This window comes from Pyrus communis, chromosome 16, assembly GCF_963583255.1.
Source record: "Pyrus communis chromosome 16, drPyrComm1.1, whole genome shotgun sequence".
NCBI classification, from domain to species: Eukaryota; Viridiplantae; Streptophyta; class Magnoliopsida; order Rosales; family Rosaceae; genus Pyrus; species Pyrus communis.
This window is the reverse complement of record NC_084818.1, coordinates 11,985,425-12,055,678: the sequence shown is the minus strand read 5'-3', so window position 1 is coordinate 12,055,678 and position 70,254 is coordinate 11,985,425. Positions and strand designations below refer to the sequence as shown.

General features: G+C 37.7%; 8 protein-coding genes, 1 non-coding gene and 1 pseudogene across 9 annotated transcripts in view; 1 reads left to right on the top strand and 9 right to left on the bottom strand.

The window, feature by feature from the left end:
* The window catches only part of LOC137719529 (receptor-like protein EIX1), a 3,487-nt gene extending 2,595 nt beyond the window's left edge, over positions 1-892 (bottom strand). Inside the window, exon 1 of the mRNA XM_068458572.1 lies at positions 1-892. This exon is cut by the window's left edge and continues 2,088 nt beyond it. Within this exon, the coding sequence (XP_068314673.1) occupies positions 1-702 (702 nt within the window). The 5' untranslated portion in view covers positions 703-892.
* A 4,064-nt stretch (positions 893-4,956) lies between these two features.
* Positions 4,957-7,591, bottom strand: LOC137720866 (uncharacterized). The gene is made up of 3 exons (XM_068459978.1): positions 7,317-7,591; positions 6,063-6,117; positions 4,957-5,556 (listed from the first exon to the last, which is right to left on the bottom strand). Exons 1-3 carry the CDS (start codon positions 7,527-7,529, stop codon positions 5,237-5,239), a joined length of 588 nt encoding a protein of 195 aa, XP_068316079.1. The 5' UTR covers positions 7,530-7,591; the 3' UTR covers positions 4,957-5,236.
* A 13,655-nt stretch (positions 7,592-21,246) lies between these two features.
* Positions 21,247-22,131, bottom strand: LOC137719812 (uncharacterized). The gene is made up of 2 exons (XM_068458826.1): positions 21,664-22,131; positions 21,247-21,615 (listed from the first exon to the last, which is right to left on the bottom strand). The coding sequence occupies exons 1-2, from the start codon at positions 22,129-22,131 to the stop codon at positions 21,247-21,249; spliced, it is 837 nt and encodes a 278-aa protein (XP_068314927.1).
* Positions 22,132-22,182: 51 nt separating this feature from the next.
* Positions 22,183-23,905, bottom strand: LOC137719810 (uncharacterized). The gene is made up of 3 exons (XM_068458825.1): positions 23,201-23,905; positions 22,623-22,738; positions 22,183-22,558 (listed from the first exon to the last, which is right to left on the bottom strand). The coding sequence occupies exons 1-3, from the start codon at positions 23,903-23,905 to the stop codon at positions 22,183-22,185; spliced, it is 1,197 nt and encodes a 398-aa protein (XP_068314926.1).
* An 8,253-nt stretch (positions 23,906-32,158) lies between these two features.
* Positions 32,159-35,222, top strand: LOC137720670 (voltage-dependent chloride channel 1, chloroplastic-like). The gene is made up of 4 exons (XM_068459762.1): positions 32,159-32,989; positions 33,426-33,593; positions 33,866-34,072; positions 34,678-35,222. The coding sequence occupies exons 1-4, from the start codon at positions 32,285-32,287 to the stop codon at positions 34,852-34,854; spliced, it is 1,257 nt and encodes a 418-aa protein (XP_068315863.1). The 5' UTR covers positions 32,159-32,284; the 3' UTR covers positions 34,855-35,222.
* A 1,762-nt stretch (positions 35,223-36,984) lies between these two features.
* Positions 36,985-37,079, bottom strand: LOC137721592 (U6 spliceosomal RNA; annotated as a pseudogene).
* A 136-nt stretch (positions 37,080-37,215) lies between these two features.
* TRNAK-CUU (transfer RNA lysine (anticodon CUU)) lies at positions 37,216-37,288 on the bottom strand. Its single transcript has one exon. It is a non-coding gene; the product is annotated as a tRNA-Lys (tRNA).
* Positions 37,289-37,434: 146 nt separating this feature from the next.
* Positions 37,435-40,084, bottom strand: LOC137721300 (F-box/kelch-repeat protein SKIP4). The gene is made up of 3 exons (XM_068460405.1): positions 39,858-40,084; positions 38,433-38,939; positions 37,435-38,140 (listed from the first exon to the last, which is right to left on the bottom strand). Exons 2-3 carry the CDS (start codon positions 38,912-38,914, stop codon positions 37,543-37,545), a joined length of 1,080 nt encoding a protein of 359 aa, XP_068316506.1. The 5' UTR covers positions 38,915-38,939; positions 39,858-40,084; the 3' UTR covers positions 37,435-37,542.
* A 1,582-nt stretch (positions 40,085-41,666) lies between these two features.
* Positions 41,667-48,234, bottom strand: LOC137719410 (acyl-CoA hydrolase 2-like). Its single transcript, XM_068458450.1, has 17 exons — positions 48,086-48,234; positions 47,913-48,005; positions 47,708-47,775; positions 47,546-47,624; positions 47,025-47,071; positions 46,651-46,776; positions 45,927-46,004; positions 45,234-45,321; positions 44,989-45,101; positions 44,587-44,649; positions 44,458-44,513; positions 42,943-43,047; positions 42,713-42,769; positions 42,426-42,509; positions 42,275-42,323; positions 42,133-42,201; positions 41,667-42,033 (listed from the first exon to the last, which is right to left on the bottom strand). Exons 1-17 carry the CDS (start codon positions 48,099-48,101, stop codon positions 41,959-41,961), a joined length of 1,266 nt encoding a protein of 421 aa, XP_068314551.1. The 5' UTR covers positions 48,102-48,234; the 3' UTR covers positions 41,667-41,958.
* A 6,064-nt stretch (positions 48,235-54,298) lies between these two features.
* On the bottom strand, positions 54,299-60,605 carry LOC137719409 (acyl-CoA hydrolase 2-like). Its single transcript, XM_068458449.1, has 17 exons — positions 60,465-60,605; positions 60,280-60,372; positions 60,038-60,105; positions 59,873-59,954; positions 59,354-59,400; positions 58,978-59,103; positions 58,194-58,271; positions 57,504-57,591; positions 57,235-57,347; positions 56,843-56,905; positions 56,714-56,769; positions 55,780-55,884; positions 55,503-55,559; positions 55,102-55,203; positions 54,955-55,003; positions 54,808-54,876; positions 54,299-54,708 (listed from the first exon to the last, which is right to left on the bottom strand). The coding sequence occupies exons 1-17, from the start codon at positions 60,478-60,480 to the stop codon at positions 54,634-54,636; spliced, it is 1,287 nt and encodes a 428-aa protein (XP_068314550.1). The 5' UTR covers positions 60,481-60,605; the 3' UTR covers positions 54,299-54,633.
* Positions 60,606-70,254: the final 9,649 nt, after the last annotated feature.

The window sequence follows — 70,254 nt, the reverse complement described above, 5'->3', positions numbered from 1 at the left end:
TTCCAGCCAGTCATGAACATTACTGAGATTGGTGCGACTCAGATCCAAATATGTTAAAGAAGAAAGACGAGGGAGCCACGAATTCAGATTTTCTGCATTGTTAAAGACATTCCATCCGAGATCAAGATATTGCAAGTGGGTAAGATTTCCAACTTGGCTTGGAAATCGACCACCAAAATAAGCATCAGAGAGATCGAGGTGTCTTAAATTGGAAAGAGAACCAATGAAATATGGAAGTCGGGTCCCATTGAAGTTGATGGAAGAAAGGTCCAAATATTTCAAATGCTGCAACTCAAGTAGTTTGGGACTCATCATCTTACCTTGCAAAAAGTAATTGATGTACCACGTGTCTCCTTTCTGTTGATGTGAGTAAGATTCATTCAAAGAATACCACCCAAGATGAAGTTGAGTAACATGGTTGGTTCGGTTGCTGCAGTGGACGCCGACCCATTTGCAACAATCCTGCTTGTGTTCTTCTCTTACCCACGAAGAGAGGAGATGGTAGTGATCCACGAGGCCGTGTTTGAAAGCAAGGAGTGCTTCTCTTTCCCTCTCAAAGCACCTCACCACTCCTTCTGAAGAAATATTTTTGAATCCAAGGGAAAGAGAAGGGTTGACAGCACATTGCAGTAAAGTGAACACCACAATTAAAGCACGAAAGAGTTTGTTCAAGCACCTGATTCTGATTCTGTCACCCTCCATCTTAATTCAACTAAATAAAGCAAGAGACAATTGAAGCACGAAAGAGTTTCTTTAGGATTTTGATTTTGGAGCAAAAGGAAAGCTGCAAGTGTAGTTCAAAATGAACGAAGAAAAGTAAAAGCAAAATATCCAATAATTGCGATAATATTTATACAATGGAATATGCCATTTTATCTCAAACACTAAAGAAAGGTAGGCCTACAAGTAGCTAAGTAGAGGCAATGCAATAGGTGACCAAAATATAGCCACATCTTTATTCAAGAATTAAAGTTGCCTCAGTTCAAAAAAAAAGTTTCTTACAAATAACAGTACAAGGTCCTAACCCGGCCTTCAAAAGATAATAAAAAGAGTTTTAAAATTTTGAATCTTAACTACAAGCAATCTAATAATTTTATTCAATAATTAAGGCCAAAAATATTATAAAAATATTAACAAGAACACAAATTAGTTTTCTTCTTTTTCTTCTCTCTCTCCTCCCTTTTCCTCTTCAGTCTTCACCCCCTCTTTTCTTTTCACCAATCCCTTCTGTTTTACCCGTGCCTCATCTATCCAACAAGATCCTCTCCAGATCCTTTTGGTGAGGATCTAGGAATTCATAGATCGTATTCGTTCATCGTAAATCGTACAAATTTTTCTTTTAAATTCTCCCCTCGCTTCGTTTTCACTGGAAAAGGATCCTCCTTTTCTTGGGGATCCTAGAGATTCCGCGATCGTGATCATTCATCATACATCTTGCGGTCAATTTTCATTACGTACTATTTGTATTTAATTTTAAATTTTAAATTTTGAAATGATTTTTGACCGCACGATATACGATGAACGGTTATGATCGCGAAATCCCTAGAATCCCCAAGAAAAGGATCCGACGAAGATTCTTTTCCCTTTTCACCCTTCACAACCTCTATATATCTTAATTATTTTTTATGAAATTTTCTGTAATTTTTGTAAAGAAAGCATACACGATTGTCGATGTATTATTTCTGATGAAATAAATAATAATTAGTTTGTTAAACATCATGGCATCGTTGTTGACTTAGATATAAATTACTGCTTGGATTAAAATAAAAAATAAAAAGTTAACCCTTAGTAAATTTGACATGATTTTGCACAGGAGTGCAACCAATCCTTTAAACTAAAATCTACGACTAACAAAACAATCTTTGACATGCTATATTTGGGTGGGGAATTTTCAAGCCATGAGATTGAAAGCCAAATTGAAAAGAAAATATTACAAAATGAGAAAATTCTTCAATAATACGTAGAACTGAATGATATATAATGAATGAAGAAACGTAAAATAAAAAATCCAATAGTCGTGAAAATCTTTATACAATAGAATATCCAACAGTTCTCCTTCTCAATTCATATGCCATTAATCTCAAACACGTTACAAAGAAAGGTAGGCCTACAAGTAAAAATCAGAGGCAATGCAATAGGTGACCAAAACATAGCCTGATAAAGTACATCAAGTACCAAGGGCATCTCCACCATCACTCTTGAGGACTCTTTCAAGGGCTTCAATGGAATATTCGGATCCCTAAATGAATATTGTGGCCGTTGATGAAAACATGAAAAAAAAGAAAAAATTATCTCTACCGTTGGTTTCCCAACGGTTAAAAATATGGAAAATGTCACAAGTGTGGTATAGGGTCAACGATTGACGTTGTTTCAGTCTGGCGGTGAAAGAAGCTGATGTGCAACATTATCATGCAGGTCAGGCTTGTTTCCCACTCAAAATCTACATTGGTGCCCATTTTTTGAGGATTTCTTTGAAGTATCCTATGAGTCTCTATACGTTGGGATACTTAGAGGACCTCTATTCCGCCAATTGGAAGCCCTTTGTCCCTATATTTAGAGGCTACAGGGTTGTGGGCACTCCATTTAAGGTTCCCGTTGGAGATGCTGGCTATACAATAATTCCACTAGACACCATAATTGATAAACTGAAAGTTTTTGATGCACCAGATATGAGATATAGGTGACTTTACCTAATTTGCTTTCCACCAATCTACTTTTTTTTTCGATTCACCAAGGTATGGAAATCCTAGTGTAAAGGACTTTGAAGCACTACCTTCCCTCAAGTTGAACCATGTTCATTAGAGTCGAATTAAGATTACAATGATTCCACTAGACAGCATGAATTATAAAATGAGACTTTTTGATGCACCAGATACAGGTGACTCTTTACCAAACTTTGAAATAATATAATTATGCCCACCCGCTAAGTTTTGATAAACTATACTTACTTTATAGTAATTCTACCATAACCATATCACTTGTATACGTGGGACAATAATTTCACTAATTTTATCAAAACCGCAATTTTCAAAAGTGGTTATCTTTTTAAGTGAACCATTGAATCTGGGATGAAAGTTAATCTCTTTAAAAGCGAGGCACTCAACACATGCTTCAGTAGCTAGGATGTTATGGTAAAAAAGATCAATATTATTTGAACTAGTGCTGACACTAGAATCATACTTTTCATGTCCATCTTAGGGCTAGAGTTTGGGGGCTACATCTAGCTTTTTTCATTCGAGCAATATTCTAATCTAAACTAAACTATGGGGGAGGGAGGGGGATTCAAACTTTGGGTGTAAGTTCAAGTGAGGCAAACTGCTACAGCCAACTTGCTACACTCGGATATGTTGGGGGCGACAAATGGCTCAAGGTAGGGACATTTGTCAGATTGTGATTTAATCCGACCGTGTCTAGTTGTTTTCCTTACCAAAAGGGGTGATCCAATGGACACTCGAAAATTGTCTCTGGGCACCCAAGAATGGTTTATGAACAACTAAGAATTTGTCTTTATAGTTGGGTGTCCACAGAATCACCATTGTGCATAAGAATATAGGTGAGTCCTTACCCATTTGAAGCACTTTGTTCCTATATTTAGAGGCTATAGGACTACGGAGACACGGATGGTGGCTTTATGGGTAAGTCTTTACCTAATTTGTTTTCCACTAAACTACTTTTTTTTCGATTCATCAAGGTATTTGAATCCTAGTGTAAAGTACTTTGAAGCACTACCTTCCTTCAAGTTCAACCACGTTCATTAGAATCAAATTTAGACCAAGAAAGCAAAATAATCCCACTTGATAAACTACATCAAGTACTAAACTTAGAATTTTGACAAAAGTCATAATTTATAAATCAATATGCACCAATTTTCTTGTTTGTATCATAAACAAAGAAATTTAGAAATTCCGCATGAAAAAAAAAAATTGGAATTTAGGACCTCTAATTCCCAAATTAAATTTCATGTAAATAGATGTCATTTTTAAATTTCTTTGAGTAGGAGTTTAAAAGTAAAATAAAATAAATTTCGTAATTAAATTTCATTGTTCTTTTATGTTAATCAAACAAGAAAATTCACATTTGAAAAAAGAAAAACAAGAAAATTTCCAAATTCTAGAAAATATAATTCTGTCATTTTGAAATTTCTTAGTAATATTAAATTTCTTCATCCAACAGAGTGTAAGACATACAATAATTCCACTAGACAACATGATTGATAAAATGAGAATTTTTGATGCACCAGACACATCATATAGGTGAGCCTTTACCAAATTTACTTTCCACCTCATTTACTGTTTTTTCTAGTTTGCCGTATATAATTTAGAAATAGTATAATTATGCCTGTACACTGTTGAATTATGCCCACACTAGTTTTGATAAAATATAATTACTTTACAATAATTCTACAAAGACCATATCACTGATATATATTATATTGAAGTGGGCATTTTTAATGGGATCAGGATCCTCTCTTGAGCTAAGGATGATGATCCTCCTGAGCAAGCTCATCAGGCCGTTCAAATTTTATCCAACAGTTACCATTATTATGACTTTTAAAAAACCCCTGTTTGTAGCCGTTGGATAAAATTTGAAAGGTCCGATGAACTTGCTCAAGAGGATACTCACCCTTAACACAGGAGAGGATCCTGATCCTTTTTAATGAACTATTGAATAGATGAAAGTTAATCTCTTTAAAAGTACCGCACTCATATCACGCTTGAGTAAGTGGGATCTTATGGTGCTTACAGCAGAATCATAATTTTCAAATCATGAGGGTTAAGTTTGGGAACTGGAGCCGCAAGGGAAAGAAACATGGCAGCAGATGGCTTCCCTTGGTCTGGGTTTGCATTTGAGCATGCATGCACACTTGACACCCTGCAACAGTATTAATTTGATGTCCTAGCAGATGACTGGTCCGATGTCAAGATATCAGTACCGCACCTCCAGCAAAGATACTTCCTTTCTGGAATAAAATTGCTGACATAAATTTCAATTGATCAATTCATTACATCCATTCTAATATTACAAATTCCACCGATCCCTTTTGAAGAATCAAGGTGAATAACCCATTCTAATGAAAACATTACATCCATTCCAATTGCTCAAATCGTCAATGAAATCCCCCTTTTTCTATATAATGGCGTCGGATTAAAAATTTCTACTAGCAATCAGAGTCTATGCTAGCGGTAGGATTACATAACTGCTTCTTTTCTGCCTTTACCTCGAAATAACTCCTCTGTTATTCCACAGTCTGAACTGTTTCTTTGCTGCCATTAGCTCGAAATGACTCCTTTGTTATTCCATAGTAGACTGGTTCTTCGCCTACAAAGGTAATGAAATTCCAGCCAAAAGCAGACCCACCGACAATATATGTCCCTTGAGTCTGACCATCTTCAGCCTGCTGCTTCTCGCTGGATACACCTGTTGGAAACTTATTTTCTGATGGTTTTACAAAAGCCCTTGTATCTTGGGGCTTTTCACCTGGCACATTCTTACTTCTTGTTGCTGAAACTGTTTCTGCCGTCATCTGTTTGCATAGTTCCATCAGAAGTTTAACGTCTGACATTTGCAACATACATTACCATTAGCACATCTAATGATCAATCCATTAAAAGCAACATCTCATGCGATTGGCTCCATCACAAAAATGCCTTGAACTCTAAAGTGTCTAAAGGAATCTAAAAACCGGAGCAAAGGCATATATGGTGCTCAAGAAACTCAGGACAAAACCACATGTCGACATTAGAAGATGAGTGAGACATATGTCTCCTAGTAAAGAAGGCAAAAGGCCAACTGAATGCTACTAACAATATTCTAGGATTGGGTGGCCAACAATAAAACTATCCCAAACTGAGTTCAAGGGTGAAACTCAATATAATCATCCACACGAAAGATTACTAAGCCAAGTTAGCACATGTATGAAAGTCAGATGTCATAACCACCGCAATAACAAACCACTTGCGTTAAGATTACCAAATCAGGTCAGCTTTATCATACAAATCAAGGGATAACTGTATGTCACTGTGTGAAAAGAAAAAATGAAAACAAAATCTTGATGAGCTTACATTCTTGAATTTCTTCAGATGACTTGCAGGTTCGAAAGTCAGGGGTCCGGAGAACCTTCAAGATGACAAAAAAGCAAATTGTTACACTCTCCATACTTCATATAACGTAGCACACAAAGGAAGCCAGTAGCAGAGCAACTAAGAGACAAGGGTAGTCATGGGCCCATCCTGCATTTTTTTTTCGTCTCAAGTATAGGGATATAGCAGCTACTTAGTGAAGTATTAGTTCAAGAAGAACATAGAATGCCAGAAAATATTGGTAACCCTCAATGAATCTCAGAAACGTGTGAATTGTATCTAATATATGTATTAGTTACATCAGGAGTATCCTAAGCTATCTATCATCTTCTTCTTCTTGATTACTTCAAGTTCATCTTAGGGTAACTTAGGGTGAAGAAGAACTAAACATCTAGTCCACCATTTTCCCCATCTTTTCCCTTTTTTTTCTTGGTTTGAACTTCTAGTCCACAATTGTAATCTACTTCTATCTTAGCCTATATATCAATCTATGATGCATAATTTCTCTCCATATATGAGTTGGAAAGAGAAAAAAAATATAAATATAATCAATTTATGCGGTTCTTTGCTGTATTTTAGATGTCAAAATGTAGGATTTAGAGAAATTACTTGAGAGTGATTACATCCACATCCATGTTGGACTAACAACCTAATGCACTTTAAAGCAGTCATGATCTTCTAAATTCTAGGCATCGAATACAGATTACATACCAATACAACATGCTTAACACATTACACTTTGCCTGCAGCCTAAGACAATCGAGCAATATCGGTAATGTTAGCAGATAAACACTAATATTGACAGTTTCACTTGACACAAATTAGAAACACCTCAATTCACTTAGAACCATAAATTACTTGCCTTCATTTTCGCTATATCCTAACAATGGTTACTAATAGTTCGAGTATTAAACGTTCTGCAACGAAAAATATGAAACACCTCATACTAATAACATTTCCATCAAAATCATTATTTAAACAAACTTTTCACTGCGGAGCTACTAAGGGCACCTAAAATGTAAGTACAAGGCAGAAGAATACAAAGATTGCACATTTATTTAATCTTTTTAGAGAAAAATGAAATCTTTAGAAATGTTAAAGACGTGCAGATTGTGAATTCAAACAAACCCGAATACACAATTCAACAAAAAGAAAACCTAGATCACAAAAACATTAAAAATTTACAAGAAATTCAAATCAAGATGCAAAATTTGGGAGATGGGTTTTTAACTGTACCTCGAGAAAATGAGGACGGACCTCTTTGAGGACGGCGCGAACCTTGTAGAGGGTAGATGAGTTGGAGAAATGGGCATCATTTTCGAGAGGTCTCTTCTTCGTCTTGGAAGGAAGAGAAGACGGCGGAGGTTCTGGAGGGAGGACTTCGGCGGAGCTCGGAGGGGTTGTGAGAATTTCGGTGGCTGTGGACTCCGCTGGGTTTGGTTCTTCCATTGGTTCCTTGATGGTGTTTGTCTGCGGGAGTAGAGCGGACTGTTGCCTTTGTGATTGCAGGAAGCGAGGTGCTTGTGGTGTGTTTGGCTATCAGTGTAAGCTTAAATGCTTTACATAGAAAAAGTTAGGCATTATATCCAAAACGGTTCCTCGTATTGATAAAAATTTTTATTTTGATTCTTAAGATTTAAAATTGATAAAATTGGTTTCTAAGATTGTTTAACATCAATCATTTTGATCATTATGTGAGAAATCTTCATTTAATTGATGGTATTTTTATCAAATCAACCATTCTATTGAATTGGTGGTTTTTTCAATTTAACAAAGATTGTTCATAAAATGACTAAAATAATTGACGGTGGACAATCTCAGGGACCATTTTTATGGATTTTAAATCTCAAGGACAAAAGTGGAGAGTTATTTCAATCTTAAAGATCATTTTAGTTAAAAAGTCAACAAAAAAAAGTTTGAGAACTTGCAGAGCACGAATAGATCAGTGTTGTGGCGCTACTAGACTTATGTGTTTGGCTTCAGTGAAAGTTAAGGTGTTTATAATACAAAAATATGTAAATTTTTGTCAACATAAGGTTTTGTACTAAGACCACCTCCAATAGTTGAGTTCAAACTCACTGTTCAAGTTTTAACTTTGCCCAAAGCTGCTCTAATCATTAGGCCAAAAAACATTTTGGGTTAAAACTTATTTTTGGGCCAAACTTAACCTAGAAAATGAGCCAAGGTAGTGGTTGGGATCGAGTTGCTGACGTTGTTGACCACTTGTAGGAAGACCAACAACTTTTTCTTTTTTTTTACCGAAGAGCCCACGTGGTTTGACCATTGGTTAAATTCAATTTTGTTTTAAATAAATCAAATTTATAAATACATTAAATTCAATGGTTGAGATCTAATATGAGCCAATCTAACGGTAAAATGAAGATCTAACAATGCAAAATTAAATCCAAATAGCTAAAAAAATTAAAAAAATTTAATCAAAACTTCCCCAAAAACTCTATAATTACCTATGTATTTGTTCAAATACCCACACTAAATTCACTTTCATCAAACATTTTTTCTCCCTTTTTTCTTTCTACTCTCCTATGTATCTGTGTTTAAAAATGAGGTGGGTTGTGTGGTTTTCTATGTTCTTTCATGTGGTGTATATGTGTAGAATGAGGTAGGTTTAATGATTTTTTTTTTAAATTACCGAAAAAGAAATTAAGCTAAAATCATTTATTAATAATTTTAGACTAAAACTTTAAGCCAAAACTATTGGAAGAAAAAAAAAATGTTTTTGAGTTTGAACCTAAAATTTTATGAGCTAAAAATTTAAATTTTAACCCAAATCATTAGAGTTGGTCTAATTGGCACACTGATATACAAGTGTCATGTACCAATGCATGTTTATAATATAAAGATATGGCACCCACTTGTAACTCTTTGTTCATTAATGAAATTATGCTATCGTTTCTGTTAAAATACACACACACACACACACCATTGTGAAATTTATGTTTACATAATATTGTACTAATTAATGGCACATTGCTATATTAGTGTCATGTAAGTGCTCTCTACTTTCATGAATAATTGTTATAACTACAAACCAAATGGTACATTTTGATATTTTACTAGAAGGGTTGATTACAAATTTTGTCCTTCAACTCTTTGAGAGTTTTACTTTTAAGTTGGTCCTTAAGAGCAACTCCAGCGTGGGAGCTCTCCCCCTAGGCTATTCACTATTCAATCCACCTAGTGAACAGTAATTGCCCTTAATGAACAGTAACTGCCTTTTGCATCTCCACTGTTGCACTTGAATAGCCCTGACAATAGGTAATAAAATAATAGTAATTTTTATTTAAAAAATAATAGTATTTTTTTATTTATAAATAATAGTATTTTTTTCACAAAACTTGTCTTAACCGTTGCATCTCCACCGTTGATTTCATTTGCTGCTGCTGCCTTTGTCTCTGCCGAAGTTGGTCGACGGAACCCTTTTGTCCTCCCTCACCAGCTTCCTCCGCCAAGCATGCATCAAATCTCACCCCAATTCCTCCCACCCTCTGTAGTGCCGAGCTATGGAGCTCTGCTTCAATGTGGCTCTGGAACGGTTATCCACTGCCCAAAACATGAGTCCCGGCATGGAGCCCCTCATCTCTAATGCTCTCATGACCGCCTTGAAGTGAGCTCAGGCTCACCAGCGCCGTGGCTGCCCCGAATAGCAGCACCAACCTCCGTGGCCCTCAAAAAGCGTGGAGACGTCATCCTGACGTCAGCCCAAGTCAGATTGCCTTCGGCCGCTTGGGCCGGCACGAATCGACGGGCCTGGCACTCGAGCCTGCTCGAGCTCCCTCGCCAGCCAACGCTGGACTTCCTCCCTCGGGTAATCCAGCCCTGTTCCGGAGCCCGTCCCTCGAGCAGGAGCTCCCGCTGGAGCCGCTCTAAACCTATGCATGTATATATACATATACATATACATAGATATATGTGTGTGTGTGTGTGTGTGTGTGTGTGTGTGTGTGTGTGTGTAGTGAAGACAATTAGTGACGTCAATCACAAAAATTGATAAAAAAAAATATCACGGACAATAGACTTAAGGAACGAGAACAACCTCAGCCATGTTCAGTGATAGAGCAACTTGAGGACTAGAATGGGCATGAGTCCTTGGAATTTTTTAAAAATTGGAACACCAATTAGTAAATTGACCTTTTAATAATTACCACCCACCCTCCAACAATCTCTAACCATCCTTGGTGTCTCACGCAAGGACTAGTCACTCCAATTTTATTCTAATATATTGGACCTGTATCTTCTCTCATTTTTCTATATTTTTTATTCATCTATTTATTTTTAGACTCGTGAAACCAAAAATAGAATAGAAATAAACTTTTTTAGACTCATAAAAACAAAATCAAATTTTTTTCTCTCGCTTCTTACACAAACACACACACGCAACGGAAAATATTTTCTCTGCCTATCCTTGTATTTTCTATGTGCGTTTAATTCTTTTATATGATGTCACTTAGTATTACGGTGTAGTGATATTCTTCTTCATTTGTAAGTGAGAGGTCTTAAGTTCGATTCTCGCTAAAGATAAATTTGAACTACATTATTGTTAGCCCATTGTGAGGCTAAACCCACACTCTTCCCTTTAATATAGATAATATTATTTTTTCAAAAGAAAAAAAAAATCTTTTATATGATATTTCGGTCAAATGGATGGATTACGCCCTTCCATTCCATTTCCCCCATTATCTAGTGCCCTATCTTACCGTTCCTACAAAAAAGCTCAATAACAATTTATGATTTTGCAATGGGTCCCTTTTTAGAAGAGGTTACCACTGATTTATACAACCACCATGTACATAACTTTTAAACACACTTTACAACTTTCATCGTACTGGTGCTCTCGTTATTGTTGTACTCATTAGACACATTTTTAAATTTTGAAGACTGCTTGAGATGAAAAACATTGAGGACCCAAATTTCGCAACCCTAAAAGAGGAATTTTCTTTAACTCCACGACTAATATCTTTTAGCACAAAATTTAGCACTAGTTTGAGGTGCCACATGATAAAAAAATTTATCTCGTTATAGAGGAATGGTAAAACTATAAAGGATAATATTGTAACTATACTATCTAGAGATATTATTTAGTGGTTAAGATTTCTGTTTGATAGTTACTTTCTGTTTGTCTAGAGGTTACAATATACTTGTATATAAATACTCAAAGTGTAAGATTATTTTCTAATGAAATGAAATTTTTTTTTATCTAATATGGTATCACCCGCCTACCTGTCTCACAACTTTTCTTTCTTCGATCCCAACTGTTGCACTTCCTTATGTGATCATCTTCTTTAATTTCTTGATCGCATTGCGATCTTCATCTCTGATTTCTTGATCATTGTTCATGTTCTTTGATCCTCCTTCATCATTCTCTGTCAATGGCGACCTCTGCATCTCCTTTGTTGGAATCGATTTCTCCAGTTCATCCTCTTCTGACTGCACCTTCAAACCCTAATTCTTCCGTTTCTTCCTCTATTACGATCCAAAACATTGGATCCATGGTGCCAATCAAGCTCACCACCATAAATTACTTGACCTAGAGTGCTCTCTTTGCTCCAATTTTTCGCCGGTATAATTTGACTGGTCTCATTGATGGATCCATGGCGGCACCGCCTCGGTTCACTCTCGATTCTTCAGGCAATCGCATCCTCAATCCTGCTTATGTTTCTTGGTATGAGAATGATCAGAATATTCTCATTTGGATCAACTCTATGTTCTCTAAATCTCTCATTCCTTATATTGTCAGTGTGAATTTGGCTCGTGAACTTTGGACCAAATTGGAATCAAGACTTGCCACAGCTTCTCAATCTCACATTCATAAGCTTCGATCTCGCCTTCGTAATCTTACCAAAGGTGAATCCACTGCTGCTCATTATCTTCAGCAAATTGAGGCTATTGCTGATGTCCTTGCTAGTGTTGGTTCTCCGATTGAAGACTCTGATTTGATCTTGGTCACTTTTCATGATCTTCCTCCTGAGTATGATTCGTTTGTTGATGCTATTCAATTTCGCCTTTGATCCAGCAAAATTGATGAATTACATGGTCTGCTTTTTAGCAAAGAGATACAGTTGGCCAATCGCAAGAAAAGTGGATATGCTTTATCATCGTTTCAGGCTCTACAAACCTCTGCTGGTATTCTTCCACTTCGTACATCAAATCCTAACTCTCAGGCATTTGTTGCTCAGTCTTCTACCTTTTCTCATCAAGGTCGTGGACTAGATCGTAATCACAATTGTGGCTCTCCTAGATTTTTTAACAATCAGAGGTCAAGTAATTTCAATTGCTTCAACAATAATAATCAGCGTTCTAATCGTGGAGGTCAAAATACTTTCTCTTACAACATGAAGAACTCTTGTCAAATCTGTCATCAGTTTGATCATGAGGCTTGTGGTTGTCCCCATCGCATGAATCCGACCTATGGTGGGAAATCTTCTCATTCAGCAATGGTGGCAAACTCATCTTCCTCCACTCCTACTTGGATTGTGGACTCTGGAGCCACCTCACACATGACCAATTCTTATGCTAATCTGCAAAACCCTGAAGCCTACACTGGTCCTGAACAAGTGTACATTGGTGATGGCAAAGGTTTGCCCATCACTCATCTGATTCTACTGTTTTGCATACTCCCAATAATGTGTTTAATCTAAATAAAGTCTTATATGTTCTTGATTTAAAACACAATCTTTTATCTGCAAATCAGTTTCTGATTAACAATCATTGCTCATTGCATCTTCATCCTTTTTACTTCACTGTGAAGGATCTTTCTTCGGGGAAGATGCATTTTAAAGGACCTGTTCAACATGGTTTCTATCCATTTCTTTTCTCATCATCACCAACTGGTTCTCCTAACGCTCTTACAACCTCTGTGAAAGCCTCATGAGATCTCTGTCACAGTAGATTGGGTCACCCCTCTGTGAAGATTGTCAATAAACTAATATCTCAATCTTGTATTTCAATTTTACCTAATGCTGCTAAGTTTTTCTGCTCAGATTATGCGTTAGGCAAATGCTCTCGACTTCCTTTTGTATCAACTATTTCTACAACTAGCAAGCCTTTAGAACTCATTCATACTAATGTTTGAGGCCACCCATCACATCTTATCAAGGTTTCAAGTACTATGTCATTTTTGTGGATGATTATACAAGATATTACTTGTTATATCCATTGAAATACAAGTCTGATGTACTGTCCACTTTCATTCAATACAAATCTATGGTTGAAAATGCTTTGTGCACAAAGATTATTACCTTAAGGTCTGACTCTGGTGATGAATTCTTGAGTATTTCTTTCTCAACTTTCTTGGCTCAACACGGCATTCAGCACCAACTTACCAGTCCACACACCCCTGAATAAAATAGGTGTGTAGAACGCAAGCATCGCCATTTAGTGGAGACCGCTTGAACTCTTTTGGCAGCTTCTAAAGTTCCTCACATTTACTGGGTTGAGGCCTTTGCACTGCAATCTATCTTATTGATGCACAAAATCGGCGAGGACTTTGGTACAACAGAAAGTGTCAAGTTTGTGACCTTCACTAGGTTGCTCTAGTCATTAGTGTGTATAAGTATGTAAATGAATAGAGACAGGGAAGCAAACAACACAAGATGTATGTGGTTCACCCAGATTGGCTACGTCCACGGAGTAGAGGAGTTCTCATTAGTTGTGAAGGGTTTACACAAATACATAAGTTCAAGCTTTCTTTTAGTGAGTTCTAGTGAATGGTTTAGTACAAATGACATGAGGGGTTATTGTGGGAGAATGATCCCCTTTTATAGAAGAGAGTTTCTAGCTTTGTTTTGACATTGACACGTGTCGTGTTGTGATTGGCCTCTGATATCGACACGTGTTGCGCTGTGATTGGCCTCTGATATCGACATGTGTCACGTTGTGATTGGCCTCTTAGTTGGAGGAAAAGTCTTGTAGGTCATTGACGGTATACTGTTGACCGGTGCTTAGTAGTTTCGGGATTGGTCAAGTATGGTACAAATAGTGATCCCCTAAGTTCTCGAGTGAGGGGAAGCTCCTCGATTGGGGACTTGAAAGATCCAAGCCATTGAGTAATCACGAAACTTCCAAGTACCGAAGTGTGGTGTCGTCTTTACTTGCCTTCTCTGTCTTGTAAGTAGATGTGGCATCTTCTCTTGGAAGTACTTTTTCTTCATCCAAGAGTGGTATCTTTAGTTGGCGTTGACGCACAAAGTAATGTATCATTTTTATTTGAAGCTTACTTGTAGTTTCGGGTTTGGTCAAGTGCGATACAAACCATATAGTAAAAGTCCCCCAAGTCTCTAAGCGAGGAGATCTGCTGAAAGAGGTGACAGACAAGGTAAGCAATCAGGGTTCCAAGCAATCAGTCTCATATCGGTAGGTTGATCTTGGGTTCCGGCTGATTGTACTCATTCTCCCTCTCTCTCATTCAGCAATAAGGATAAAGAGAAGAAACAGGGAGAAGAGATGATATGAGGTACTCTTGTTTTTGGAAAAGATGGACGAATCGGCACGTGCTTTGTTATACTTGACTTTCCACAAGTGTATTCTTGAATTGGGCTGGAGGGTTTTCTGGTTTCCTCCAAAGGAGTGAGCCGACTCCAGAATTTGAGGGTCAAAACAAGTCTGTCAGACCTGGAGTATGTTCGATCCTAATGATATGGGATACTTTTGCTGTTTGACAAAGTAGTAGATGTGGTATGGCGAAGCTTTGTTCTTTGACGATGGTGCTAGCAAAAGGCTGTTGAGGCTTCTCGATCTCTTCAATTAGAGCAATGATGCCGAGCTTGGATTTGACTTAGACTCTTTCATTTGGATTGTGTGGTTCCACAAGAAAGGCGTTGTGCTGTAGTGATCTGTTATAGCTCGCCGTTAAACCTTCTGCTTCAATATTTTGTATAACAGAAATGGTGCGCAACCTTTGCATTTAAATGGTCATTCAGAGCACTACTTCTCAATGACTCATCCATGCTTGGCAGCTTCAGTGTAAAGAGCCAATATCGTACCAACTGTTCTGAGGTATTTACTGAAGGAATTCATGACCTTGACAACAGTTGAGGATGAGTACTTGAGAGCAATGCTAGGCAAGCGACTAGGCAAAGGTTCCGGGCAATCAGTTCTAGATCGGAAGTTTGATTTTAGGTTCCGACTGATTGCATTCTTTCTCCTTGTCCTGCAGGTAAGAGTAAGGGCAAAGGAAAAGACAGGGAAAAAGTATGATATGGGATACTCTTGTTTTCAACCCTGATGATATGAGATATTCTTGCTCTGATGTGGCTGGTTGGCATGGGTATTATCGAAGGAAAAGAAAACGGAGTATTTCGAGAGGCTAGATTGGGAGTGTCATTTCGGATGTGAGGAAGGGTTGAGCATTTTTTTTTTATTTGGCAGGTCTGCCTGGCTGTGGAGGATTGAAGTCGACATATATAGGAATTATCTTAACAACAAGTGGTAATGCTGTTCCTTTACCCTTCTTGGTCAAAGCAATGTAGTGGTCGCTGCAAGATTCACGTGTTTTAACTTTGTCAGAGCACTTTGAAAAAGTGGTCTGTGGTATCCAAAAAGCTGATGTTGCGTGTGAGGATTGTGGACAAATTTTATCCAATGAAATCCTACTTCTCAAAGTTCGGGGAGCGGTGCCTCTTCGATTTCTGAGCAGGCAATCTTGTTGGGGATATGGTTCTCGAGATTTGGAGAGCGGTGCCTCTTTGATTTTTGGGCAAGCAATCTTGTTGGGAGTGTTTTCTCAGATATGAAGAAAGGTTGGGCATTTTTGCAAGTCTGCTTTGCCAAGAAGCACAGAGGTTGACACACATAAGGATTTTTCAATAATCAAGCAGTGGTGCTATTCCTTTATCCTTGTGGGTAATAGCATGGTAACTGGGCCTTCAACATTTACCTGTCTTAACTTTGTTAGAGTTCTTTGGTAAAGTTGTCCTTGGTATCCGAGGAACTGATGTCGCGTGTGAAGATTGCTAATAAATTTTAATTCAAGAAATCCACTTCTCGAAATTCAGAGCGTGGTGCCTCTTCGATTTTTGAACAAGCAGCCATGTTGAAGATCTAGCTCTTTCTTTTATAGGAGCACCAATTAAGTTCAAGGAGTACGTTCAGAAAGTTATTGCTTGTAGGAATTTTTCGCTTATTTTCATACTTCTGAGACTTACTGTACCTCATTTTTTCTTCATCTTTTCTGAAAATGTCTGGCCCGTCCAACTGTCGTTTGGATTTGAATGTTGTAGAAGAGGTAGCCATGTCTCCTCAGGATAACATATGGCGTTCATCCTTCTTATCTCTTACTGGTTCCCTTATTATTGGGGACTTTGTGATGAAGAATGATATGACTGCTGCGGTGGTGGCCAAGAATCTTCTCACTCCCAAAGACAACAGACTACTTTCCAAACGATCCGATGAGTTGGTTGTTAAAGATTCTCTGGCTTTCAATGTTCAGTGTGCAAGTTCAGTGTCTAATATGGCCCAACGCCTATTTGCTCGAACCCGCCAAGTTGAATCATTGGCGGCTGAAGTGATAAGTCTTAAACAAGATATCAGAGGGCTTAAGCACGAGAATAGACAGTTGCACATGCTCACACATAGCTATGCTACAACAATGAAGAGAAAGCTTGATCAATTACAGGAATCCGAGAGTCAGATTTTAAAGGATCATCAGAGGTTTGTGAGTTTGTTCGAAAGGCATTTATTGCCTTCGTCATCTGGGACTGTACCACATACTGAAGCTCTAAATTATCAACCTCCAGTGCCTCCTCTTTCTGGGGTTCTGCCCAGTACTGAGGCTCCAAATAATCACCCTCAGGTGCCTCCTATTTTTGGGGCTTTGCCGAGTGTTGAGACTTCTCCTGAGCAGCCTTTGTGAAGGCGCCCTCCTGTTTGTTTGTTTTGATTCATGTGTATGCACGTATTTGTAATTTATCGAAGATATCAATAAATAAGCTTTACTTCATTCAACGTGTTGTGTTAAATACACTAAGGTATCCTTCACTAAGTTCTTTGAATTTTTTATTTTGTTGAAGTTTGCATGTTGAAACTTCGTGGGTGGACCTTGTAGGTTGAAGTAGTGCTCCCTTAATTTCTTAAGTGAGGAAAACTTCTCAGTTGGGGACTTGAAAAATACAAGGCACTGAGTAGTCGTGAAATTTTGTAGTACCAAAGTGTAGTGGTATATGGTAGGAGTCCCCCAAGTCTCTGGTCGAGAGAGTTGACGAGTGAGGTGTCTTACTAGTAGGCAATTTTCCAAACAAAACTTCACAATTTTCCTTTCTAAGTGGTTGCCCAAAACTCCTCCTTCATATATATTTGGTATGAAAGTTGTTAGGCCCAAAGAAGGGGAGGCCTAGGCTCATTTCTTTCTTTATTTTTTTTTTTTTTTTGAATTTTCGAATTTTTGAATTTTCGATTTTTTTTTTTTTTTTTTAATGGGTGAAGGTTTGTAGGTGAAGTTTTTGTGTTGAAACTTTGTAGGTGAAGCTTTTGTGTTGAAACTTTTGTATTGAAGTTTTGTTGGGCACCATAACTTGATTTTGCTTCACACTATCTTGATCAAGAGTGTGTGAAGCTTTTGTAGGTAAAGCTTTTGTGTTGAGGCTTGTAGGTGAAGTTTTGGTGTTGAAGCTTTTGTGTTGAAGCTTTGTAGGTGAAGTTTTTGTGTTGAAGCTTTGTATGTGAAGCTTTGTAAGTGAAGCTTTTGTGTTGAAGCTTTTGTATTGAAGCTTTGTTGGGCACCATAAATTGATTTTGCTTCACACTATCTTGATCAAGAGTGTGTGACGCTTTTGAGAATTGTAGTTGTTATCCATTAATGAAGCTTTGTTTGATGTTGAAACTTTGTAGGTGAAGCTTTTGTGTTAGTCACCATAAATTGGTTTTGCTTCACACTATCTTGATCAAGAGTGTGTGAGGCTTTTGACATTTGTTGTTGCCCTCCATTTGTTGAAGCTCTTTTGCTTCACATTATCTTGATCAAGAGTGTGTGAAGCTTTTGAGAATTGTAGTTGCTCTCCATTAATGAAGCTTTGTTTGATGTTAAAGCTTTGTAGTTGAGAGTTGAACATTTGTAGGTGAAGTTTTGGTGTTGAAGCTTTGTTGTTGAAGCTTTTGTGTTGAAGCTTTGTAGTTGAGAGTTGAACCTTTGTAGGTGAAACTTTGGTGTTGAAGCTTTTGTGTTGAAGCTTTGTAGTTAAGAGTTGAACCTTTGTAGGTGAAACTTTTGTGTTAGTCACCATAAATTGATTTTGCTTCACACTATCTTGATCAAGAGTGTGTGAAGCTTTTGAGATTTGTTGCATTTCATTTGGTGAAGCTTTTGTTGGCACTATAAGTTGGTTTTGCTTCACACTATCTTGATCAAGAGTGTGTGAGGCTTTTGACATTTGTTGTTGCCCTTCACTTGTTGAAGCTTTTGTTGGCACCATTAGTTGGTTTTGCTTCACACTATCTTGATCAAGAGTGTGTGAAGCTTTTGAGAATTGTTGTTGCCCTTCACTTGTTGAAGCTTTTGTTGGCACCATAAATTGATTTTGCTTCACACTATTTTGATGAAGGGTGTGTGAGGCTTTTGACATTTGTTGTTGCCCTTCACTTATTGAAGCTTTTGTTGGCACCATAAGTTGGTTTTGCTTCACACTATCTTGATCAAGAGTGTGTGAAGCTTTTGAGAATTGTTGTTGCCCTTCACTTGTTGAAGCTTTTGTTGGCACCATAAATTGATTTTGCTTCTCACTATCTTGATCAAGAGTGTGTGAGGCTTTTGACATTTGTTGTTGCCCTTCACTTATTGAAGCTTTTGTTGGCACCATAAGTTGGTTTTGCTTCACACTATCTTGATCAAGAGTGTGTGAAGCTTTTGAGAGTTGTAGTTACCCTCAATTTGTTGAAGTTGTTGAATTTCCCAATTTCTTTTTTTTTTTTTTTTTTTTTGGAAAAATTAAAAATTTGAAAATTTGAGAGAGACAACATATACAAAGTTTTCTTCCACACTGTTGAGCAAGAGATTGTGATGCAAGCCACACCTTATAGTAGTCGAAGGTTTGGATGAACCATATAAATTGAATTTGCTTCGAATAGTCTTGATCAAGAGTGTGTGAAGCTTTCTACGAGTTGTAGTGTTTGCATTGTTACAGAGATGAAATGTCTGAAGCAGATGTAAGAGGGCTAAAGAGCTTGATCTTCGTATACCATGCACTGAAGCCGTTGTTGGCTTGCAATAAGACTTTGTTGGTGACTATAACTCTTGTTAGGCATAAGTGCTCCCTTAGTTGAGATCTAAAGCTTGAGGGTTTTTGATTATTTGTGAATGCTAGGAGTTCATATGTACAAGTTGTACCACTCGTCTTCTGGTTGGTGGAATGAATGGTGAGTTACTTTCATCATTTGGTTAGTGGTACGAATGTGAGTTCCTTTATCACCTTTCATCACATTTCATCACCTGGTTAGTGGCACGAAGATGAGTTCCTTCTTCACTTGGTTGGTGGCATGAGTGGCAAGTTACCAAATGATATTAGAGTACAGGTTGTAGGTTTTATCACCTGGTTGGTGGCATGAAGGAGAGTACAGGTTGTACATTTCATCACCTCGTTGGTGGCATGAAGATGAGTTCTTTCTTCACATTTCATCACTTGGTTGGTGAGAATAAGGGCAAGGTGTCAAGGCATATTGTAGCAAGTGTCGAATGACACAAAGTATGTTGAACCCTTTCGAAGCACAATTGGCTTATGTATGGATGTGTTGGAATGTATGATGTTTATGTATGAATGTGTTGGAATGTATGATGTTTATGTTGATTAACATGAGTGATGCTTATGAATGTTTTGCTATGTATGAAGGGATCCTTTGTTTGGATATAAGTCATGTTGACATATATTTAGACTTTATTTTATGTTGTAAGCATTCGTGTTGAAGCTTTAAACCTGTGCGTTTCAGTGATAGGGATGTAAAGGAGTTAGGACCAAGTTGTCTAAATCACCTCTTTATTGAATTGATGCCAAATGGCCTTTATTACATAGGATGCCGAATGGCCATAGCTTAGCACTTGTACAGTGTGAGTCTACTTGTAATAGTACTTCAAGTGATCAGCGTTCCATGGATGGTCAAGAGTCTTGCCATTGGAGCTCCTTAGCTTGTAAGAACCAGGGCGACTGATGCCAATAACTTCAAATGGTCCATCCCAATTTGGGCTAAGCGTGCCTTCACTCGGGACTCTGTCGCAGAGTAGTCTTTTCTTCAATACCCAGTCCCCCACTTTGAAAGAGCGAGGTTTGACTCTTAAGTCATAGTAGTTGGAGATGCACTGCTTGTAGGCGACATTCTTCAAGTAAGCTTGGTTTATGTGTTCCTCGACTTGATCCAAGTTGAGGGTGAGTTGTTTGTCATTTTCACTTTGCATGTAGTTCTGGACTCGGAACGTTGCTTGCTCAAACTCAACTAGGACAATAGCTTCTGTACCAAAGGCAAGTGAGAATGGAGTTTCTCCTGTTGAAGTCCGATATGAAGTGCGGTATGACCAAAGAACTTGGGGTACAAATTCTGGCCAACAACCTTTAGCCTTGTCCAAGCTTATTTTCAAAGTGCGCTTGATTATTTTGTTGATGGCCTTAACTTGTCTGTTAGAATGAGGATGAGCTGGGGAGGCAAAACATAAGTTGATATTGAACTTAGAACAGAACATCCTGAACTTCTTATTCTCGAACTGTCGCCCATTGTCCGTGACTATTGCATTAGGAATGCCAAATCTGCAAAGGATGTTCTTCCATACGAAGTCTTCTATTTTTGCCTCAGTAATGGTTGCCAAGCGTTCTACTTCAGCCCACTTTGTGAAGTAGTCAACTGCAACGATTGCATAGCGGACCTTGCCCTTTCTTGCATGCATTGGGCCGATCAAATCAAGTCCCTATTGGGCGAAAGGCCAAGGGCTGATCATAGGAATAAGAGGCTCGGAAGGGGAGTGATGAATAGTTGCGTAGCGTTGACACTTATCACATGAGCGGGATATTCTGATGGCATCTTGGTGGAGTGTTGGCCAGTAATATCCTTGGCGAAAAGCCTTGTGTGCTAAGGATCGAGATCCAGCATGATCTTCGCAGACTCCTTCATGTATTTCTCGAAGGACAATTTCTGCTTCCGCAGGAGTGAGGCACCGTAAGTATGGTAGGTTAAAACCTCACTTGTAGAGTTGGTCATTAATAATCAGGTAGCGAGTAGACTTGTATCGAATCTGTTTAGCTTGGACTTTATCATTTGGAAGAGTGCCATGAACAAGAAATTTATAAATTGGGGTGATCCAGCTGTCCCCCTGTTGCAAGTTGCACACTTCTGTGACCATGGTGCTTAGTGTTGCCAATAATTCGACATGAATTTTTCTCCCAATCTTGCCTTCCACTGCTGAAGCGAAGCAAGCCAAAGCATCTGCATAACTGTTTGCCGCTCGAGGGACTTGGATGATCTGGTAGTGGAAGTGCTTAAGCAAAAGCTGTGTTTGCGCAAGATACGCCGCCATGGAGTTATCCTTAGCGTCAAAGTTGTTCGTGACCTGGTTAACCACCAATTAGGAGTCACTGAAGATATTAATTTGTTTAACTCCAAGGTGTTTGGCCAAACGTAAGCCTGCTAAAAGGGCCTCATACTCGGCTTCATTGTTTGACGTCTTGAATTTGAAGCGAAGAGCATACTCTATTGCCATTTTGTCAGGGGTAGTCAAGACTAGTCCTGCTCCACAACCCTGTTGGTTGGATGAGCCATCAACATATAGAGTCCATACTGGGAGTGTTGGTTCTACCTTCCAGGTTTCCAGGGGTGATGAAGCCGCTGCCTCAGGTGTAGGAGAAATGTCAACGGGATAAGTGAATTCGGCAATGAAATCTGCAACTGCTTGGCCCTTTTCAGCTAGCTTTGGGTGGTAGAAGATGTCAAACTCTCCCAGTGCTATGGCCCATTTGATCATTTGCCCTGAAGTGTCAAGACTCTGAAGTATTTGTCGAATGGGGTGATTGGTAAGCACGATGATGGAGTGTGCTTGGAAGTAGGGGCGAAGTTTCCGAGTAGACATGACTAATACTAGAGCTAATTTCTCAATGTTGGAGTAACGTGTCTACGCATCTTATAAAGCCTTGCTAGCGTAGTAGATAGGTCGTTCGATACTACCATCACTACGAATGAGGACGAAACTAACTGCTGAGACAGATAGATAGACAATTAGGGTGTCACCAACTTTAGGTTTGGAAAGCAGAGGGGCTTTACTCATGTACTCCTTGAGGTTCTTAAATGCTTCAGCACATTCATTGGTCCACGTAATGTACTTCTTACTTCCCTTAAGTGCTTTGAAAAAAGGAGCGCATTTGTCTGTGGCCTTAGAGATGAACCTGGTCAAGGCTGCCATCTTGCCAGTAAGGCTCTGGATGTCTTTTGAGGTTAGTGGTTCTTTCATGTCCATGATTTCTTTGATCTTCTCGGGGTTAGCTTCAATGCCTCGTTGGCTAATCATGAAGCCCAAGAATTTTCCAGAGCCCACACCGAAAACGCATTTGTTGGGGGTTCAACCTCATTCGATACTTCTTCAGGATGGAGAAGGTTTTAAAGAAGTTGGCAATGTGTTGGTCAGCATGTTTGCTTTTGACTAACATATCATCAACATAAACTTCCATGTTTTTCCCAATCTGTTCAGCGAACATTGAATTGACTAATCTTTGATAAGTCGCCCCTGCATTCTTTAGGCCGAATGGCATGACTTTATAGCAATATAGTCTTCTATCGGTGATAAAGGCCGTGTGTTCTTGGTCCGAATGGTTCATGAGGATTTGATTGTGCCCTGAGTAAGCATCCATGAAGCTCAAGAGTTAACACCCTGCTGTAGAGTCTACAAGTCTATCAATGAGAGGAATGGGAAAGCTATCATTCAGGCATCCTTTGTTTAAGTCAGTTTAGTCGACACACATTCTCCATAAGATCTTTTGAAGCAAAAGACTTTCCTTAGTCGGATTTTTCTTAACAAGGACCACATTTGCTACCCACGTTGGATAATTGACTTCACGAATGAAGCCTATGCTTTTGAGTTTTTCAACTTTTGCCTTCATTACTTCATATCGTTCAGCATCATAAGATCTTCGCTTCTATCTCACCGGCTTGGTCTTGGGATCAATACTCAAGCGATAACAGATGATATCGGGATAGATGCCTGGCATGTCCTCGTATGACCAGGCGAAGACTTCAGTGTTCTCTTGCAAAAAAGAGATCAATGCCAACCGAATGGGTGGTGACAAAATGGTGCCAATCTTCACTATGCGATCTGGATAATCTTTTGAGATGGAGACATTCTCCAACTCTTCAGCAGGTTGTGCTTGTTGGGTGAAAGAGTAATCTTGAGGATCATCGGGTTGATTGTTACTACAGTGAATATTCAAGTGGGCTTTGTCCGAGCTGGTCTTGATAGCTTGGTCATGTATAGAAAATGTTTCTTTGGGTACGTGCAAGTGTTGTTGCTTAACTGAAGTGTTGTAACATGATCGTGCACTAAGTTGATCTCCTCTGATGTAACCATTGCCATAGGGGGTTGGAAATTTCATCAACAACATATGTGTGGATACGATAGCCTTGAGATCATTAATGCCTGTGCGCCCAAAGATGACATTGTATGCTGTTGGGCAGTCAACCACTAAGAAGTTAGTGGTGATGGTGGTCGTGTACGGGCCTATACCGATGGTAAAGGGTAAATGTACGCTCCCTAAAGGTTGCACGACATCACCAGAGAAGCTTATCAGAGGAGAAACCGAGTGATCGAGCAAGTGTTCAGCTACATTAATTGTTTTGAAAGCTTCAACAAACATGATATTGACCAACGCCCCCGTGTCTACCAAGATTCGTCGTACATCAAAGTTGGCTATGTGAGACTCCACAATCAGTGGGTCGTTGTGAGGATAGATGATACCTCTTTCTTCCTCATGGTAGAAACATATTGGATCCTAGTTAGGCTTTTAATACTTGCCTTCCCTGATGTCTTCCACGTGAAACACTTGGTGGCCAGGCTGCAATGTTCGTTCGTTGTTTTTCATGGCCCTGTTGGAAGATTCAGATATAGGTGTGCCACCGCTTATGGAATATATCACATTCACTTAGCGTTGGTTGCGGTTATCCCTTAGGGGGTGAAAGAGGAACTGGTCAATTTTTCCTTCACGTGCCAAAGCTTCAATATGATCACGGAGGGTGATACATTTCATGTCGTCATGGCCATTATACTCGTGGTAACCAAAAAACATGTCTGTGTTCTTCGTGGACTTGAAATCTAGCTCCCTCAGCCTTGGCTTTGGTATCAAGTGAGCTATATTGGGGTAAATGGCCGTGCATGTGTTCAAAGGTATGTATGTCTCATACTTTGGGGTAGGACCATTCTTGACACGTGTTTGGCCCACTGCATTGACTACCTGGGGGCGAGTATTATCGTGGTGATACCTTTGGTTATCGCGATAGTGCCCTTTACTCTTTTTATTAAAATGAGACTGGTGAAGATGGAAGTCTTTCCTCTTGCCCTGAGAATGATATGCCTGTTGACTTGGCGAGGTATTAGGTAGGGCAGGGGGAAGCGTAGTTGCTGTTTAAAAGGTTGAGGTCTTCTCATTCGGTTGAATTTGGCTTCCACTCCCCATTTGCTGATAAGGGATGGCTGTAGAGAGTTTCCCTTGATATGTCCTTGCCTCGGCGGAGGCATGGTTATAAGCCTGTGCCATTACCTCAGAGTAAGTCTTCCAAGTGTTAGCATTGATCATATACTTGAAGAAACAATCGCGTAGGCCTGCCGTGAAGGTTTTAAGGGTGGTCTTGTCATCTGCCTCAGCGCAGCAAGAATACTCATGGCTGAAGCAGCCGGCATACTTTCGTAGTGACTCATTCGGCTTCTGGCGAATAGTGTACAAGTCATCTACAGAATGCAAGCGATCTGTCTGGAAGATGTGTTGAGAGAAAAATAGTTTCCTCGATTCCTCAAATGAGTCTACTGTCTTAGGTGGAAGACGGCAATACCAATTCAGAGCTCCACCAGAGAGGGTAGAGGGGAAGAGAAGACATCGTTCTTCATCAGTGTGCATCCGGTATGCCATAGTGGACTCAAAGAGGTTAAGGTGTTCAATCGGGTCCTCGCTTCCAGTGTAGAGTTGTAAGCCAAGCTTCTGCTTTGTCTTTGCTTGGAAGGGGTGTCGAGGATCCTCCTTGTAAGAAGGCCAGGCCTAGGTTGGTTCCAGTCAGCTATTTCGGCCTGACGTTCGGCCTTCAACTTGTTTACTTCCTCAAGGAGTTGTAGGACAAGGGGGTCCTAAGTGGAGTCAGGTACTGCTAGATCCTTCTTTTGTAAGTCTCCATCTCCTCTTGGAAGTAGGAAAGCTTGGTCAAGGGCATGGGATTTTTCTTTGGACTCACTGTACTGACTTCCAGGGCGAGCCTGTCGAAACGCCCTCGAGTCCCCTGTACCTTCATATTCCTCTAAGACATGTCACTCATTCCCTAGATTGGCAATTGGCTTGGGGCATTAGAGAGAACCAAACCTTTCAGAAACCTTTGGATCATTGACCTTCGAGCTTATATGGATGGGGTTCTCTCGACGTTGCCTCAGGAAGTCCCGACAGTCGCGATAAACGACTTTTGATCCTTCTACTCCTTCTGCAAGAAGGTGCCTTCCTTCACTTCTCCTGCTTTGGGTCGAAGCAGCTGGGTCAAGAGAGATCTCATGTTGATCAACACCTTGATGAGTAACTCGCTCCCCATTAGGGATATCCATGTTGAATGCAAGTGATCCCCCGTGTTGGGGGGCACCCAGGTGGTGGTTGACTTCCCCGGGGGCGATGAGTTCATGTGTTTGAGTATGCCTAGCTTCATGGAGCATCCCGAAGAGCTTCTCATACTACTCCTGAAGGATCTCATTCTTTATCGCTATCTTGTTGTTCTAAGCCTCTAGCTCATCGACTTTAGCCTGAAGAGCAAACCTCTTTCGTTCCTTTTTTCATTGCGGCACTAAGTGCGAATGGGGTGTCGTTCTGCATGCTGTGGCTCCCTTCACTCCCCCTGTTATAGAGGGGTGCCTGGTCGAAAGAAAGTGTGCAAATGGTGGAAACCAGCTTGACAAAGCTGGAGAGAGTAGGAATAAGTGCGATTCCCACATATGGCGCCAAATGTTGATGCACAAAATCAGCAAGGACTTTGGTACAACGGAAAGTGTCAAGTTTGTGACCTTCACTAGGTTGCTCTGGTCATTAGTGTGGATAAATATGTAAATGAATAAAGATAGGGAAGCAAACAACACAAGATGTACGTGGTTCACCCAGATTGGCTACGTCCACGGAGTAGAGGATTTCTCATTAGTTGTGAAGGGTTTACACAAATACATAGGTTCAAGCTCTCTTTTAGTGAGTTCTAGTGAATAATTTAGTATAAATGACATTAGGGGTTATTGTGGGAGAATGATCCCCTTTTATAGAAGAAAGTTTCTAGCTTTGTTCTGACATTGACACATGTCGTGTTGTGATTGGCCTCTGATATCGACACGTGTTGCACTGTGATTGGCCTCTGATACCGACATGTGTCACGTTGTGATTGGCCTCCTAGTTGAAGGAAAAGTCTTGTGGGTCCTTGACGGTATACTGTTGACCGGTGCTTAGTAGTTTCGGAATTGGTCAAGTATGGTACAAACATAACGATTACCTACAGTTTCTAGATCATCTCCTTGGGAATCATTGTTTCATCGACCACCCAATTAAGATTTTTTGAAAGTATTTGGATGTACTTGTTTCCCTTGGTTAAAGCCTTATACATCCTCCAAGTTGGATCCTAAAAGCAAGGCTTGTGTCTTTCTTGGCTATAGCTTGAATCACAAGGGGTACCAGTGTCTTGATATTGCCACCAAAAGACTATACATTTCCCGACATGTTTTGTTTAATGAATCTAGCTTTCCTTTTCATCATATATTGCCTCACACACCTACCATAAATTTACCTTCTAGCTCCGTATCCTCCATTCCTTCCACTTTAACTTTTACTTTTCATTCTTCACCTTCCACTTCACCTACCACTTCTCCACTACAACTTTCAACTTCCCCTTTACCTTCCCCTTCATCCTTACACTCTGTCCCTTCCATCCCTCCCGTAGCAGTCTCAGAACCTATAACCACCAACCCCACCCAACCCATTAACACTCACTCAATGCAAACAAGGTCCAAATTTGGAATTTTCAAGCCTAAAACCCTCACTGCTACTAAACAACCCTTACCTTCTCCTCTTTCAGTGAATTATCTACCTACAACCTATCTTCAAGCTTCAAAGTATCCTCATTGGCGCCAAGCAATGCAGGAAGAAGTCACTACACTTCTCACTACTAGAACCTGGTCCCTTGTTCCTAAATCTTCTTCACAGAATGTTGTAGGATGCAAATGGGTGTTTCATATTAAAAGGAAACCTAATGGTACTGTCGACAGGTATAAAGCTCGGTTAGTTGCAAAAGGTTTGAACCAACAGGAAGGTATTGACTATACAGAAACATTTAGTCATGTTGCCAAACCAGTGACTATTCGGCTTCTCCTTACTCTTGCATCTCAATATGATTGGTTCTTAAACCAACTTGATGTTTGTAACGCATTTTTACATGGCAGCCTATCTGAATCAGTGTTCATGCACCAGCCTCCTGGTTTTGAAGATTCTACTAAGCCCTCTCATGTGTGTCACTTGCACAAATCATTGTATGGTTTAAAACAAGCTCCGCGAGCTTGGTATGAGAAGCTCCATGGGGCTCTTCACTCTCTTAGTTTTGTAGGATCTCCCAATGATCATTCTCTGTTTATTAAAAAGGCTCCTGATTTGGTTTTCATTCTCATCTATGTGGATGACATTTTGGTCACTGGTCCTAATGCTGGAGCATGTAAACAAGTGATCCAACAGCTCAGTTCTTTATTTCCTATCAAAGATCTTGGAGCTCTACATTACTTTCTTGGCATTGAAGTCAAACAATCTTCTTCAAGTATCTTTATATCTCAGACCAAGTATATCTTGGATTTGTTATCCAAAGCAAATATGGTCGGGGCTAAACCATGCAGCACACCCCTTAGCATTTTTACACTTGATCATGAGTCTCCCTTACTTGATAATGTAAATGAGTATCGTTCTTTAGTTGGTGCTCTTCAGTACCTTACCTGGACACGACCAGATATTAGTTTTGCAGTTAACCTTGTCTGCCAATTCATGCATAGCCCCAGGATTTCTCATTTTCAGGATGTTAAGCGCATTCTCAGGTATCTTAAGGGTTCCATCAATCTTGGTTTATGATTCTCCGAGTGTTCTACTCCTCCAACTATCACTGCGTTTTCTAATGCTAATTGGGCCAATTGTGCCCTTAACAGAAGATCCACTGGAGGTTATTGTGTTTTTCTGGGCAACTCCTTAATTAGTTGGAGTGCTAAGAAGCAACCAACGGTCGCTCGCTCCTCCACTGAGGCCGAGTACAGATCACTTGCAAACACTGCTTCTGAACTTACCTGGATTTGTAAATTACTTGTTGACATTGGTTATTCCTTGCCTAACTCTCCTCAACTATGGTGTGATAACATTTCTGCTATATCTCTCGCTAAGAATCCCGTTTTTCATGCTCGGACCAAGCATGTGGAGATCGACTATCACTACATTCGGGAAAAAGTTTTGGCCAAGCAGATTTCTGTGCATTTCATTTGCACTCAAGATTAGGTGGCAGACATCTGTACCAAATCTCTTTCCATGTCTAGGTTTTTGTATCTCTATGACAAACTTCAGCTTCGAGTACCTCAGCTTCGTTTGAAGGGGGGGGATATAAAGGATAAAATTGTAACTACACTATCTAGAGATATTACTTAGTGGTTAAGATTTTTGTTTGATAGTTAATTTTCGTTTGTCTAGAGGTTACAATATACTTGTATATAAATACTCAAAGTGTAAGATTATTTTCTAATGAAATGAAAACATATTTTATCTAATAAAAACTATGTATGTTTTGGTGTGGGGGATAAGTTTTTCTCTGAGTTCAAATTTATGGCAAAGTTTTTATCAAGAGTCTCATCTAAAAAAACCCTATCGTGTTAAAAACAAACAAAAAAAAGTTATTTTAGCAAAATGAATTATCAAAGGAAATTAAGACAAAAGTAAAAAAAAACTAAAAATAAGAATAAAAGAGGTAAAGAGTGTGATGTATCAAATGTTACCTCATGTTTAGTTTCGTCTCTAAACTCTCATATTAGTTTCTCATGTTCTCCAACTTTACTTTGCATTACGTGAGTGGTCTTTTTGTCTAATATGTCTTCTTTTCCGACAAATTTAAGAGTATAATGGTCTTTTCATACCAAACAAAAAAAAAAGTCTAATTTATTTAAGGGAGTTATAAAGAAACACTCGTGAATGATACTGTTCACTTTTAACGAAAAACCACATTTTTACCTTTCATTGGTACTATTCACTACACCTTTATTTGCCATTTTTCATTAAAACTAAAGTTTTTTTGAACTTTTCGTTAGTTTTCCTATTATTTAATGCTTAATTGTAGCAATGATTTCTGAACCTTATCCTAGTTTAATTTTAGTTCCTAAATTCACATGTTAGTTTCTTTAGTCCTCTAACTTTGCAATGTATTAGACTATTGGCCTTTGAATGTCGTCTTTTTCACATTAAATTTAAGAATATATTAGGAAGGTTTAAGTTGAAGTTCGTAATATATCATCAAATTTAATGGGAAAGTAGACAGCGTTGGTGGAAAAAAACTAATGGTGACAATACATTGTTAAAATCAAAGGCTGAAAAAACTAATATGCGAATTTAGATATCAAAACGAAACTAGAGGTAAAATGCCGGATCGTTGCTACATTTAAGGCAAATGTAGATATAAATAATGAAAACCGTTTTCCTCCAAAATCCTTTCTTCGCCTCCCAAAAATGAAAAACCCTGTCTTTCTCTAAAATCAACTCTCAAAAATCTCCATCTTAAACCCTTTTCGTTCCAGAGAATCCAAACGAAAGCAAAAGCAAAAGGATCACGATGAACTCAAAAACCGAAAGGCTGGTGAGGAGGACGGACGACCATGGTGGCCACTGTCACTGCTTCCTATTTTCTCTTGACTGCTGGTTACGGCTCCGAGCCCAACGCTCTCGACCCTGTAAGTTCCTTTTTCTTCCCGTAAAATCAAACTTTGATCTTGTTGTGAAAAGGGTAGGAAGAAAATGAAATTTTAATCTTTGGGTTCCAACTTAATTTCTCGGATGTGCAATTTTGGTTCACAAATTTTGGGGAGCTTTCGATTTCGGGTTGATGGATTTGCTGTTGCTGATAGGATCACTCTTCGGATATGGATGGGAGATAGTTTAGATCACTGGGAGGGGATCCGACCTCCAAATCGAACAGATAGACCCATTTAACCCTCCCAACTTAAATAATAACTCACAGTTGCTAGTTGGAGAATGAATGTGGGTTGTGTAATTGGACTAATTGCGTATATTTTGTTTTCGCTTTGCATCGATTTTTTTCATTAACAAAATGATAGCGTGAGTGAGAATTCAGGTAGTTTTCTGCTTGTGTAGTTACCGCTGTCTAATTACAAATGTTTTGGTATTTAGATTTAGTTATTCATGACGAAGTTGGTATTGTAAAAAGCTGGAGAAAATGTGATTTGGGAATGCTCTTGAATTGCTTTGTCTCGTAGAATATCAAGCACTTTTTGTTCCTCCGCGAATGTAGAGTATCAGTATTTATCAGTTAGGAATGACTTGTTTTCAATTAGAAGAACTATTCGATGCTAAAACGGATAAGTGGCCAATTTTCTGGAGATAGAAACTGGTGGTGTCATGAAAATAGTCACTGCTTCTTAGCAAAAGTGGCGCGATATAACGTGAATGATGTATTCACAGAAGGATGGGAGGTTGTGGGGAGATCTATAAGAGGTTAAAGTTTGAAGTAACACCCAGAATATTTGATAAAGATCGTGAGTAACCTGTAGGCTTTCAGGGTTGCCAAAACTGTTTAATGTTTATATGCATACAAACTTGATCATGTTTTGCACATCATGGAAGGCATTTGCAGATAGAACTTTTACTCAACTTTAGTAACGTACCATGCCGTCTAGACTGTTATGAACTACTCAGATACCTCGTTATTTCGTCATAGTAATTAGTAGTTGTCATTGACTGTATAATAACTGTTTTGAGGTCTAATTGCACCAGTTTGTGATGGCAGATTAAGAAAGCTATTGAGTCTGCAGAAAGTTCTTTGAAAGACTTCATGTTCGGATCAAAGAGTCAACCTCAGGAAAGCAAAATCGAGAAGCTTGGCGCTACTGGTGCAAAGGAACATACTTAGTGTAATACGCAGTTAACTATGTATATAAATTTCGGCGGTCTGAGAATTTTACCGTTTTGTTAAGTTTATATGGGGTTATTTTTGGAAGGGGCAAGTTTTACTCAAACTCCGGCCTGAACTCAGTGGGAAGGGGCAACCTATAGGCTTAATTAAGATGATCGGTATTATGTATGACATATATCCACTGAATACAGGTAAAGGCTTTGCATGTCTTGATGGGCCCACGCGAACTTTTTTTTTTTCTTTTAGTTGCATCTCAGAAATTATTCTTGCAAAATATTAGTTAAATTGAAAATATTTTGAGATATTTAATTGAGTTCAAAGAAATTAACGAACATTTTGTTATAAAAAAACACATAAATTTCATCGTGATGATTAAATAGACAAATGGTTTCGGATTGAACTGATTTTTTTTGCAAAGATGATTTATAAATCGAATCTTACAAAATAAATAGTTTAGATCGTTAAAATTCGATATAGAGTGAATTCCACAACTAAACATTTTCATTAAAGGGCCTATATGTATATATTGCTCCCTCTAGAGAAGTTGAGTGAGCACCCTTCAGAGTCGCACAAAATTTAGCCTAGTCATCCAGCATGGGACCCCATCCTCCCAATAGACGGTGCAGATGAGCCTGTCACTCTTGTTGGGTCCCACCAGCGTCCCCACTTCAGCTCTAAAAGCATCACATTTTCAGTCCAACTAACGTATGAACATGTGTAAAAACCTCCTTCACACATAACCGTTATTTTGCCAACCCATTCACTCCTTCCCTCCCTCTCCAACTACCACTCCCACTCCGTGAAACCCTAACATGCCCCTTCCTTCTTCCCTCTCCCTCTAAACCCTAGCTCCTCCAATGCTGACGCAATCCCCAAACCCCATCAAATCCTCCCCCAAAATCTCACTTTCTTCCAACTTCTCCGCCTCCAACACTTTCTCACCATTACAATTTCCAAACTTTCCCTCCAAACCAAAAACCCTAAACTTCAAGCTCCTCTGCTCACAATCCCCGACTCCAAACCCGTCAGCACCACCGTCTTCCTCTCCAATTGAAACCCTAATCAATGTATTACGGATCATACCTGACTGGGCAGACCGCACGCAAGAGCGTGGAATGAGACAGCGCAGAACACTTTATGACCATGAGAAATGGATGCAGCACAGAAGCTCCTACCGCCACCTCCGCCACTTGCTTTCCAGCCTTTCGTCCAGAGTCATCTTGTCTTTGATACCCCCGGTGATTGTTTTTACTTTGGTGGCTGTGGTGATTGCTAGCTATAATACAGCAGTTGCGTTGGATTTGCTTCCGGGGTTTTTCCCGTTATTGAGGTCCTCATCTTTGCCGTACCAGCTCACAGCGCCGGCATTGGCGCTGTTGCTGGTGTTCAGGACAGAGGCTTCGTATTCAAGATTTGAAGAAGGGAGGAAGGCTTGGACTGAGGTGATTGCAGGGACTAATGATTTCGCGAGGCAGATCATTTCTAGTGTTGAGAATTCGGGTGATGCACAGCTCAAGAAGGCACTCTTGCAGTATATTATGGCCTTCCCTGTTGCGCTGAAGGTTTGTGGCATTTGGGTTTGAAATGTACTTTTGTCAGAAATTGATTATTGAAAGTAATCTCGTGCTTTGTGTTTTGAAGATATAGATTTCAACGAAATCATGTAACTAAATATCTAGATGATTGAGTCCTTGGGTTTCCGAAATAGAGAACCAGTGTACTAACTTTGAAGGTGTTTTCCAATTAGTACATTGATCAATGTTTTAGAACTTCGGAAACCATTACATTATTTGAAGGCCCGATGTGAATGTGTAATTGGTAAAGAAATGCTCAGTAAACATGAGTTATAGCCTTACCTTTGTTTTGTTTATTTTTCCAAGCTGAAGGAAAACACAATGCTGTTTCTTTTCTTTTTTTTTTTTTGTTCTTGAAACTGTAATTTGATCAGATTGTTATTGGTAACGGAATCATATGATATATGTTAACTTTGAATTGCAGTGTCATGTCATTTATGGCTCAGACATTGGACGAGACCTCCAAGATTTGCTTGAAGTAGATGATCTGCTAGTTGTTTTGAACTCAAAACATCGACCCGGCTGCATTATTCAGTTCATCTCCCGGAGCCTCCAATTGCTAAAGTTGGAGGAATCACAGAGAAATATGTTGGTAATCCCTTCCCTTCCTTGATTAATAAGAGTCTCAGATTACTACTTGATATGTTTTTTTCCTCTCATGATCCTTCTGGTGCATAAGTTCAATCAAATTTACTTGACATAGTTTCTTGAATAAATTTACTGTAAACAGTTGGCAGCTGTAAAACAGTATTATTTTCATTCGTAAACAATCTGCAACTTTCCGTTAGAAATAGTTTTGTGGAGCTACATTCATGGCCTATCGACGAAGAAACTAAATCAGTATCTTACCTTATCATTATGCAGCAATCAAAGATCTCTTGTTTCCATGAAGGAATTGGCGTATGTGAACAGCTAATCGGTACTCCCATCCCTCTGTCATATACGCGCTTGACCTCAAGGTTTCTAGTCCTATGGAATCTCACTCTCCCTATCATACTATGGGATGATTGCCACTGGATTGTGGTTCCTGCTACTTTCATCAGTGCTGCTTCTTTGTTCTGCATTGAAGAAGTATGTTCCTTTCTCTGACTGCTTTCCAACATTTATACTATTTTCCCATTTTATTGCTGCATATGTTGTATTTGTTTCTTTAATACGGTTAAGAAAGTCATTCTTGGTATAAACAGAATGGGAGCGCAATGGTGTTCGACATTGGTTTTGATGAAACTTTTAAGTTAGATCTAGTTTAGTAAGTATGAAATTAGGAAAGATGCAAAAGGATTCTGATTTTTAACTTGAAAGTTTCTGTTGGCCTTAGTCCTTTAATCTTGTATTAGACCATAGAAGGACACTTCCTGGATCTCACTTTCAGTATTAAACTATTAATCAGAACTTCATTCGTATATGTTTCATTCTAGAACATCAGCTTTTACATGGGAGCCAACTTTGAAGCAAATTGTGGAATTCTAATGTAATATTTAGTCCTGTAGTCTTTCATACTCCCGAAAATTAATGAACTGGATTCTCGAAAGTGGCAGAAGATTTGGAAGAACCGCATCTGCTACTCTGTGATGTGTGACCTCTGCTTGACTACTTATACTACCCTAAATTTCGATTCCATTTTCCAACTAAATGGAATACTGATGCCACTTGTGTTCGTTTTCCAAATTCTGCAGGTGGGTGTTCTTATTGAGGAACCATTTCCGATGCTAGCCCTTGATGATCTTTGCAACTCAGTTCGGAACAATGTACAGGAGGCCCTTGCAAATGAAAGAGCAATCCATGCACGGCTTGCTGCAAAAGGAAAGATCCAGTCAGAGCCGCAGTTTCAAAATGGCCAGCCTAGACCTTGACCCTTGGATGAGAAAGTCGGCTACAATAATCTTCACAAACATTATACAGGCACCCAAACATAACTCCACGAGTCTGCAGACCGACAAGTTTCCTGCAATTTCCATCATCTGTACGATGCATTACAATTGAGCCTCGGGGTTGAGATTTGTAAATATAGAAATTATGAGAACCAGGGAACCTTATTAGTTATGTCATGTTTGTTTCAACGGAAGATTATGTTTCACATATGTATGTATCATCTTGTAATACTTTGGCTCTTCTGGTTTTTTGAAAGAAAGAAATAACTTCTTAAACCACGTTCGTAAATGAGTTTTCCTCTTTGGGGTAAACGTGGCAATAACCCCTGAATTATAAGGTTTGTTTCACTTTGCCCTTAAACTTTCAATCTCGTTCTGAGCACTCCTAAATTTTCAATTTATATCGATATTCCCTCTACTGTCGGTTGAAAATATAGGAGAGCCTAAAAAGGGAAGGGGAGAAAAAGAACAATTGGAATATAGGATGTCCAAATAAAAATGAATAATTGGAATGTCTGAGCCCGGGTTCGAACCGGGGACCTATAGTGTGTGAGACTAGCATGATAACCGACTACTCCACCCACGCAGCTTGTTCGCTTGTCCTTAACAATATTTTATAACATTTTCACTACTATTTGTAAGAGTTTCGAAGGGTAAGGAACCTGGTTCCGATAACTAAAACAGTACTGCTACACTCATCATCTATTAGTACCATCATTCATATCATCTCTCTAATAGAGATAGGGCCTGCCAACGCATACAGGTCCTATTTCTATTAAAGAGATGGTACAAATTGGATGGTAAAAGTAGTAATAAATTGGTAGCTGTTAATCTTGTAAACAAGTTTATATATAAAATGCCACATGCATATATACACACCCACAAAAGAAGAGTAAACTTTCTCGACATATTTGACTTCCATAAATTCCATTTATGAGATGACACAAGCACCACTACAGTTTCCCATTTTCATCTTGTCCTGAAAGGCAGCTTGAATTTCCTCCAGCTGCAAAATAATCTCTTCGAATGTCGGCCGGCAATCTGGATTCTGGTGCCAGCATGCTTTAAGAAGCCTACATTACGCAAAGCAGAGAGCATTTAATTTGTAATCATGCAACTAAAACGCTTGACTATTTTATTTCACAGTTGATTATCCTCACAGATAGCAGAAACAATGGTTTTTTTAAAGGGAAACATAATAATATCAAACTAACCTCCAAAAGACTATGTTTAGCTTCTAAACTCTTGCATTAGGGAACTGAGTTTAGTTTTAGATGCAAGTTTAGAAACAAATTTGAGAGCGATGAGTTCTTTAAGCGAACAATATGTACATGCAGACAATATATTTTAACTGCAATTTCTTAGCACCAGAAACTATTAGAAGTTCTTTGTTTTTTGAATAATGCTTGTGATATATGTAGCTGTAAGGTTTATTGTTATCGTTGTTAAAGAATCTGATACGGTGAGATATTTAAAGTAGTCCAAGAACACTCACGTCCTGATCGGTTCGGGGTGCAGATAAGAGTAGAGAGGTGGTCGAGAATCCTCGTATGCGCGCTTGTCTGAAATTTTTTCCGGATCCTCTGCCAGACTAGGTGGTCCTCCGAGAAACATCTATATATATATGTGAAAGCCATTGTTATGTATGACATTCTGTAGGGGCAACTTCGATATTCCAGAAATAACTTTCGTGTTTATAATGAAGGTTACTTGAGCCTTAAGTTTCTAAAGCTCACCTCATGGACTATTAGAGCGAACGAAAAGATATCAATACTCGTTCCATATGATTCTCGACGATAAACCTCAGGTGCCATATAACGATCTAGCAAATATCACAAGATCAAATCAGAAAAAGCATCAAAATTTTAAGGGATATATACTTGATTTTGAGTGAAATGCATGTCTTACATGAACTTGTTCGTCCAGTCATCTTATAACCCGATACATCATTTTCCTGTGCAATTTTGCTTAAGCCAAAATCTGTGACCTTGAGTCGCCCAGCTCCATCTTGTAAAACATTTCTACAGAACAAAGAAGAAACATTGACTTACAAAATATGTAAACAATTTTTTTGAGCTGTACCTTGGTGTCAAACCCCGACGAATTATAGGGTGAATATTGGATCATTTCTCGATCATGTCACCTCGCACAAGGGCCATGTAATCTTCTCTATATCGTTCCACTTCTATCGGATGTCCCGTTGGGACGAGTTTTGCAGCCATCAAAACATATATAAAGGGGCTGATATCACTGCGTTTAGTCGATGTGGGATACTCACGCTTTTTACAAAACGCAGCGTATTGGTCCTTTTCGGTGTTTTAAAAGTTCAAAAATATAAGCTGACGCCCACCGTGGGGCTCGAACCCACGACCACAAGGTTAAGAGCCTTGCGCTCTACCAACTGAGCTAGACGGGCTGCTTGACTACACTGCTCTTGGACGCTTGTTTTAAAGAGTTCCAATGTTGTACTTCCTAAGTTGATGGAAATAGCAGAACCATGTTGTTGACTTAAAAATTCACAGCTTCAAATTTTAAGAATGGTAATACAGAAAACCTTATAAATAATTTAATAAAATTCCTTTTTATGAGACGTCCAAATACATCCGAGCATGTACAGTACAAAGTATTATACAATGGTAGTTTCCAAATACTCCTTCGGTTACAAGAATTTCAAATCGATAAACATTTACAGCCGATTACATCAATGTCTGAATTCAATTTAGGTATTGAAGAACTAACCATCATCCCTTCCATATTCCCTGCATTTTCAACATCAAACATGACTGTGCTAAGCCCCTTTCCCACAACATAAAATTTCTTCCCCATAGCTACGAGTTGACAGGGCGGTCTAGTAAGCAAGGATGACAGCCTCCCGACAGGGATCCACTCCCTAGTTTCCTTCTCCCACATCATCAGCCTCGTTCCTGAACTCTGATCCAACACATAGAGGGTTCCGTCTATGACAACTGCTGGACCTCGCCAGCCTGAAACCATTTCAGAATCTGCGTGCTGCCATGTCCCACTTGACGGTTCATAAACAACAGCGTGCACATGAGAAGTTACAGCAGAAGTGCCACAACGAAAGTAAATCTTCCCGGCCATGACCACAGAATCCTCAATTTCAGGAACAATGTTTGGGTCTGAGTGAAATTTCCAACTATCAGTGCAAGGGTCATATATGTCCCAAGAATGCGGATAGCTTGAAATTGAACCCAACCCGCCAATGGAATATATTTTGTCATCCAATATTTCACAAGCAAAGTAGCACCTGCATGCACAAATCAAATAAACCAAAAGCTCTTTAAGATTACCAAAACAAACAAAAAGAAACATAATTATTTGCAAGAGCTTTTACTACCATCCAGATAGCATTGAACAATGAGCAATCAACGTGCCTGGAAAGTTCATGAGCATAAAATAATCACTACTCCTTAGTATTGCATAAAATACATTGCCCCCTCAGCAGGTGAAATATATTTGAATTTTGAACCAGGGAGAAATCAAATTCCAGCTTCACCCGTGCAAATAACTATGCAAAAAGTATAGGTGACAAGTATTACCTAGCAGTGGACAAGGGAGAAGCTTCACTCCAAGCATTCAGGGAAGCATCATAACAGTAGACCTCATTAGTAGCATCTTCGCACCAACCGCAACCACCCAACAAGTAAACTTTCTTTCCTAGAACTTCAAAACCCATTCCCTTTCTCTTCATGATACGAGGCGGAAGCCCATGAACAAGCTTCCAAGACCGCCTTGATGAGTTTGGATCCAACACATAAAAGCAAAGGCGGTCCAACTTGTCTCGGCACAAAGCATAGATCCAAGTCTCATCAAGTTTATGCTTTCTACGGTAAGAATGCCACTCTTCACTACACACCAAGTCTCTCCATCTTTTTGAGACACACTTTAAGAGGGTATGGTACTTCCGAGGCACCCTTGATAGGCAGAAAAGAGCAATATCATCTGGAAGTCCACATAAAAGTGGCTGTTGGGTCAGTTCCGTTTGACTGATCACATCTGATCCATCACCTGGCAGTTCCATTCTAATGTATGGCTGAGTGGATGCCCTGCAAAATTATATAAGAACCATAAGAATTTTAGATAAGTAACGTTGAATGCTGAAAATTGAATTCACTGTAGCAAACGCAGTAATATGCATGTCAACTTACACCTCTGGTAACCATGCCAACCAAAAGACTAGAACTAGCAATACTAAACTTCCTTCGACTAACAAAACTTGGCATTGTCAATCGGTTGTTCTATCATCGACTGATATTTGGAGAATCAATTTGAGAAATACCCTTATGATATGCGGTTCAAACACTGCCACAAAGTATTTCTCCTCTCTCTTGATGAATTATTCTTTCTCTAAGCTTGCTTTTATTCTTTTATCACCTCATGGATCATTGAATTTATCTATTTCTCCAATCAAGTAGATTTAACATATAGATTGCATTCCATTGCCATATTTTCGCCTTATACAAAATTCTTAATAACAATGCCCTCCACAAACTTGAAGTTAAAGTTTCTCGTTTTTCATTTGTAGCAGCATTACGCTTCAAATCTACACAAACTTAAAACACTCCATGATCGATAAACTACCAAAAACCAACAATTCAACAAAATATGCAGCAGCATCAAGACCGAAAATCCAATTCTAACTCAGAAATTCTGTGCAACATTCTCTCTTTCAATCTTCTTGTTCTTCATACTAATATCTTGGTTCCACGGTAATAGTTAAAATCCAGTACAATTCAACATCAAATTCATACCAACTGTTCCAAAATAGTATAATTCCAATTCCATTTCGATTTTATTTGCAGAAATTTCAACATTTTCACACGAACAAGTGAATCAAGAACCAAAATTAATGAGCTAAAACCCTAATTCGAAAAATCACATGGAAAATGTTGACCGAATCGAGAAACAAACCAAAGAAAGAAATTTGAGAAGGCAGAAATAAAAAGATTTGGGGGAAAACTAACCTGCGAGTCTGAGAAATGGAGATTTGCTAGGTTATTGGAACCACGATCTTCGCCTCCAATCAATTCCTGAGGAAGCTTGGCAATGCCTGAAACTGATTGCGTCAAGCTGTATTACTACGAAAGGTTGGGAAAACCTTCTGATTAAGCTTTGCCTCCAAGATAAGTAGCTGTAAATTAAAACAGAAAAATATTTAGTAAATTATAGTTAGAAAAGTGCTTTTAGCAGAAAAAAGTTGTATTATAATGTTTAGTAAATTTCTAGGGAGTTGTTATTCTCACACATCATTTTATGAAATTTTTAATTAGAAATTTGTCAATTTGTAAAATGACTAATAAGGATCTTAGCTACCCCATTTTGCATTACTTATATATATATATATATATATATATATATATATATATATATAAAAGAAAAAAAAAAGTTGGGGTGTGATAACTCTCACACTATGTTTAGACAATTTGTCTCTCTTAAATCTTAACTCATCCTTCTCATCTCCTTTCATTCAGAGAAAGCAAAACGAATGAACTTAGAAGATGATGTTTCTATGAAAAAAGTAGATGATTATGTTTCCGTCAAAGAGGTAAAAGATAATTTTATGTGGGTCAGGGTTATTTTAGGAATAATAATGGGTGGGAAAATAACACTTTAATTTTTAACTTTTTATAGTGGGTGTAAATATAACGTGGATAGGAAAATAAGAGGGTGGGTCTAGCAGCTCTCAACTTCTATATAAAACAACTTTAACTATGTAAAATAACCAAAAAAGGCACAATACTGAATATGCCTATTAATTTAATTGTTTGACAAATAAAGGTCAATTATTAAATTTGTTTAAAATAAATATTTAATCTTAATTTCAACATATATCAAAAACTAATTATTATGACAAATTATTTTTAAATTTTGAAATATTTCAAACTAAATAGCTAGGATTCATTAGCACAACATTGTTCGCGCATTTGAAATACCATCAACCAACTGATACATACTTTAGCAAAATAGCAATAAAAATTTGTCAATATAAAAGTAGTCTAATAAGATACATTCATCAAACTTGCAACTATGTTATTTCTTAATGTTTTGTCTCATGGCTTCTTCTGCTTGATAATTATGATATTCTTCATCATCATCACTATCGCTCTGAAATTATCGGGGTCATTGAAATGGCGATCACATTCAGAATGCCTCCATATGTAGCATATTACGTTGAAATTCTTCATCTCACATTAGCAGCAAAAGCATCTTGAAGTTAAGCAAATCCGTTCTCATGACAACCTAAGCTCTTCGCAAAGTCACTACAAGAGTATACCTTCCAGAATCTTGTTCAAGGTTCGATATGCATAAATTGTTTGATTTACAATGAGTGTAGTTTTCATTTGGAAGTTTGTCAAACCAATATCTAAAAGTATATTCAACTGACTTTAAAGAAGATGGAAGTTTGTCAAACTAGTATCTAGAAGTTTTGCAAAATCATTGCCGAAGTCTACCTTCCAGAATCTTTTTCTCCTACGATTAGGAGCATTTTTCTTATTGGGTTTTTGCTACTTGACTAGGATTTAATAAGACACCTATCATGGACTGGTCCTATCCCTATGTATTCAATTTTCATCCCGAACATTATTATTATTTTTTTGCTAAAATTAAACCTATTTCAAGTTTTCTCATAAAGGGGATTATCGTGGCATTGCAATCTTTTTTTTCCCCGATTTGAATATAATAACATTATAATTTTTTCTTCACATGACATAATACCGCTTTAATAAAGTGAGATGTTATGTGGCGGTCGAGGTGAATCGATTCTACATGAGTTGCTCGGGTATTACCCGACACAATTAGAAATTATCTCCGTAATCAATGGAATACTGTGCATCAACTTTAGCCAAGTTAATTAGCGTGCCTTCTCTTTGTATAGCTATCAAGTATAAATATCACAGAAAATAAAGATGATGTTTCATTACAACTTTAGGCTATTATTCTCTGCACGACGGCGAAGGAAGACGGCAATGTCGACAACGCCGGAAACTGCTACATCTCTTGAAATGTGTCATCAACTTATTACACAATTTAGTGCAGAAATCTGGAACCGAAGTCAAAACTGGTTCACAACTTAGATGTGGCAGCCGGAGTTGGTCTAATTCGCCTATTTAGGGACTCTTGAGTCAATGATACAATAAGCTGCGATCAAAACATACATTAACTTTAATTCATCACACAATGCCTAGATAGATGCAAACCAACAGCAACGAGAGACGAGCAGTACGTAAAAGTCTGTACCTCTCCCTTTATGTTAAACATTTGGCCCGAAACAAATTCACGCGTGTCGTAGGCAATTGGAGTCACTATCTGTTGAAAAAACATATGCATCAGTATTTTAAGTTTTTAACGAAACTGAGAATGAGGCATATTTGAGACATACCACATACAGTAACCAGTCATCAGCTCTAACCGGACGGTGAAACCAAATCCTGGGAGAATATTTGAAAAAATTATATGTTTAATAACAAAAAAATTTGATCATTCCCAACTGAACGACCAAGTGTTTAGAGAAAAAAAAAACAGTGACTTACGCATGGTCCAAACTAACTCTTAAGCGTTGGGGATTCAGACTTACACCCAAAAATATCAAATCCGAAGCATATGCTACAACACATCTAGAAATCAATCATACAAAAATAATCAATATATGTATATGTATGTATGTATATAAGAATCCTATAGTAACCCATGATAAAAGTTCCATGATACTTTACTTTGATTTAATCATTGTCAATGCAAATACCAAGTGTGATCGATACTCACAATCATAAATAACCAGAGAACTGAATGTCAGCTTACAGATAAAATGGTTGCATACCTATGCAAAGCCTGATCGTCTGAAAGTTTTCCAATCGCTCTAAACCAGAACTTCACACTGAAATGTCACTGAATTCTACTTAGATAAGAGTTCAGTACCAAACTGATAAATCAATTTCAATAATAAAATTTTGAAATATCCTAGTTCGCATGAAACGGGAAGCAAACTGAGGGAAAAAAAAAGAGGAGAGAGAGAGAGAGAGATTATGAATCACAATACAGCAAGCCAACCTTGGTGCAGATTCAGTCTGAAAAGTAGAGCTGTTAGGCTCACAAGATCGTATCTCTATAGGCCAAGGCACAAATTTCTTTGCAGCTGCATTGAATCGATAAGTCCTGATTCAAGCAGTCACAAATATCATATATACAACTTTTTTCATCAGCTATCAACAAGATGAGATTTGCTGAAAACAAGGTTTCGATAGAAGTTGTGAAAAAGAGATCTCTAACAAAAGTATAAACCTTGAATTACACTTTTATAAACCTTAAGAAAGTTGTTTAGTTTCTGCAACAGGAAACCTAATAAAATAATATAAACAGTTCTCTTTTCCAAAAAAATTTATTAACAAAAGTTTTCATGATACATAATCAGAAAGATCTCCTGTTCAAAACCAATATCTTTGGAACAAAACTAAATCCAGTAGACACTATATTTTTAGCAAGCCAATAAGAGAACAACATCCACTCAAGAAACTTCAATAAAGTATCATTCAAGCCCAGACAGATTGAGATCTATCCAACTTAGGGACCGGTCTAAAGCAAGATATTTTTTGTGCATGGTTTCCACCCAAGCACAGAAGTTCTGTTTCATGGAGAGTCCATCCATGAACCATCCCCTATAATTTGTCGAACAAATGAGAAGGGGCCTTTCTTGTATCTGGCTGCAGTGGTGGATCCAGGATTTCAAGCTCAGGGGGTTCAAACATAAAAGCTCAAAAAAAGAAAAAAAAAATATTAGACTAATTTGGTTCCGTATCACTATTTTCTACTAAATTTGGTTATTGAATAAATCAAGATTAATCTCAAAGGTAATAAAACGAAAAAAATTCTTCTCAACAACATAACGCAATTAGTGACTCTACAAAGATAAAATTTGTTAATGTAACATATATATTATTAATTGGGAGTTACGACTAGAGTCTAAGATTAAAAAACTTATATGAATTTGGAAGAAATAAAATTAGGCAGCTAAAGGCGGTGGAAGGGTAAATGGTGGTGGGGAATAGGGTAACTTGGGTTTAAAGTTGAAAGGTTGCGACGATTGGGGATGGGAGTTCTTAAATATAATTTGGAGATACTAGAAAAGACTGGGGTTCTAGGGCTCTATAGAGAAAACAAAGATATTTTAAATTTTAAATTTTTTATAATGACCCAGCTCAAAAACGTTGTCGATTTGACTAGGTCTTCTAAAACAAAAATTAAAAACCTATTCTTCTTCTTTGTTATAAGCACTGCTGCCTGCACATCCATGGAGGCAACAAGCCTCTCCACTGCACCTGCCCAAATTGTTGGAAGGTCCTAAAGGTCGATCACAAGTGTTTCTTCGGGCTTCCGAAGGGTCCCAGGACCCCCTGGATCCCTATATGGATCCGCCAGTGTCTGGCTGGATATTCTTTTCTGGAGGCTACGACCCTAAACTACATAGCTGTGTGACTGTCCACTATACTAAAGTACAGTTTGTACAGAAATCCCAACTGAACTCCCCAACACCAAGAATAATAGAGATCTACAAGCCATATATCTTACCTTAGAAGACGTGGATCAAGCAGATGTTTTTCACGTAGTTCTTCCATTGACAGAAGCTGTTATGGATCAACAGTTCAGTATTTGCAACCAACCTACAAAATTGTTAACAAATAAGAAAGAAAATGTTACTTTATCCGGAGCAGGCACAGATGGCATTGTTGCTTGCTGGTGGACAAACCCTTCTTCTTCTTTCTGTAAAACAAATACAACCAATCTTACCATCGGTAGGTAACACTGCACGAGTAGCTGCCACTTTATCATACGTTGAAGGAAAGAATATAAATAATACTTCTTCAGGCACAAGTTTTATTAGCTTATCCATACAAATTTGAAAGACAGATCCAATCTCTGTTAATCATATTAAGACATAGATCATAAGATTTTAGCAATCTGATTAACAAATATTGATCAATACTTGACTTCTATCACTTTGATATGCATTTTAAAGTGCACAGGTATTAATGACAAGAAAAGATGATAACCAAGAGACCGTTATCAGATCATTTGTAAAGTGTCTAAATAAATGGTTACCTTAAATGATGCCAGTAACGTGAATATGTTAATCCCCTTTTGTATCGCGTCCACTCTTCGAGTAGCAAAGCTCTTCCCATCACGTATTCTGTGAACTTGATAAATAATTGGTGCTGCAAAAGCAATTCTCGCACATAAGCATAATACACACACACACACACACACACGTACATACATACAATCATATTGCCTCTTATCTTAAGATTTTTATCCATAGATATTAGGATCATACATAAATTACTTACTGTTACAATCCCCAGCCAGCAGAAAATGCGCATGCACACTATGGAGAAGTTTAAGACAATCAACAGTTTTCGTTGCCGCAGCCAATGCCTGAATTAGAAGCCAAAACATATTACACATAAAACAAAAACATATTTTATTTGAATCCCAAGCCATGATCAAATTTTATTTGTGTCTGAATGAACCCAAAACTATATTGATGACAGAACAAAGAGCCTGAGTTGCAGGTATACTACAAAGCAGAAACATATTACAGATAAAACAAAAACAAATTTTTTATTATTTAATGGATAAAACAAACTTGGTGTCCCACTGCACGTAAACATTTGAACAAATATAAAGAACCCTTGTAATATTTAAATAATGAAGCTGACATCTCAATAAACAATGGGTGTTTAATTGAATATTAATATTCCAACAAATATAAAACACCGCAAACGATTGTTACAAAGATGCAGGCAATCAAGGTCAGACAAGTGTGGAGACAATCTTCGTGCACTTAACAAGGATGATATGTACTTTTTTGTCCTTTAATTTTCAGGCAGAATTAGGAAGCTTATTGTATAAAGCATGCAAGTTCTAGTTCCACAGTCCATCACAATATTTCATTTCTTTCACTACATCGACTGTGCATTCATTCAGAAACATTCAGTACATAATATTAAACAGAAAGAGAAAAAGATTCTTAATCATGCCTGTCCAACTAACTGTCCTCCAAAAACCTGTTCGAAACTTGGCGCATCTGGCAAAGTAATCCCTTCAAATATGTTTACCTTCAGAGGAGGGGGGAAGGAATAGAATCTTATCAACCAAAACAATTCTTTATATGTGGCCATATTACAAGTATTACTCAGAATAATTCTAAAATGCAGTATAATATAGAATTACATAATCTCTCTCCACAGAATGCCAATCATCAGCAAACAAGAAAATAAAACATCATATATTTCTATGCAGAAAGAATAAAAATCCAGAATCACTTTACATCTGGCATATTAAGAGCAGAAATAAACATGGACAAGCCACAAGTTAAAAGTACGCAGATCAAGTTTTTACTATATTGGGTGTGTATCCGACTGAATACATTATAGAGATCAAAGTTCACTTTGAATTGTGATATATATAAGATTCGCAAGATTTCAGAAGTAGATACTCTTTAATAATCATACACATATGCACATTAGAACCTTAGCATCTGATGAAATTTTTCGGTCAACTAATTTGATTCTTATACATGCAAAATTAGTAAACAAAATCAACAATCACTAGAGGTCAGATAGCACACAACAATTGGCACTATTTACCTCTGAATGCAATGCTAGCAAACAACTCACTACATCAAATCTCTTCAACATCTTTATAACCAAATAAAACAAAGGATAGAAAACGTATTCTCTAGAAGATTTGGTAGATAAATACTTCACTTGGATCCAAATGTAATATATTCTCAACAAGAGAGCATGTCTCTTGAGCTTCATCAGCGTTCCAGATTGATTTTGGCTGCAGCAGAGAAAAATTCCCATGGGGTAGCACCAAGCAAGTCAGCTGCCAGAAGTAAGAACACATCAGAAACCACTGGTAGAATACATTAGACAGCATTTTAAGGGAAAATCTTGTGAGCTTGAGCAACCAGATGGATGTAGTTGTCACACAGAAACAATAAAAGAAGACTGTGAAGTTGCCACTATCTATACAGCCCAATCAACTATTAAAGCCCAGGCTCGCGATCCAAATCTCTAAGCAGCCAAGAAGAAAAATGAAAAGCTAAGATATCATATGTACATTTCAACTACCTTAGATAAAGCAATCACATTGGCCTGATGTTCAATTGATGCAAAACCTGCAAAATTAACTTCACATTATACTTCCTTGATAATGGACGGTGACACTTATAATTCCAGCAACATTATTACGAATCACGGGCCAATGCCTCACACGTCTGTCATCCAAAAATCTTAAGTACAAAGATTCATCATTTATATCCTAAACCAAACTACGACTTTATCCAAAGTAATCAAAGACAGTTCTGTGTCTGGTTTCATGTCAACACCTCAACTTCTATCACATCCAGTTAAACTACTGCAACAACATACTGAACATCGAAATCAATATACCATTTGACAATATCAAATCAAGCAATCTCTAAAGATCAGAAACGGATCCTAGAAAGTAGAAACCCTATCTCATATTATATGTAGACAAACGATTGAAAACTTCTCAGTGAATCATCACAAAGCGGTATAGAAAAGTAACCCAACTTCTTAATTTCAAAACAGGAAAGATAAAACATGGATTCTGAATTCTCAGTTCTCACCATAACCAAAATAATCATATTGTTTCAATTTGAACTCAGGTCGATTTCCTTCAGCATTAACAGAACCAGTAACTTCAGCCTGTGTAAGCAACCTGCTGAATCAGACTCCAGCTCACCAACTTCCAGTTCAACTAACCAATAAGCAATCAAAATCAAACTAACCTCTCCTTCCCATATGAAGTAAACCCCGTCCCCTGTTTCGCCTTCGCGAACAACATACTCTCCACTCTCTACACACAAAAAAGAACACACTCAAAATCCTCAACACAATTACAAAAACTATACATACACAGTATTATATACGTATCTGCACATAAAGTATAAACATTTACTGAAAGAATTGAGCTTAAAAAACATAGAAATTGACCGTAGTGTTTGACAATGACGAGCTGGGCGATTCTCTTGAGAGAGGAGCTGGGGAGCCTCTGAAGCAGAGGAACAAGGCCCAGGAACTCAATTACTACAAAATACACGCACAGAGAGAAGCATGCTCAGCAATTTGGAACACAAAATCGAAGTTAGGGTTTGACCGCGACATACCTGATTCCGAGTCCATGGTGTTAAACTGGGGAAGTTGAAGTGGTTTGCCGATCGTTTCGCCGGAAAAAATGGACAGAGAAGGATATGATTGGCCAGGGAAAGCGGGTTGCTGTAAATTACAAACGGTAATAGAGGCAACTTAATATAAGATTATTTTAATTATTTTGGCCAAACGGGAAGAACGTGCTTATTACTTTTTTAGTCAGATGTGTAATAGAGGCAATTTAATAATATAAGTCTTAATTTTTTAATATTGCTACTATTGCCATCCGTCTTAATTTTACACTCATTTTTTATTAAAAATTTTAATTACCAATTTCTCCTCAGGCAAAATGTCAAATAAGGACCAAGAGAAAACAAGATTAGACCATTCACTGCCACCCACACTCCCAGCAACTCGTAATCTTAATTCCCAAATGTCTCGTCGTCATTTTATTCCTTCTAAATTTTAATTTATGTTTATTGGATCCTAAACTATTGAATCACGAATTGATCTTTGTATTCGTCGAGCTCGTCGTAATACAAATCTCAAACACACTGAATGCATCAAGCCATATATGGATCTCATCGGAGTTTCTTTCTCTACCGATTTCACTTCCTATTCTTTCGGCTTTGATTCTATGATTGGTTGAGTGACTGACTCTTCGTTCTATTATTGCATCGCCTCCGTTGTCAGCTATGTGGATGGTTGGGATGGTGGTAAAAAGTGCAGAAGGGTGGTCGCTGTTTTTCTTCCCTCTATTTCAATCATATAAATATAATCATTTTCCTTATATTAAAATATTATTGAAATAATTAAAAAATAGATGGGAGAACAGGCTAGAGAAGCAATACGGATGTCGATTTCTGTGCTTCACATCGGTCAGTAATGGCTATGGGAAGGGGTAGGATGTGCTGGTGAACGGTGTCAAGGGTGGAGATTGGAAAAGTACTTTGGGGATAATGGTGGATGGGAAGATAGTAGGTTATTTTTCTTATTTTTTTATAGTGGATGAGATTATAACGTGGGTATAAAAATAGGATAATGGGATGAGTCTAGTAACACTCTTTTTTTAATTATTATTAGAAATAGTCAACTTGTGAAATCCCGATTCTAGATTTCATTATTTAAATTTCGTATTTATGGGAATTAAATTTTATTTCATCAATTTTAAAACTATACTTAGTTACAAAGTTTGATTTTTCATGCACAATCATTTAAAATTTGTAAACCTTTCCAGGTTAACCTTAGTGTTTTTTTTATGGATCTCGATTTCACGAGTGCGTAGACGAAAACCGTTCATGAAACAGAACTCTAATGAAAGAATTACGAGTGACGTAAGTTGAGGATGAAATAGTACTTTGGACTTGCAATAAATAGAAAGTCCACGGAAGTGGGGGAAGCAGCCAATCCCATGTAGGACAGTTGGACCCGGGTGTGACCCGTTTTAGTCCCCATTGACCCGGTTTCCTCTCACCTGACCCGCGCCCCTGCAGAGATTTGATACGCCGATTCCGCAAACCTCGAATGCTCCGATCACGGCCACCACTTCCAGTCGACTCCCCGCCCCGCCCAAAGTTTACACTGTTTGACCATCATACGAGGCAGGTCGACGACACGTAGTCGTAGAACCGATGAATGGCAACCTCGCTGATTATTGAACTACTATAAGATATAAAGGATATGGGTGATTATTGCTAGTAAGAAAAGTATGAACTAGAACCATGCTAGAACAAATCTGTAGAACTTGTACGTATAGGTGATTAGATATTCATTTGTCTTGTGGAATCGATAATGTGTATGCTAACAATTATAATTAATGATGATTTATGTCTGATGTGCAGGCCGGCTCAGGTCCTGGCAGGCCGATTGTTCTGGGCCCAAAAAAATTAGGGGCACTAAAATTATTAGTATGGCATATTTATATACGTTTTCATAAGAGTAAATTTATAAAATTTGGTTTAATGACAAAAATCTCTAGACCGGCCCTACTGATTTGTGATGATGAGACTGCAGCATGTTATAAATGGTCCTACCTAGTTAAGTCACATTGGGGGACCATTCTCATTCTAAGGGTGACGCCGCCTGGTTTTGCATTGGGGATTCACTACCTACTTGGTTTCATTATTCTCATAAGTGGTTCTGCCTAGTTAATCAATCCGCATTGGGGAACGACACTATTTGAGGCATGTCCATGGTTCCACCTAATTAATCTACATTGGGGGACCATGCGCACCCTTAGGGTGACTCCGCCTAGTTAATCTGCATTGCGGGTAATTGCCTACTTAGTTTACTTCCATAAGTGGTCCTACCTAGTTAATCTGCATTTGGGGAACACATTATTGGATGTTATATGGTCCTGCCTAGTTAATCCGCATTAGGGGACCATACTCATTCAAGGGGATGACTCCGCGTGGTTAATCTGCATTGGGGGTCAATGCCTACTTGATCACATTGGATCTATTAGGTGATTTTGCCTAGTTAATTTGCAAGGAAGAACACACTATTAGATGGATGCCTATGGTTCTGCCTAGTTAATCCGCATTTTGGGGGGGGGGGGGGGGGGGGGTGGGCGGGCATAAGCATTCTAGAGTTGAGTTCCGTTGAGTGGTCAGGAACACTATCTTCGTTGAACCTTATATTCTTGTGCATAAACGTTGCTCAAGGTTACTCTTGTGGTTGTAACTTAAGGTTATAATATTGGATTCTGGATATATGGATTGCATGTAGAGAAATATGGCAACCTTATGAAGGTTGGTTTTATTAAACTTAGCGATGTGATATTTGATCTTTGATTGATTAACATAGTTAGATGTTAATATTGCGCATCTTTGATTCATTGAATCTATTATTTGATGTAATTGTGGAATTGTTAGTGGAAAACAATGTGATATATGTGAAAGATAAAATGACAATTTGGGCGGCTATATGGTTTTGTGAAATAGACTAGAACCTAGTTAATTACTCGTCTAGTTCCAGGAATTGAATCATTTTGAAACTATATTTATTTATTTTTTTGTTAGAAAGTGCCTTGTGGAATGTCAGAATTTATCGATGTGTGAACTATGAATTACTTGATCCCGTTCTAGGGTACGTAGGTAGTCCAATAAAGAGATTAGATGCAGCCATGTAATAAAGGATAAGTTATTGTGTTGTTGAGCCATTTATTGGTATTTTTGGTCATGTCTCAGAGACGAGACATAAACGATGAACATGTATGTGTGACGTCACGTGTCGATTCGAAACGTATCTCGAGATCAGGGCATAATAAAACTAACTAGAAAATTCACGTTAACTTATTGATACTAAGGTGCCAAATGTACCCTTAAATAACGAAGAATCGTACGATCAAATTATTAGTTTTTCTTTCATTAAGGGAAAACCAAAAGTCCTCGAAAGGAGGGTCTCAAGTGACGGCATAATTTTTTTTTTTTTGGGGGGGGGGGGGGGGGGGGGGGGGGGGGGTGGGGTGTTGGTGTGGTGGGTACGACGAAGAAGCTGATGTCTTTTAACACGGTGAAGATCTTCTACGAGTGGACAGCGAGCAGCGAGTGAGAACGATGAGAGAAATACCAAAATAGTATGACTTGGAGGAATTAGGGCGGAGGTTCGGAGCTAAACTTCATTTATCAAAGAATGAAAAAGTGGAGTTACCATCAAGATGAAGGAAGTGGAGGAGGCACTGGTTGGATTTCACGATATCGTGATTGCAAAGGTGCTAACATTCAAAGTGGTAAATATGGATGCTTTCATATTCCAAGAAATCGAGACATGGTCCAAGAAATCAAGCAGAGCATGGGGAAGCGAGCAGGATCTAAAAAGAAACTGCTTCTACCTAGAAGCAGGAAACACCGAGGAGGGAGTAGAGTTTGAAGGACTTTGCAACCTGACCTAACTACACACCAGAAACCATTGGTGGAGACCCTAGCAGAAAGAATACGAATGCAAAAAGAACAAGAAGAGATAGAAAGAAAGGCAAGGGAGCAGTCCTACGACGCAGGGTTGATCGATCCGGACGGAGTAGTGGCGCCGGGGATTGAGAATGTTAATCTTAAATGTCTAGATGAGAAGACGGAAGCAAGGAAATGAATAAAAAGGTCACGTGAAAACTGCTGGAATTGACTTAAACATCGCCCTAGAGGAATCGAAAGCAAACAATCAGGTATGTGAGCAACATTTAGAAGGAGACGGAATAGCAAACATGCTCACATAGGATTCTAACCCATTTAATCTTGGGCCTGTCATTGAAGCTATCTCTCTAAAAAAAAAAGGAACCAAAAAGAGAGGGAGCAGGCCATGGAACCAGAGAGTTAGGAACTGTATGACACAAACAGAAACGTTAACTCGGAAGTTTCACTTTCTTCAATGAGGCGAATGAGACCAGCCTTGAGGGGTCTCCACGGTCGCTATGAGACTACTAGTATGGAATTATGCAGGTATTTGGGGTGACCTAACATTTGACAATCTACTGGAGTAAAATAGGCTCCACACCTTCGACATAGTGATGCTACTAGAGACCAAGAATCTTAGTCATCGTTATGCTTTTCTTAAAATGAAGTTGGGTAGGGACTTTATGTATGTTGTGGAGCTAAAAGGGATAGGGGAGGTCTTTGTATGTTTTGGAATGATGATAACCAAGTTTTGCTGGTTAAGTATGCAGAGTTTCTAATAGAGGTATGCATCCAAGACGATCAGAGCAACTGCTCGTGGAGATTATTTGCCGTTTATGCAAGCACGGAGAAAGAAAAAAAAAAAAAAAAGGAAGGAGCAGTGGAATATGTTGAGTCAACGCATGGAGGGAACAGAGATCGGTGTTTGTTGATAGTTGACTTCAACGATATTTTGGAAAGTGGTGAATATGAAGGGGGAAAATTTTAAAACTGACTAGTGTGAGAGACTTCCGAGACTTAGTAGCAAGGAATGGATTTTAAGATTTACCAAGTTCTAAAACTGACTAGTAAACTGAGATTAACCATTTTTTTTTTTTAGTTAAAATCGAACCTATTTCAAGTTTTCTCATGAAAAGGGATTATCGTAGCATTGCAATCTTTTTTTTTTTTTCTGCTCAAGACATCGTAAATTAAATGATAATAACATTATAAATTTTTCTTCATGACATAACATACTACCACTTTATTAAATTGAGATGCTATGTGGCAATAAATTTATTGTATGTAAGTTGCTCGGGTACTATCAGACACAATTAGGAATTATCTCCATAATCAATGGAGATACTGTGCATCAACTTTAGCCAAGTTAATTAGTGTCTTCTTTTGCTCAAAAAAAAATTAGTGTCTTCTCTTTGTATAGCTATCAAGCATAAATCATCTCTCCCAATTATATAGATCAATTTGGCATACATTATTATTCCATCGTTCGGAAAACAAATAAAAAATAAAAAAACAAAAGAAAAATGTAGTGTAATTTTCACCAAAAAATAAAAGGAACATCGTGCAGAGGGTTTTGACCAAAACGGCACCAGTTAAAATGTAAACAAAAACGCAGAGTAATCAAACATTTAGATCGCAACAAGAACAAGAACATCACAGAATATAAAGATGATGTTTCATTACGACTTTAGGCTATTATTCTCTGCACGACGGCAAGGGAAGACGGCTACATCTCTTGAAATGTGTTATCAACTTATTACACAATTTAGTGCAGAAATCTGGAACCGAAGTCAAAACTGGTTCACAACTTAGATGTGGCAGCCGGAGTTGGTCTAATTCGCCTATTTAGGGACTCTTGAGTCGATGATGCAATAAGCTGCCATCAAAACATACATTAACTTTAGTTCATCACACAATGCTTAGACAGATGCAAACCAAAAGCAACGAGAGACGAACAGTACGTAAAAGTCATCAGCTCTGACCGGACGGTGAAACCACATCCCGGGAGAATATTTGTAAAAAAAAAAAATGTTTCATAAAAACAATTTGATCATTCTCAACTCAACGACCAAGTGTTTAAAGAAAAAAGAAAGGGACTTACGCTTGGTCCAAACTAACTCCTCTTCTGCGGTCGGGATGCGGACTTACACCCAAAAATATCAAATCTGAAGCACATGCTACAACACATCTGGACCGCGATCAACTCAATGCATGAGTTAAATCTCTTAAATGATGTTAAGGACCTCGATCAAAATATTTAAACAAACAAGGTTTTAGTCTAACTGTTTGGTTGATTAGGGATCGAAACCAAAATAACCCTTTAAATAAATAAGAGTATGGATATCTCGAGTCAAAATAACCCACCAACTTGGGTTCCATTTCTCCGTCTACCGAAATTCACCTTTCAAACACAAATAATTTCACGTCAACTCAATATGAGTTCAAAATGTGCTATTGACTTATTACACTGCTACATCTCAATACAATTGAAATGTGTTATTAACTTATTACACAATTTAGTGTAACGTTTTGACAATTAATGCTATATAGTTCCATTATTCTATATAGTTGTAAAACCCAGTGCACAAATCTGGAACCAAACTCAAACTGGTTCACCGGATATGATCGCCGAACCCTGCTTTTAGATGTGCTACAGTATTCTGCACGCACCAACCAGTTCACAACTTAGATGTGACAGCCGGAGTTGGTCTGATTGGCCTGTTTAGGGACTCTTGGGTCAATGATACAATAAGCTGCCATCAAAACACACTTTAACTTTAGTTCATCGCACGATGTTTACATAGATGCAAACCAACAGCAAAGAGAGACGGGCAGTACGTAAAAGTCTATACCTCTCCCTCTCTGTTAAACATTTGGCCTGAAACAAATCCACGTGTGTCGTAGGCAATCGGACTCACTATCTGTTGAAAAAACATATGCGTTAGCATTTTAAGTTTTCAACAAAACTACACATGAGAATGAGGCATATTGACACATACCACATACAGTAACCAGTCATCAGCTCTAACCTGACGGTGAAACCATATCCTGGGAGAATATTTGAAAAAACAAAATGTATGTTTAATAAATTTTTTATCATTCTCAACTCAATGACCAAGTGTTTTAAAGAAAAAAAAATGACTTACGCATGGTCCAAACTAACTTGACTCAACTTAACTCCAATTCTGCGGTGGGGATTCAGACTTACACCAGCAAATATCAAATCTGAAGCATATGCTACAACACATCTGGAAATCAATCATACAAAAGTAAGCAATGTATATATACAAGAATAAAGAAAAATAGATGTAGTGCAATACGTTTAACAATAAAATATCTAAAGAATCAATCATACAGGAAACAATCACCATCTCTGCAAAACAATGTTCACTAAAATAAATATCCTCTCGTAACCCACGATGAGAGTTCCATGAAATTTTACTCTGATTTAATTTCACTGTCAATGCAATTACTAAGTGTGATAGATCTCACAAGCATAAATAACCACAAAACTGAACGTCAGCTTACAGATAAAATGGATGCATACCTATGCAAAGCCTGATCGTCAGAAAGTTTTCCTTTTGCTCTAAACCAGAACCTCAAACTGAAATGTCATTGAATTCTACTTAGATAAGAGTTCAGTACCAAAACTGATAAATCAATATTCACAACAACAATGAAGCCTTATCCCACTAAGTGGGATAAATCATTATTCAATAATAAAAATTTGAAATATCCTTGTTCACATGAAACGTGAAGCAAACTGAGAAAAGAAAAAGGAGAGAGAGAGCGAGAGATTATGAATCACAGCACAGCAAGCAAACCTCGGTGCAGATTTAGTCTGATTGGTTGAGCTGCTAGGCTCACAAAATCGTATCTCTATAGGCCAAGGCACAGATTTCTTTGCAGCTGCTTTGATTCGATAAGTCCTGATTCAAGCAGTCAAAAATATCATATATATAACTTTTTTCATCAGCTATCAATAAAATGAGATATTCTGAAAGAAAAAAAAAAGTTTCTATAGAAGTTATAAAAAAGATCTCTAACAAAAGTATAAACTCTACACTTTTATAAACCTAGATAGTTGTTTGCTAAGGTCTTTGATACAAAAAACCTAATAAAATAAAATAAACAGTTAACAACTTTTCGAAATTATTTATTAACAAAAGTTTTCATGATCCATAATCAGAATGATCTCCCGTTCAAAATCAATTCATCAGAACTAAACTAAATCCAGAGACACTATATTTTTAGCAAGCCAATAAGAAAACAACATCCACTCAAGAAACTTCAATCCAGTATCATTCAAGCCCAGTCGAACTGAGCGTCCATCCAACTTAGGGACCGGTGTGCATGGTTTCCACCCAAGCACAGAAGTTTTGTTTCATGGAGATTCTAGACTCCATGAACCATCCCCTCTAATTTGTGGAACAAATGAGAAGGGGCCTTTACTGTATCTGGCTGATATTCTTTTCTGAAGGCTACTCTAATTTATGGAACAAATGAGAAGGGGCCTTTACTTTATCCGGCTGGATATTTTTTTCTGAAGGCTACAGCCTTAAAATACATAGCTGTGTGACTATGTCCACTACACTAATAGTAAAGTTTGTATAGAAAATTAGAAATCCCAACTCAACTCCCCAACAATAAGAAAAGGGAAGAAAAATGAAAAAAACAAAACAAATGGGTAAATTACAAGCTGATTTTTTAACAGGCATGATGCATATAATAGAGGTCTACAAGCCATATATATCTTACCTTGGAAGACGTGGATCAAGAAGACGTTTTTCACGTAGTTCTTCCATAGACAGAAGCTGTTATGGATCAAGAGTTCAGTATTTGCAACCACCCTACAAAACTGTTAACAAATAAGAAAGAAATTTTTACTTTATCTGGAGCAGGCACAGATGGCATTGTTGCTTGCTGGTGGACAGACCCTTCTTCTTCTTTCTGGAAAACAAATACAACCAATCTTACCATCAATAGATAACATTGCAGCAGCAGCTGCCATTAGCATACGTTGAAGGAAAGGAAATAAATAATACTTCTTAGGGCAAAGACTTATTAGTTTATCTGTACAAATTTGAAAGGCATATCTAATCTCTGTTTACCATATTAAGACGTGGTTCATAAGCTTAATCTGATTAACAAATATTGATCAATATTGGACCTCTACCCACTTTGATATGCATTTTAGAGTGCAAAGGTATTAATGACAAGCAAAGATAATGAAGAGACTGTTATCGGATCATTTGTAAAGTGTCTAAATAAATGATTACTTTAAATGATGCCAGTAACGTGAATATGTTAATCCCCTTTTGTATTGCATCCACTCTTCGAGTAGCAAAGCTCTTCCCATCGCGTACTCTGTGGACTTGATATATAATTGGTGCTGCAAAGCAATTCTCGCACATAAGCAGAAATATATTGATAATATATATACTCATATTGCCTCTTATCTTAAGATTTTTATGTTTAGATATTAGGCTCATACATAAATTAAAAGGCTTTGTTGTTGTTGTTGTAGACTGATGCATAAATTACTTACTGTTACAATCCCCAACAAGCAGAAAATGTGCATGCAGACTATGGAGAAGTTTAAGACAATCAACAGTTTTTGTTGCCGCAGCCAATGCCTGCATTTTATAAGCTATATTAGAAACATGTACACTACTTTAAATGAATCCCAAGCCACGATCAAATTTTATTTCTGTGTCCGAATGACCTGAAACTCTACCTATCACAGAACAATCAAATTGAGTTGCAGATATAGTTAAGAAGCAGAAACGCATTACAGATAAAAACAAAAAGAAACTTCTCATTCTTTAACAGATAAAACAAACTTGATGTCCCACTGAACATAAACATTTGAGCAAATATAAAGCACCCTTGTAATAATTAAATAATCAAGTTGACATCTCAATAAACAATGGGTGTTTAATAAAATATTAATTTTCACACAAATATAAAACACTGCAAACGATTGTTACAAAGATACAGGCAATCAAGGTCAGACAAGTGTGGAGACAATCTTTGTGCACTTAACAAGGATGGTATGTCCTTTTTTGTCCTTTAATTTTCAGGCAGAATTAGGAAGCTTGTTGTATCAAGCATACAAGTTCTAGTTCCACAGTCCACCACAATATTTCATTTCTTTCACTACATCGACTGTCCATTCATTGAGAAACATTCAGTAGAAAAATATTTGACAGAAAGAGAAAAAGATACTTAATCATGCCTGTCCAACTAACTGTCCTCCAAAAACCTGTCCGAATCTTGGCGCATCCGGCAAAGTAATCCCTCGAAATATGTTTACCTTCAGGGGAAAAAAAAATTAGAATCTTATCAACCAAAACAATTCTTTGAATATGCCCATATTACAAGTATTACTCAAAAAATTTCAAAATGCAGTGTAATATGGAATTACATAATCTCTATACAAAAAATGCCAATCATCAGTAATAAGAAGAAAATAAAACCATTATATGTTTCTATGCAGAAAGAATAAAAACCAAGAATCACTTTACATCTGGCATATTGAGAGCACAAATAAATGTGGACAAGGCACAATTTAAAATTACACAGATGAAGTTTTTACTATATTTAATGTGTATCCAACTGAATATTTTTGAGAGATCAAAGTTTTCACTTTGACTTGTGAAAATCTATGAGATCCCACGATTTCAGAAAGTAGATACTCTTTAATAATCATACACATCTGCACATTAGAACCTTAGCATCTGATTCAATTTTTTGGTCAACAAATTTGATGCTTATACATGCAAAATTATTATAAAAATAAAAAATAAAAAATAAAAAATAAAAAATAATCAACAATCACTAGAGTCAGATAGCACACAACAACTGGCACTATAAGCACACATCATAACTACATACCTTAGAATGCAATGCTAGCAAACAAAACACAAAAGAGTCACTACATCAAATTTCTTAAACATCATTATAACTCGAAAAACAAAGGATAGAAAAACTATTCTCTTAAAGATTTGGTAGAAAAATACTTCAATTGGATCCAAATGCAGTATATTCTCAACAAGAGAGCATGTCTCTTGAGCTTCATCAGCATTCCAGATTGATTTTGGCTGCAGCAGAGTACAATTCTCATGGGGTAGCACAAAGCAAGTCAGCTGCCAAAAGTAAGAACACGTCAGAAACCACTGTTAGCATACATAAGACAGCGTTTTAAAGGAAAATCTTGTGACCTTGAGCACCAGATGGATGTAGTTGTCACACAGAAACAATATAAGAGGATTGCGAAGTTCCCCCTAATGTGTACTGCCTAATCTACCATTAAAGCCCAGGCTTGCAGCCCATAATCTCTAAGCAGCCAAAGAAGAAAAATGAAAAGCTAAGATATTATATGTACATTTTAACTACCTTAGATAAAGCAATCACATCGGCCTGATGTTCAATTGATGCAAAACCTGCAAAATTAACTTCACATTATACTTCCTTGATAATGGACGGTGAAACAATTCCAGCTACATTATTACCAATCATGGGCCAATGCCTCACACATCTGTCACCCAAAAATCTTAAGTACAAAGATTCATCATTTATACCCTAAACCAAACAACGACTTTATCTAAAGAAATCGAGGACAACTACCCGTGTCTGGTTTCATGTCAACACCTCAACTTATATTGCATCCAATTAAACTACTGCAACAACATACTGAACATGGAAATTCATATACCATTTAACAATATCAAATCAAGCAATCTCTAAAGATCAGAAACGGATCCTAGAAAGCAGAAACCCTATCTCATATCATATGTATACAAACGATTAAAAAATTCTCAGTGAATCATCACAAAATGGTATAGAAAAGTAACCCAACTTCTTAATTTTAAAACAGGATAGATAAAAAATGGGTTCTGAATTCTCAGTTCTCACCATAACCAAAATAATCATATCGTTTCAATTTGAACTCGGGTTGATTTCCTTCATAGGCATTAACAGAACCAGTAACTTCAGCCTGTGTAAGCAACCTACTGAATCAGACTGCAGCTCACCAACCTCCAATTCAACTAACCAATAAGCAATGACAATCAAACTAACCTCTCCTTCCCATATGAAGTAAACCCCGTCGCCTGCTTCGCCTTCACGAACAACATACTCTCCACTCTCTACACACATACAAGAAAAAAATAATAATAAAAAAACCCTCAAAATCCTCACCACCATCACAAAAAGTATACATACACAGTTTTATATATGTATCTGCACATAAAGTATAAAAATTTACTGATAGAATCGAGCTTAAATTATGCCGAAAAAGCAATTAGATTATAGAAATTGACCGTAGCGTTTGACAACGACGAGCTGGGCGATTTTCTTGAGAGAGGAGCTGGGAAGCCTCTGAAGCAGAGGAACGCAGCCCAGGAACTCAATTACTGCAAAATGCACACACAGAGAGAAGCATGCTCAGCGATTGAGTAGACATAATCGAAATTAGGGTTTCGAATTAAGGTTTTTCGCGACGAACCTGATTCCGAGTCCATGGTGTGGAATCGACAAAGTTGAAGTGGTTTGGTGAACGTTTCATCCGGAAAAATGGACAGACACGGAAAGTGATCTGGTGCATCGCGGCGTGGGGTAAGAGTTTGACTCGATGTGTTGTGGTCATACGTTGCGGAACGGGAAGAACGTGTTTATTATTTTTCTTTTGGTAAAATGGGGAACAAGTTCACCCAATATTCAATTGAGAATTTCAGAGATTTTAATTTATAAATTCATGAATTTTTATGGAGTTTAACTGATTTGTAGAGATTTCATGTAAAATTTTGATTCAATTCCTTTGAAATCTCATGGCTAAAGGTGAAATTTGTGGATACTTAAAATACACTACAAAATCTCTCCAATTCTCTCTAATTCCTCAACTTTTCCAAATCCATTAAATTCTAATTCTAATTGAATACACCTGAAATGTTATAAACTTCTTTAAAATTCTAATTGAATACACCTGAATTTGTAAGAATTTTAATAAATTATCTTAAAATCTTGATTGAATACACATTGAATTTCAGAGAATCACTTAAAATCTTGATTGAATACCCCTAGATTTATTAAAAGAATTAAAATCCCTCAAAATTCCAATTAAATACACCCCCCCTAAGTCTCTTAGATTATATCCAACTCTTGGGTTAAGAGGTAAAATTTTTAGCTCAAAAAATTTAGAATCTAACCCAGAAATAGTTTTTCTGCTCCGATTTTTATGGGTTAAATTTTTAGTACCAGATTATTAAAGATTGAATTCAGGCTATATATATATATATATATATTATGTAGACGATCCTAAATTAATTTTATAAACATCTTATCTTAAAAATATTTAAATTTTCATAAATATTGAAAAATCACTAAACCAACACATGAAACTCATGAAATACTATGAAAGAATATGAAACACATGATAAAAATGTATAAACACAAAACACATGAAACATCTATAACACACATGAAACACATAAAAAACATAAGATAGAAATGTATAACACACCAAACACATGAAACACATGCCAAATCTTGCATCTTCCCTTTTCTCTTTGCTTCCTTTTACTTATCTCTTCATTGAGCCTTGCAAAAGAAGAAGTTGGGGCCACCAAATCTACACATTCATTACCATCATCGTATTTGCGGCTTCACTACCAAATGATTTTCTCCATTGTTGGTCCGCATTGGTTCCCCACTTTGAACAATCCTTGAGGACGTCCCAAGCATGATGCAATTTAAAAACTTGATTTTTGGGCGTAGTTCTTGTCTTATAAATAATTATTACTTTGTCACCCTATGCAAGGAACATATAAATACAATTAGTTGCAAAATAAGATTATGTACATGACAAATAAAATAGGGTGGTTTAGATTTTGACCCTTACAATTCATTAGTTTTAGATAAAAACTCATCTATCTTTAAAGATTTAGTTTAAGCCCAAATTTAAAATTTGCAAACATATAGGAACATTATTGACCTATTAATACAATTTATTTACACTCATGCCACTCATACTTTATGGTCCATTTTCCAAATTTGTGACATCCCACATCGCCCAGGGGAGTGATCCTTAAATGTATATTCCAATCCCTACTTAGCACGAGGCCTTTTGGGAGCTCACTGGCTTCGGGTTCCGTAGGAACTCCGAAGTTAAGCGAGAAGGGAACTAGAGCAATCCCATGATGGGTGACCCACTGGGAAGTTGCTCGTGAGTTCCCAAAAACAAAACCGTGCGGGAATGGTAAGCCCAAAGCGGACAATATCGTGCTACGGTGGTGGAGCGGGCCCGGGAAGTGATCCACCCCAGGCCGGGATGTGACAATTTGGTATCAGAGCCTAACCCTGGTCGTGGTGTGCTGACGAGGACGTCGGGGCCCTAAGGGGGGTGGATTGTGACATCCCACATCGCCCAGGGGAGTGATCCTTAAATGTATATTCCAATCCCTACTTAACACGAGGCCTTTTGAGAGCTCATTGGCTTCGGGTTCCGTAGGAACTCCGAAGTTAAGCGAGAAGGGGACTAGAGCAATCCCATGATGGGTGACCCACTGGGAAGTTGCTCGTGAGTTCCCAAAAACAAAACTGTGAGAGAATGGTAAGCCCAAAGCGGACAATATCGTGCTACGGTGGTGGAGCGGGCCGGGGAAGTGATCCGCCCCGGGCCGGGATGTGACAAAATTCCTAAATTTATGCCAAATTAAAAGTAGTAGAAAAAGTGAAATAAAATGAAAAAAGTGTTTGCATTGACCGTATCTATGTCAAACTAGAAAAGTAGTTTTTTTTTTTTTCGTGATATATTTTGTAGCAATTTTATCCATATTAATTGGTAGGTAAATTAGTTTGTTCCAATTATTTAAAAAAAAATACTACACCTATATTATATATTTTTAATCAAATAACATTCCTTTAACTTGTAGGTAAATTATTTTCTATGTATTGTTATATATGTTAGACACGTTTTGTTGTTGTATACACATGAGTGGAACATAATATTGTTGATTTTATACATCAAACTGCATTTCTTTTGTTATAGGTAAATTATTTTCCATGTACAAGTACTTATGTTAGGCAAGTTTTGTTGTTGGTACATACAATATTTTGTATCATTGTAAAGAAAGATTTACATTACAACCATGGTATAAATGTTGTAGGTAAATTATTGGAAATTAATTTGTAGTTAGGTAATGAACATTTTGCATCATTGGAAATGAACATTTCAAAGAGTAGGTAGGTAAATTAATTTGTTCTAATTATATATAAAAAATTACACTACACCTAGTTATATTTAATTTTTCCAATTATTAAAAAAATTTATACTACACCCAACCAAATAACATTTCTCTAACTTGTAGGTAAATTATTTTTCATGTATTGTTAGATATGTTAGGCATGTTTTATTGTTGTATAAACATGGGTGTAACATAGTATTTTTAATACTATGCATCGAACTACATTTCTTCTTAATATAGGTAAATTATTTTTCATGTATTAGTAAATATGTTAGGCACGTTTTGTTGTTGGTATAAACATTATTTTGCATCATTGTAAAAAAGAGATATTATATTACACCCATGGTATAATTGTTCGTAGGTAAATTAATGTGCATGTAGATAATGAAATACAATGTTCTAATATATTAATAAAAAAAAGGATAAATCCAAAAGTATTCAAGAGTATGGTGAAAGAATTGAATCGAATAGTTTCATGAAAATTCAAAACCTTTCTAAAAAATTAAAATGCAGTAAATTTTTAACATTAATGTCTCTTTTTTTTCTTGTTGCAAAATCATTTACTATTTCCTTACAATTAATTGTCTACATCAAGTATGTAATAGGGGTATTTTAGGCATGTGAAAAATGTAAAATGTGTGAATTAATATGAAGTTAATGAATTTGCTTATGTGGATCCTAGTCATTGGGTTTTCTTTGAATAAAAAGGTTATGTAGGGTTTTCTATGAAGAAAATTGAGTTTGAAGGGCTAAAGTCATATTTTCACAGGGAATAAAATATTAACAAAGAAACTCATCACTTCTATGGCCCTCCTTCCACTAGCTACGGCTCTCTCCAAGTTTCCTTTCCATAAAGTGTACGCTTTGTTGATAACCTTCACCAATCGTAAACATTACCAACCTCCATTCGGTTAGTGTTGGAGTTTTCATTGAACTTATCAACAATTTTAGCCCACTAAACTTTTTTATTTTGATTCGTGCGTATGGCACCATCTTCGCCAATACAAACTCATGTCAAGCACAAAACAACATCTTCCTTCTATGACCAATTACGACCTCTAATATGATCTTTTGCCATCTTGAAACATTTGGAAATGGGAATAAATGGTTTTGAACGATTGTAGAAAGAAAAATTGGAAGAATGGTTGGAGAAAAGTGAGTTTTGTGTGGATATTTGAACAAATACATAGGTATTTATAAGTTTTTGGGGGAATCAAGTTATATAATTTTTTTTCAATTATTTTAGCTATTGGATTTAAATTTGGGCCATTAAATTATATATATTTTTCGTTAGATTTGATCATATTCTATTTCAGCTGTTGGATTCAATAAATTATAAATATAAAACTAAAAAATTTTGAATCTGGATTGTTGGTTGATCCAACGGTCAAATTGATCATGGCCGTCAAAGAACATGTTTATTATTTATTTTTTGGTAAAATAGGGAGCAAGTTGAAAACATGAAACAAGTTCACGTGGTATTCAACAAGTCACTTCTAATTTATTGAAAAAATAAAATATAAAATAAAAGTTAATAGTTTTCTGTTTAAGTGAGAATCGCAACTTTGATAGGCTAGTCAAGCATGTAGACAGGTCTAGGTGAACTTTTTTTAATTTTGAAACAACTAGGGATTAATTTAGACACCAGCTGCCTAGGCGGGAGTTTTTAGAGCAACGAAAATATCATAGAGAATGAAGATGATGTTTCACTAGAACTTTAGGCTATTATTTTCTACACGACTGCAAAGGAAGAAGACAATGTCAGCGACCCATACATTGCTACATCTCAATTAAAGTTGAAATTTTTTATCATATTACCGTACCAACCATATCCTATCAGTTTTGTGGCAAATTGGTAATGGGTAGGTAATTGTACCATACCGAATATAAATGGTATGGTAATGGTACCCATAATCATTATCGACAGTATTGTATCGTACCGAATATCAGTATATATATAATATTATATATAAATAAATAATAGTATAATACAATGTATTTAGACTCTCAAATCTAGCCGTGTATATTATATGCATTTAATATATATATATATATATATATATAGCTTAAATGCATATAATATAGAGAATGTTGCAGTTCTATTGGATTAGGAATGTGATTGTGTAAATCCTAGTGTATCAAAGAGTATTTTTATATATTCCCTTTAGTAGTTAAATTCTATTAGAGTTATAATCCTATTAGGGTAACAATTTAACCTATCTTACTACTATATATAAATGCACAATGGGGTGAAACAACACACACCTCAGAATTACATATCTCTCTTCTCACTTTGTCACCGTCTGCCCCTCTCTCTATCCTAAATACAGTTCAGTCAAATAGGCCTACAACACGTTATCAGCACGCTCTTGCCAGAAACTAAGGAACTAAAAGATCGTGGAGGAGGCTTTCTTCTACAACATCAAAGGTTTTCAATTATTTTGTACCAATTAGGTTTTTTTTTAAAATAAATTAAGATATTTGAAACGACATTAACACATGAAAACATTCCACATGCTGCATGAACCCCTTATATTTATATTTTCCTTTCAATTATAAATATTGCATATGTGTTCATATATTTTGTCAATATCTATATATTTGTTCATGCAATACGCAATTATACTATGTGGAATTTGTGAGTCAAAGCATCGAAATTAATTTAGAAAAAACAAAATTTTGGGATTGAGCCACGAGTCCATGCCGCGTCACCGAGCTAACATGGTTGGCCTGCAGCCATACCATCACCAGGACGACATCGTTTCGACGCCACTGCATAGCACCAGGCCTCGCCCTGGGTTGGTCTTCATATGGGCCTGAAGCCCTAAGTCCACCAGCATGCCCTAAAAGCCTTTTTGGGCTTTGCATGACCACGCTCGACTGCAGCTGGGCTTTGTCCTAGCCTCGGCCTGCGATCCGAAGCTAGCCTTTTGGCTGGGCTTCTCGTACCCAAGCCCAAAATCGAAGCCAGCCTGCGGCTGGCCTTCGTGTGCACTCCCTTGGCCAACTTCCAAACTAGGTTTGTGTTCCCTCTTATTGCTGGGCCAATCGCAAAACCCCAACCCGAGGCCCACTAAGCCCTTTTAGGGCCTTGCCCTGCACACGACACCTAAGCCCACCGGTATTGGGCTATGGTTTTTCCAATCCAATGCTATTTTTAGCATTCTTTAGAATTTTAACCCGAATGTTGTTATTATTTTTTTGCTTCTACGATCGACCCTGTATGGTCCGATCTATTGAATTAATTAAAGTGACCAATAGTCCATTAATCTGACAATTAATCCAAAATTATTGGCCTGAAGTTCATTTTTTGGCAATTAACGGTTCAATAAATTATTTCGTTTCTTTGAACCGCTGACTATCTTTCGTAGTCCTGAAACACTCACACTTGGGTTCATGAAGCAATCCATAAATTCACTACACTTTATTGTATACTGTATTATGTGTTCTTCTAGGTACCCCTATATATGAACTAAACATTCATAACTAAATCGAACCTGTAGTTTCGAATTTAGTGCCTTTGAAACTCGAAGTTTTCATTCAAAACATATCATATGAAACCCGTAGCTTTCATGCTTAAACCAATACATGTCTACAGAACCCGCGTTGTCCATATGGCTAACCACTCCTCATTGTACCCTCTGTTTTAGGGGCATGTTGAACTTGAATAAGCTCAATTTCACCGCTTTAGAAGTCTCTGGAAGAAACTATCTAAAATAGGTTCAAGACGTGAATCTCCATCTTACTGCAGAGAGTCTTAGAGCTACTATCGAGGAACATAAGGACGATGAACCCGTCAACGAAGCTTAGAAAGCTACTGCTATGATCTTCATCCGAAGACATATCCATGATGCACTGCATATTGAGTACCTCGTAAAGGATGATCCACATACCTTTTGCCTTGCTCTGGCCGATCGCTTCGATCACCAGAAAGACATTTACTTGCTTGAAGCAAGACACGACTGGCAACATTTACGCTTTCAAGACTTTAAGTCTGTGAATGAATACAACTTTGAAGTTTGTAGAATTTGATCACTGCTTAAGTTCTGTAAAGAGGACTTAACCGAACAGGATTTCTTGAAGAATACCTATTCAACCTTCAATGCCACCAATATTGTCCTGTAGTAACAATATAGGGCACAAAAGTCACCAAATTTTCAAATTTGATATATGTTTTACTTCTCGCTGAAAAGCAGAACCAGCTTTTGATGAAGAATCATCAAGCTCGACCGACTGACTCGAACGCTCTGTCTAAAACGCATACGACTAATTCTAGCAGTCATTATCGACGAAAATCCTGTTGTGGTCGTGGCAAGGGACGATAAAGCACCCTTGTAATATTTAAATAATCAAGTTGACAACTCAATAAACAATGGGTGTTTAATTGAATATTAATATTCCAACAAATATAAAACACTGGCAGACTATTGTTAAAAAGATACAAGCAATCAAGGTCAGACAAGTACTATGGGTTGTCTGATGGTCCTAAGCCGCTCAGTTAGGGTGGTCGAGTCATATTGCAAGAATGAGTGATTTGGATAAGGATGGGTCAAAGTTCTAATGCAATGAGGATCCTTGGTCGGAAATGAATACAGCCTGAAAAGGGGGTTGAGTTCAAAGTCCTAACAGGAGTAGGATTGGTCAAGATAAGGCTGGATCAGAATAAGAAGTCCTAATCTGAGTATGGTTTTAACTCGATCGTAAGGAGGATTTGTTGCTATAAATAGAGTGCAGAGTGCATCATTCAAGGCCCTTCCAAATTTAACACACAACTGCCCTGCGCAAACCTCTCAAACATCTTGAGATTTTTTATTTTCTTTTTCTGCCAACACATCTTCAGTTTGGATAAACAGCACTGTGAATGCAACCGGCGAACATCTTTAGTTTGGATAAACAGCACTGTTGCCGTAGAATCAGCCGACCGAGGAGCACCTTCAGTTTGGATAAATAGCACTGCGTCAAGGCCGACTAGTTACCTATCCAAGTCTCGGTCGAGAAGGGTTTCCGAATCCTTATTGGCATAAGTCATCTTATTAGCCTTCTCGGCGACGTAAGATGTTACAAGTTACTACATTCGGCACATTGAATGCCAAGTGATTTTATGATTGGATACTCACAAGTGACTTTTAGAGTTCGGCATTCTAACGGCCGAACCACATTTACCATCAAGACATACATATCTTTTGAGTACCTGTGTCCGTATAATTTGGAGTCGATTTGACCTGCTTATACTTTTACGAATATAATCACCATGACCGAATCCGGCGCTAATGATTCGTGAGCTTCGCAGAACTAGCAGCCTTGTCTTCAGGCTCTAGAACCCGAAGGCCGAGACCTGTTACTTCCTTGATCGCATTCGTAAGATTAAGAAGTCAGTAGCGCGTTCAACGCAACATCAACAAATTTCACTCCTCGACCAAGCTCAGCTGACAAGTTGGCATGTCCCGCATCAACCGAAGGACGTAGTTAGCTCATTAGTTACTCGGCCTGTTCGCCACATAAGTTTTGTAATTTTTAGGGTCAACATGATGATATGTACTTTTTGGTCCTTTAATTTTTACACAGAATTAGGAAGCTTATTTTATCATGCATGCAAGTTCAAGTTCCACAGTCCATTAATCATGCCTATCCAACTAACTGCCCTCCAAAAACTTGTCCGAATTGTGGCGTATCTTGCAAAGTAATCCCTTGAAATATGTTTACCTTAGGAGGGGCAAAAAAGAATAGAATCTTATCAACCAAAACAATTCTTTATATATGCTCGTATTACAAGTTTTACTCAGAATAGTTCCAAAATGCAGTATACATTTCTATTCATAAAGAACAAAAATCTAGAATCACTTTACATCTGGCATATTCAGAGCAGAAATAAATGTATAAGAGAAAAATTTTGGTAGAAAAATACTTCAATTGGATCCAGATGCAATATATTTTCAATAAGAGAGCATGTCTTTTGAGATTTATCAGCATTTCAGATTGATTTTGGCTGCAGCAGAGTGCAATTCTCATGGGCTAGCTGTGAAATCCCGTTCCCGGATTTCACTGTTATAATCTACACATTGTTATTATTGAAATTTTATGTTATTTTTGGGAATTTATATTAATTTATTTGAATTTAGATTTTAATCAAACCAGTTGCGAAATTTGAAGTTTGGAAATTAATTATTTAAAATCCGTAAATCTTTCGAGGTCACAATTTATATTTCTGAATAGAGCTCGATCTCACAAACGTATAGACGAAAGCCGTTTGCGAGTCCGGATTATAACGGTATAATTATGGACGTTTGAAGTTGGTTATTTAAAGGTAATTAAATTATTTGAACTCCCACTTGTAGGAAGACTAACTAATCAGCCTTAAGTAAAGAGAGAAAGGGACCAATCAAATTAAAAGGGGATGGAGGACCAATGAGAAATCAGAAAAGAAGAAGAAAAAAAAAAAAGAAAAAAAAGAAGGGGGAGTAGCCTTCCCGTCGACCCACACCCACCGCGAGCTCCCATTTTCCAAGGCCGATTCCGGCCAACTCCGGTGGAGATTTTCGACACCACCACCACCATCTTGGAGCTCTCATTCCCCTCTACAAAACCCACCCATGAACCACCTTGATTAACCACGGTATGTGGCGGTTTGAGGCCACGAAAGTCGACGAAAATCAATAGTACTTTGACCACCTTTTTCAATTTTCCGACAAATCGGTAAAGCAAAGGCCAATGTCACCCCTTGGGCTTTGTAGTCCATCATCCCAGAAGAAAATCCCAACCAACCTTGACCCCGTTGGAGCACTGTAGACGACGAATCGACGTCGGGAAGTTTTAGGCACCCGTCAGCTTTGTGGGTAAAATTGACCCCCTTCCGTCCACTTTTGGACTTTGTGGCAGGTATGAAAGTTGTTTCTCTCTTTGAGATCTCCATTCATGTAAATTTTGTTAATTTTTGGAAATAGTTGGATTTTTCAGGCGAGTCGGGACGACCGACTACCACCCATGGTGGCACATGCAGCGGCGCATGGCCAGGGGGCCGTCGATGTCACTCTTAGGCTAAATTAGATGCCTTGA

Excerpts from the sequence above, each read along its gene's own strand:
- LOC137719410 (XM_068458450.1), bottom strand. Across the intron at positions 42,510-42,712 it reads GACGATCAGGCTTTGCATAG|ATGTGTTGTAGCATATGCTT; the intron begins GTATGCAACCAT and ends ATTGATTTCTAG. Across the intron at positions 42,324-42,425 it reads AGAGTTAGTTTGGACCATGC|GATTTGGTTTCACCGTCCGG; the intron begins GTAAGTCACTGT and ends ATATTCTCCCAG.
- LOC137719409 (XM_068458449.1), bottom strand. Across the intron at positions 56,906-57,234 it reads CGTTACTGGCATCATTTAAA|AAAGAAGAAGAAGGGTCTGT; the intron begins GTAATCATTTAT and ends TTTGTTTTCCAG. Across the intron at positions 55,004-55,101 it reads CAAGTTAGTTTGGACCATGC|GATATGGTTTCACCGTCAGG; the intron begins GTAAGTCATTTT and ends ATATTCTCCCAG.
- LOC137719812 (XM_068458826.1), bottom strand. The coding sequence starts at position 22,131 with ATGTCTACTCGGAAACTTCGCCCCTACTTCCAAGCACACTCCATCATC. Across the intron at positions 21,616-21,663 it reads GTTTGGCCAAACACCTTGGA|GTCACGAACAACTTTGACGC; the intron begins GTTAAACAAATT and ends GTGGTTAACCAG.
- LOC137720670 (XM_068459762.1), top strand. The coding sequence starts at position 32,285 with ATGCTGACGCAATCCCCAAACCCCATCAAATCCTCCCCCAAAATCTCA. Across the intron at positions 33,594-33,865 it reads AATCACAGAGAAATATGTTG|CAATCAAAGATCTCTTGTTT; the intron begins GTAATCCCTTCC and ends ATCATTATGCAG. Across the intron at positions 34,073-34,677 it reads CTTTGTTCTGCATTGAAGAA|GTGGGTGTTCTTATTGAGGA; the intron begins GTATGTTCCTTT and ends CAAATTCTGCAG.
- LOC137721300 (XM_068460405.1), bottom strand. The coding sequence starts at position 38,914 with ATGGAACTGCCAGGTGATGGATCAGATGTGATCAGTCAAACGGAACTG. Across the intron at positions 38,141-38,432 it reads TCTCCCTTGTCCACTGCTAG|GTGCTACTTTGCTTGTGAAA; the intron begins GTAATACTTGTC and ends TTGTGCATGCAG.
- LOC137719810 (XM_068458825.1), bottom strand. The coding sequence starts at position 23,905 with ATGTTTGTTGAAGCTTTCAAAACAATTAATGTAGCTGAACACTTGCTC. Across the intron at positions 22,739-23,200 it reads TTGATCCCAAGACCAAGCCG|ATTGGGAAAAACATGGAAGT; the intron begins GTGAGATAGAAG and ends TTCGCTGAACAG. Across the intron at positions 22,559-22,622 it reads CTGAAGAAGTATCGAATGAG|CCAACGAGGCATTGAAGCTA; the intron begins GTTGAACCCCCA and ends CTTCATGATTAG.
- LOC137720866 (XM_068459978.1), bottom strand. The coding sequence starts at position 7,529 with ATGGAAGAACCAAACCCAGCGGAGTCCACAGCCACCGAAATTCTCACA. Across the intron at positions 6,118-7,316 it reads TCCGTCCTCATTTTCTCGAG|GTTCTCCGGACCCCTGACTT; the intron begins GTACAGTTAAAA and ends GTCATCTTGAAG. Across the intron at positions 5,557-6,062 it reads ATCTGAAGAAATTCAAGAAT|ACGTTAAACTTCTGATGGAA; the intron begins GTAAGCTCATCA and ends TGCAAATGTCAG.